The 72,089-nt window shown below is 41.7% G+C and overlaps 1 long non-coding RNA gene across 2 annotated transcripts; it reads right to left on the bottom strand.

Moving 5' to 3' along the window:
• Nucleotides 1-56,459: 56,459 nt before the first annotated feature.
• On the bottom strand, nucleotides 56,460-59,919 carry LOC149474373 (uncharacterized). 2 transcript variants are annotated; one of them, XR_016309173.1, is made up of 4 exons: nucleotides 59,766-59,919; nucleotides 57,482-57,571; nucleotides 57,030-57,107; nucleotides 56,460-56,612 (listed from the first exon to the last, which is right to left on the bottom strand). It is a non-coding gene; the product is annotated as an uncharacterized LOC149474373 (long non-coding RNA). The 2 variants fall into 2 exon arrangements; XR_016309175.1 differs by lacking the exon at nucleotides 59,766-59,919 and adding an exon at nucleotides 59,488-59,662.
• Nucleotides 59,920-72,089: the final 12,170 nt, after the last annotated feature.

Here is a 72,089-nt window from a genome sequence, read left to right as displayed (position 1 = left end):
GATTGGAGGACGCCATCACATGTGTGGTATAGGTGACTCCACTACGAGGTGCAAGTACCTTATACTTACTTGTGAGGTCTATTAAAAAAGTGAGTGCATATTATTGCCAGTGGATGGTTATCTGCACATGGTGATTATATAAAAGGAGAATTAATAACGCAGAATGTAAAAAAGGGATAGATGACACACACATCTCTGTGTGGGTAAACACAGCCCTCGCATGGGTGAATGCAGTAGTATGCCTGCTGTGAGCAAGACCTTAAAATTCTATAATAGTAAAGCTGTATATTCTGTCATAACTGCTTTCCAGTATTCTTACCTTCCCAAACAAAACTGTCTGCACTGTGTCAGGCTCTTTTATGCTCTGCTTTATCCCAGTGCTGATAACAGAAAGTGGTACTGGCTTCCAGCCTGATACAAAGTAAATACTTCTGCCCTCACATAGGTACTGTAAGTATTTAATGAGACAAAGTGAAAGGGATGCACTGTTAAAACAATTTAAAAACAAACTATTCCATTATTTTTGCAAATTCTTGAGTGATTCCCCTTAATGTTAAATTCTGGGCTTGGGTTATCCCCCGATCCTTTGTGCCCCGATCCCCCCCCCACTCCTCCTACTGTATATACCGTATTTTTCGCCGTATAAGACGCACCTGACCATAAGACGCACCTAGGTTTTAGAGGCAGAAAACAGGAAAAAAAAATTCTGAACTAATGGACTGCAGACACAGTACAGGAGATGACCAGAGACTGCGGACAGCACAGGGATGACCAGAGACTGCGGACAGCACAGGGATGACCAGAGACTGCGGACAGCACAGGGATGACCAGAGACTGCGGACAGCACAGGGATGACCAGAGACTGCGGACAGTACAGATGACTGCTGACCTTTGGGGAGGTGGGGAGCGAGTACATGAATTTGACAGGTACCAGCTCTTACTTCCGCAGAGTTTTTGTTTGATCTTACCTGTTCCTCGATCCAGCCGCGCGCTGTCTTCCCGGCTTCTGTAATGGCGCTCGACATGACAGCCGGGTGCCCAGTGCGCATGAGCGAGAAGCACTTGCGCTTTGTGATTGGTCCGGCGGCTTCTAGGATCTGTCATGTGTCCCAGGTACCGCCTTACCATTCACAAAAAGCACCACTTCTTGTGCATGCGCACTTGGCACCCGGCTGTCATGCCCAGTGCCCACACTACAGAAGCCGGGAAGACAGCACGCCGCTGGATAGAGGAACAGGTAAGGTCCCGCTGCAGAGCTGAGCGGCCGGCCCGGTATTCTGACACGGCCGCGGTGGAAATACCAGACCGGCCGCTCCATATTCGCTCCATAAGACGCACTGACATTTCCCCCCCCAGTTTTGGGGAAGAAAAAGTGCGTCTTATACGGCGAAAAATACGGTACCTTCATTTATTCCAGGTGTCTTTTTCCAGTGATGTCACAGGTCTTTTTCACCCTCTCTTTCCTCCACTGGTGGTTGATACTATATGCTGGTGCCACTCTCTGCAGCACTTTTTCTGTGAGCCCAGGATCGGGGGGCAGAGTCTTTACACCTTGGGCTCCGAGGAAATAATTTGAGGAGTAGCATTGCAGTACCCCTAGATTGGATTGGTAACTTTGTGGAGAGTAATGAGTAGAAAAATAGGGGTCTGATAATTAATGTTCTAATATGTATAAGAGTTTTTATTGCAGTTCCTTTTTTTCTTCTCAGGAAATGTGATTTGAAGTATATGTCTGAGACACAAACCTAGCCGGCTAGAAAATGTTAACTTTCTCTTTCAAGGAAAAGAAAAGCATCTTATGGTCAAACCAGTTTGAACCAGCAACTGTCATGATGGATGCTATTTTGGACTGATCATGTGCTATTAACCTGCACTTAACTCTGAGTTTGCTGTTAAGCATATGAAGATTTGATTGGATCAAAATCGTATGACCACGCTTGAATTTATGTACGATCACGCCCGGACTTTATTATTATTATTATACAGGATTTATATAGCGCCAACAGTTTGCTCAGAGCTTTACAATATAACGGGAGACAATACAGCAACAATACAGTTCAATACAAGAGGGATAGGAGGGCCCTGCTCCTTGGAGCTTACAATCTAGGAGGGAGGGGCTAGTGGTACAAAAGGTAGTAACTGTGGGGGATGGACTGGTTGTAAGAGTAGAAAGTTCCATTATTAGCTGAGTGCAGGATAGGCTTCCCTGAAGAGATAGGTTTTCAGAGATTGCCTAAAAGTGAGCAGAGTAGGCGATAGTCTGATAAATTGGGGTAGAGCGTTCCAGAGGATGGGGGAAGCTCTGGAGAAGTCCTGGAGACAAGCATGGGAGGAGGAGACAAGGGAGCTAGAGAGCAGGAGGTCGCGTGGGCAGAGAGGGGTGGCAGATACAGAGCGGTTAGTAAGGTGGGTGAGTCTGGCAGAAGCATTCATGATAGACTGAAGAGGGGATAGCCTGCGATTAGGTAGGCCAATAAGGAGGGAGTTACAATAGTCAAGGCGAGATATAACAAAGGAGTGAATAAGTTGCTTAGTGGTTTCCGAGGTTAGGAACAGGCGTATCTTGGAAATGTTGCGGAGGTGAAGTCTACAAGATTTGGACAGTGATTGGATTTGGGGCTGAAAGGACATATGGGAGTCTAGGATTACACCTAGTACCCTGGCATGAGGGGAGGGACTGATGATTGTGTTATTGATCTTGATGGAGAAGTCAGGGGAGGGGTTACGGACTGGGGGGAATACTAAGAGCTCAGTTTTGGAAAGATTGAGTTTGAGGAAGTAGAGTGACATCCATGCCGATATGTCGCTTAGTAGGTTAGTAATGTGAAAGGAGACTGAAGGGGTGAGGTGAGGGGTAGAAAGATAGATTTGTGCGTCATCAGCATAGAGATGGTACTTAAAGCCATGGGAGTTTATCAAGTGACCAAGAGAGGAGGTGTAGATGGAGAAGAGAAGGGGTCCAAGGACAGAACCTTGAGGGACCCCTACAGAAAGAGGGAGTGAAAAGGAGGAGGCAGCATTATAGGTAACGCTGAAGGCGGAGGACCAGGAGAGAGCAGATTCTCTGAAGCCAAGAGAGTGGAGTTTTTTGAGGAGGAGGGGATGGTCAACCGTATCAAAAGCTGCAGAGAGGTCAAGTAGTAAGAATATAGAGTAGTGGTCATTTGTTTTAGCTGTTAGTAGATCATTAGTGAGTTTTAGTAGGGCAGTTTCAGTGGAGTGGAGTGAGCAAAAGCCAGACTATAGAGGGTCAAGAAGGTTGTTGTCAGTGAGGTAGGAGCTCAGGCAATTGTAGACTAAGCATTCTAGGAGTTTAGAGGTAAATGGCAGCAGGGAGATGGATCTTAAGTTGTTCAGGTTGGTGGGGTCCAGGGAGGGCTTTTCCTTATTAACAATTTTTATTGATTTTCACATATATATACAAAAAATAACACAGGAGAAAAAAGGAGCACATCGATGGTGAGGTCTGCATGGTTACAAACATAATAATGTCATATAGCTACAATGGGAAGGCCATCAGAACTGTACATTTGTAGAAAGGTGGGAGGAGGAGAAATTGTCCCATGGGTGCCACACTGCCTCGAACACAGCAGTCGAGCAGGCATGTATAGCAGTCAGGTACTCCATCCGTCTCACATCAGCAATAATTTTAAACAGCGTTGACATCGAAGGAGGTATAGCGGTTAGCCAACACATAGGAATGCTTCTTCTGGCCGCAGTCAGAATATGTGTGGAGAGTTTCCTGGTCATTCTGGGAAGACCTGGGAATGGCAGGCTCAGTAAAAAATATAGAGGCTCAAAAGGAAGAGAGGTATGCAATAACAATTGTAAAAAAGACAAAACCTCATCCCAAAAAGGGACAATGGATCCACAAGTCCAAAAAATATGTAAGAGGAAGCCAAAATCTTTCCCACAACGCCAGCAAGCGGAAGAAGCATTCGGATTAAAGACATGGATAACCTCGGGAGTTTTGTACCATAACATCAAAATTTTGTATGTGTTTTCTTTATAAACCACACAGACAGAAAATTTAGATGTGTTATCCCAAATTTTCTTCCATTGCGTAAGATCAATGTCACATTGCAAAAACTGGGACCACTTGCGCATGTAATGATGAGTGTCGTTAGAGTGGGGGGTAGCATTCATAAGAAGTTTGTATATATTAGAAATGATGCCCTTTTGATGTGGACCTTGTATACATAGTAGCTCAAAGGGAGTAGTTTTCCCAAGAGTCAAAATGGGGGACATGGAGAAAAAGTGACGTATCTGGAGGTATATATATATATATAAATGCTGGGAAGGCAGATCTTTTTTCTGGAGATATGAGAATGGTTGCAGCTTCCGAGTAACAGGATGTACTAGGTGGTGCAGTTGGAAGAGTTTGGCCAAGACCCAAGGGGACATCCGGGGCACCGCCAGACTATCTGAAAGGTTAGGGTTAAAAAGGATATTAGTTAGTGGGGAGCAATTGGAGGTCAATGCAAACCTAGTTCTACATTTCCGCCATATACTCATAAAGAATTGCATGGGGCCAAGGAACAGACGAATAGGGGTAAGGTCCACCTCCGAAGACGACCAGAGTAGAGAGCAGGGTTGAGTCGGGGTCAACTGTAAGGACTCTATCTCAGTCCACAGATTGGGAGGGGATTGAGTGGACCATGATGTAAGGAAGCGGAGGTGAGTAGCATAGTAATAGGTCACGATAACCGGTGCCCCTAGGCCTCCTCTAGAATGCGGAGAGAGTAGTACACTACGTGCGATTCTACGTCGCTTTTTATGCCAAATGAAATGTAGAAGGGATTTCTGAAGGAAGTGTAGCTTGCACATAGGAACAGGAACAGGGAGGGTCGCAAATAAATACAAAAGTTTGGGTAGTACAGTCATATTTATGACGTTGATACGTCCCAGGGTAGAGTATCCCAAAATTTCAGGGATCTGGAAATAGCTATAAATAGGGGGGGGAGTTGGTGTCATATATTGAACAATAGGAGGAAGTAAGGTTAGTACCCAGATATTTTAGAGAACGGGCGCACAATCGATACGGTAATGATTCTTGAAGAGACGAGAGGACAGCTGGTGGGATATGGAGTGGGAGTGCTTCATTCTTGGAGGTGTTAACCCTGTAACCCGAGAGAGTCCCGAACTGTTGTAAAAGTTTTATGCAATGCTGGGAGGGAAATTTGGGGATTCGAGAGTGTAAGGAGGATATCATTCGCAAAAAGGGACAATTTGTATTCACGGCCATGAGACAATATGCCTTGTATGTCGGGATGGGACCGGATTGCAATAGCCAGTGCTTCCAAACAGAGAATAAACAATAGAGGAGAGAGAGGGCATCCCTGTTGAGTACCATTCGACATCTGGAAAGGGGGTGATAAAAAAGAGGACATTCTGACCTGTGAGGAAGGATGGAAGTAAAGAGCTTTTAAAGCTGCCACAAAAGGGCCACGGAAGCCAAACTTCTCCAAGACCATAAACATATAAGGCCAGCTGAGATGATCAAATGCTTTTTGGGCATCTAAGCTCAATACAATGGTGGGAATGGAAGATCGGTTAACCAAGTCAACCAGATCAATAGATCTCCTGGTATTATCCGCTGCATGTCTGGCCGGGACAAAGCCTACTTGGTCTCTGTATGAGCTTGGAGATGAGCTTAGACAGCCGGTTGTCTAGGATCTTAGTAAGGGAGGGCTTTTAAGTATGGGAGTGATGTGTGCATGCTTTAGAGGGGAGGGGAAGGCACCAGTAGAGATGGAAAGATTGAAGATGTGAGTGATGGAGCATAGGATGGAAGAAGAGGGTGACCGTAGTAGTTGTGAGGGGACAGGATCCAGGGGGCAGGTAGTAAGATGGGCTTCTGAGAAAACCTTAGTGACCTCTTCAGTAGTAGCAAGGTCAAAAGAGAAAGTGTTGAGGGAGGTTTAGTATAAGGTATGCTAAGTGGGATGGATGTCTGTGCAGTGGCGATGCCCCTACGAATTGCATCAATCTTGTTTTTGAAATGATTTGCAATCTCGTGAGCAGTGAGTGAGGTACTGGGTGGAGGTAGAGAAAGTAGAGAGTTAAAAGTAGAGAAGAGACGACGAGGACTGGATGACAAGGTATTAATAAGAATGACAAAGTAGGCTTGTTTGGCAGCATGAAGGGAGGAATTGTATGTTAAGAAAGCAGATTTACTGTATATCGGGTGAATGCTTGTTGAGATTTGGTTTTATGCCTCAATCACTCCAGGGCACGGCTATGTTATTTAAGATTTCTGGTGTCGTCAGTCTGCCAAGGTTGTAATGGTTGGGGCCTGATGCTTCATGTTGTTAGAGGAGCAAGTGAGTCTAATGTGGATGAAGGCGAACTGTTGTAGACAGAAGTGCCCAGGTCAGGGCAGGACAGGTGAGAGATGCTGTCATAGAGTTGGTCAGTTGCAGCGTGGAAAGGAGCAGGGTTCAAGTTGTGAAGGTTTCTGCAGGTAATTGTTTGCTGCTTGGAGGGATAGGTGTTTGAAGACAAGGAGACTGTGAAGGTGATGAGATTGTGATCAGAGAGAGGAAAGGGGGTGTTTGTGAGGTTGTAGGGAGTGCAAAGATGGGAGAAAAAAGGGTCTAATATATTCCCATCAGAGTGAGTGGAGGACTGTATACATTGTGCTAATGCAAAAGATGAGGTTAAGTTGAAGAGTTGGGATGTAGCTGGGTTGTTGACATTAATAGGATGTTAAAATCTCCGAGAATGACAGAGGGTAGTTCAGAGGAGAGAAAGTAGGGTAGCCAGGCGGAGAAATCATCAAGAAAGCAGGACACCGGTAAATCACTGCAATCCTCAGAGAAATGGGAGAAAACAGCTGGATGCAGTGAGTCTCGAAAGAAGAGAAGGATAGAGAGGGAGGGTTAGGGAGGACTTGAAAGGTGCTCAGTGGGGATAGAAGCAAACCAACTCCACCACCTTTCTGACCACTGGGTCTGGGTGAGTGGGTCCAGACAAGACCTCCATAGGAAAGTGCTGCAGGAGAAGAAGAATCTGCTGCTTGAAGCCAGGTTTCTGTAATTGGTAGTAGGTTAAGGGAGCAGGAGACAAAAAGGTCATGGACAGAGGTGAGCTTATTACAGACAGAGCGAGCATTCCAGAGCACACATGAAAACGAGAGGGTGGTTTTTGGGAGCACGGGGACGGTTATTAAATTGAGGGGATTGCGGCTATTCCCGGAAGAAAGAGCATGCCTGGTGTGGGGGTGAAATAGTGGAGGACCAGGGTTTGGGGAGATATCCCCAGAGGTTAGGAGAAGAAGAAGGGTGAGGAAAGTAAGATGGGAGCAGGATGTACACGAGTGCACATGCCTTGCTGTCCTGGTGTTTGGGTCAGCAGGTGAGTGAAATATCAGCAGGAGGTGATGAGAGCAGTAGTAGGGAGATGGTAGCAGTGAGGGTGAGATGTACAAGTTTTGGGGTGGAGCAGAGGGGAAAAGAAGTGAGAATTTGGGAACGCAGGATAGTAATATGAAAAGTAGAGGGGACATACAGTATTAAAAGGTACTCAGAGTGGGACTCAGATTTGTAAGAGATATTTCCCAGGGTGTTTGCTTGCAGCCTGTCCAGCGTGGAGTAGAGTTTCTTGCTGTTGTTGTATCCAGGGGCGGACTGACAACTCATGGGGCCCCCGGGCAATAGGGGATCATGGGGCCCCTGTGTCCTTGCCCAAACTCAAAAAAGCCTATGAAAAAGGTACCAGGGGCATCTCATGGGGCCCCCTACTGACCCCGGGCCCTCGTGCAGTGCCAGAGTTTCTAAATGGTCAGTCCACCCCGGTTGTATCTTTATGTCTATATATGTAATAGTCTAAAGCTTAAGAGACAGATATATATTTTGTATTACCTTAGTTCATCTCACATGAGGTGAACTTTTGTATGCTATATTATCTCCACTGCAGTGTAATAAATGCACCTTTCTTTATCAATCTGGATCTGCTATCTCATCTACAAAGTCTCGCTTGGAGACACCCTAACCTGAAGTTACAGTAATGTCAGAGAGGAGGTGAGTATAGCAGCTATAGTTGTCTTTCTATTTCTAAAAAACTGTGAGAACCTCATTTATTCAGCTTTTGACATAGCTAGAATTGGAGTTTAAGCTTCAAGGACCAAAAACAAGGCAAACTATAAGAATAAAATAAAAAATAATATTATAATATTATGCAATACAGGTAATATAATATATTACAGGTGACACTAGAAACACATATATTATTGTCTTCTTTCTAAAAACATTGTTAATTTCTGAGTCCCAAACCAAACTTGGAATAAGTACACACATCAACAGTTCCAGCACCACTGATTGCAAACTTTCCCTCGTTCAGAGAAACCAAAAGTATGTGCCACTGTGCTATTAGTATCTAAAGCTGAGGTCAGAACTATCCCTTGTAGCTCTCTCATGGCAGGTTTGCTTTGAAGTAAAAGAAAAAAATATATACTGTGTATATATATATATATATATATATATATATATTACAAAGCAAGATTATATTGTTTAAAAGCAGATTAAAATTAAGTGTTAATGAATTTTACATTTTAAATTTGTTTCCATTGTAAGCAATCAGCATTGAACACATTATATGAAAAGCTGTATGGTGTTACACTGCTGTGTGCCTGGGCTGCAAATAATTATTCAGTGTGACCAGGTCCAGGGCACATTCTGTATTACATTGTAGCATTAATCCAGACACAGGGAAACTCGGCAGAAATGTGCTACATTGCCTAATTAGAGAAACTCTGCATGTCCGAACACTCTTCTTTGTGACATTTTCCATTTAATATGTTATGGTTTCTTGCATATTACATAATGTTTTGTTCAACATACATAAGTTGACTTTTATTACCTTTCTGTTGTTATTTTAAATTAATTGCAGCATAACTGTGTTACATAACACGTAAACCTTTTTTCTTTTTAATAGTAGGCACTGAAGAGAAACATTTTATGAACACTAATTGGTGTATGTAAGACAACATTTATTTTTAGATGAGAATAGATTAAAATGTAACATTTATGGATAAGATTGACTTATGATGGAGGGTTACAGGTCGACTTTTGTGATTTTGATCATCTTTTCCAGGACTTCAGAAAAATATCAAGTATGTTATTAGAGGGGAGGCTAAAGCAGATCTCAATGTAACACCTGAAATTGTAACACGTATCCCTATAAATACCTATTCCTTATAAGCTAAATTGTGCTTTAGTCATATTAGTTTATTTCAAAAGTCCACTTAAAATAGACTTCCTGCTGTAAGTTAAACAAAAAAAAATTGACTTTTTTGTTTGGTTAATTTTTTTGTTAAATAATGTTTATAAGCATTATTTTAATTTGGTGATGTAGTCATACATATTTTGATTGTAGCCACATAAAGTATACAAATGACTGCAATAATTATTTACAGTTGTATAACTAATGTTCATTTCAGAATAATATTTCATAGAACTTCATTCTCAGTTCCTTCATTTTAACATTTCCTGTTGTCAGGGCCTGGACTTGAACCTAGGATCTCTGTGTCAGGGCTCCCAGGTATGACCAGAGGTGTGTGACTGAAGCAGGGAAACGCAGACCTCAGATATGTTATAAACAATATAATTTATTAACACTAACAGTACAAACATAAACGCAGTGCAATACTAAAACATAATACGGTGCAAACAAACCAAACCAAACCACCCACAAATAACAGTATATACAAGCAAGCGTCGTCAGGCAGGCCGGGTCAATATCAATTGGGCAGGTAGGTACAGGGGGAGCAAGCAGAGAATGGTCGGGGTCACAGGCCAGGTTCAGCAGGTAGCAAGCAGCATAGTACAGAGGGTCAGGCAGAGGGATGGTCAGGGTCACAAGCCAGGATCAGAGCAGGAGAAGTCAGCAAAGGAACAGAAACAGGATGCAGGACAGATACAGGGCCCAGGACAAACACAACACCAAGGCAGAGTCTGCAAGTCTGGCCATCCCTTAAATACACCAGTATCATCTGTTCCAGGTGTTAGCTGGCTGAAAGGTTGAGTCTCTGATTGCTGGGAGCACCCGCTGGCCAGCCCTGGTACTGCAGATCAAAAGGCAGGTGAGTCCCACCATTGCTGGCCAGTCCATTCCTAACAGTACCCCCCCCTCAAGGAGCGGCCTCAGGACGCTCCAAACAGTCCTAGCTGGGCAAAATGTTCCACCTCCCGGGTCTGGCAACTGGCGGGATATCAAAGACTGGCACACCGGGCAGGACTCCGGGCAGCGGCACACCGGGCTGGACTCCGGGCAGAGGCACATCGAGCAGAGGCACATCGGGCAGGACTCCGGGCAGAGGCACATCGGGCAGGACTCCGGGCAGAGGCACACCGGGCAGAGGCACATCAGGCAGGACTCCGGGCAGAGGCACACCGGGCAGAGGCACATCAGGCAGGACTCCAGGCAGAGGCACATCGGGCAGGACTCCAGGCAGAGGCACATCGGGCAGGACTCCAGGCAGAGGCACATCGGGCAGGATTCCGGGCAGAGGCACATCGGGCAGGATTCCGGGCAGAGGCACATCGGGCAGGACTCCGGGCAGAGGCACATCGGATTACCAGGCGAAGCAGCAGGCAGCGGGCCACCAGGCGGAGCAGCAGGCACCGGGCCCCCGGGCGGAGCAGCAGGCACCGGGCCCCCGGGCGGAGCAGCAGGCTCCGGGCCCCCGGGCGGAGCAGCAGGCACCGGGCCCCCGGGCGGGGCTACAGGCTCCGGGCCCCCGGGCGGATCAGCAGGCACCGGGCCCCCGGGCGGATCAGCAGGCACCGGGCCCCCGGGCGGGGCTACAGGCACCGGGCCCCCGGGCGGAGCAGCAGGCACCGGGCCCCCGGGCGGGGCAGCAGGCACCGGGCCCCCGGGCGGAGCAGCAGGCACCGGGCCCCCGGGCGGAGCAGCAGGCACCGGGCCCCCGGGCGGAGCAGCAGGCACCGGGCCCCCGGGCGGGGCGACAGGCACCGGGCCCCCGGGCGGGGCGACAGGCACCGGGCCCCCAGGCGGGGCGACAGGCACCGGGCCCCCAGGCGGGGCGACAGGCATCGTGCCCCCAGGCGGGGCGACAGGCATCGTGCCCCCAGGCGGAGCGGCGGGCGCCGGACCCCCAGATGGAGCGACAGGTCTCGGGCCCCCAGGCGTAGCGGCGGGCGCCGGACCCCCAGATGGAGCGACAGGTCTCGGGCCCTCAGGCGGAGCGGCGGGCGCCGGACCCCTAGATGGAGCGACAGGTCTCGGGCCCTCAGGCGGAGCGACAGGTCTCGGGCCCTCAGGCGGAGCGGCGGGCGCCGGACCCCCAGGCGGAGCGACAGGTCTCGGGCCCTCAGGCGGAGCGGCAGGCGCCGGACCCCCAGGAGGAGCGACAGGTCTCGGGCCCTCAGGCGGAGCGGCGGGCGCCGGACCCCCAGATGAAGCGACAGGTCTCGGGCCCTCAGGCGGAGCGGCGGGCGCCGGACCCCCAGGTGGAGCGACAGGTCTCGGGCCCTCAGGCGGAGCGGCGGGCGCCGGACCCCCAGGCGGAGCGACAGGTCTCGGGCCCTCAGGCGGAGCGGCGGGCGCCGGACCCCCAGGCGAGCGACAGGTCTCGGGCCCTCAAGCGGAGTGGCAGGTGCCGGACCCCCAGGCGGAGCGACAGGTCTCGGGCCCTCAGGCGGAGCGACAGGTCTCAGGCCCCCAGGCGGGGCGGCGGGCGCCGGATCCCCAGGCAGAGCGGCGGGCGCTGGACCCCCAAGCGGAGCAACAGGTCTCGGGTCCCCAGGCGGAGCGGCGGGCACCGAGACACCAGGCACGACAGTGGGCTCCGAGTCAACTGGTATGACCGCAGGCACTGGGTCAGACATTGGATGGTCTGGCTGGACAGCGGGCATCGGGTCACCAGGCATCAGGTCATTTGGCTCGACAGCGGGCACCGCGTCATCTGGCAAGGCAGTGGGCTCCGAGTCAACTGGCATGACCGCGGGCACCGGGGCAGACATTGAATCGTCTGGCTGGACAGCGGGCATCGGGTCACCAGGCATCAGGTCATTTGGCTCGACCGCGGGCACCGCGTCATCTGGCAAGGCAGTGGGCTCCGAGTCAACTGGTATGACCGCGGGCACTGGGTTAGACATTGGATCGTCTGACTGGACAGCGGGCATCGGGTCACCAGGCATCAAGTCATTTGGCTCGACAGCGAGCACCGCATCATCTGGCAAGGCAGTGGGCTCCGAGTCAACTGGCATGACCGCGGGCACCGGGGCAGACATTGAATCGTCTGGCTGGACAGCGGGCATCGGGTCACCAGGCATCAGGTCATTTGGCTCGACCGCGGGCACCGCGTCATCTGGCAAGGCAGTGGGCTCCGAGTCAACTGGTATGACCGCGGGCACTGGGTTAGACATTGGATCGTCTGACTGGACAGCGGGCATCGGGTCACCAGGCATCAAGTCATTTGGCTCGACAGCGAGCACCGCATCATCTGGCAAGGCAGTGGGCTCCGAGTCAACTGGCATGACCGCGGGCACCGGGGCAGACATTGAATCGTCTGGCTGGACAGCGGGCATCGGGTCACCAGGCATCAGGTCATTTGGCTCGACAGCGGGCACCGCGTCATCTGGCAAGGCAGTGGTCTCCGAGTCAACAGGCACGACAGTGGGCACCGGGTCATCAGGTACCGGATTGTCTGGCTCGACAGCGGGCATCGGGTCATCAGGTATGACAGCGGACACTAGGTCACCAGGCATCAGGTCATTTGGCTTGCCAGCGGGCACCGCGTCATCTGGCAAGGCAGTGGGCACCGAGTCACCAGGTACGACAGCGGGCTCTGAGTCAATTGGCACGACAGCGGGCACCGGATCAGGTACCGGATCATCTGGATCAACAGCGGGCATCGAGTCAACTGGCCTAATAGGATCGTCAGGCTGGATCAGTTCATCATGCTGGGTAGAGGCATTAGGCCGAGTAGAGGCTTCAGGCCGAGTAGAGGCATCAGGCCGAGTAGAGGCATCAGGCCGAGTAGAGGCTTTAGGCTGAAGAGAGGCATCAGGCCGAGTACAGGCATCAGGCCGAGTACAGGCATCAGGCCGAGTAGAGGCTTCAGGCCGAGTAGAGGCTTCAGGCCGAGTAGAGGCATCAGGCCGAGTAGAGGCATCAGGCCGAGTAGAGGCTTCAGGCCGCGTAGAGGCATCAGTCTGAACCACGGAAGGCAGGCTCACCGGTTTGGATACTGGCAGGATGGTATTGGTTGGAAAGAATTTTCGCTTTTTTCTGGTTTTAACTACTGGAGCACTGCAAGTAAACGCAGGTCTGCAAACGAATGGAGCAGCTGGAGACAGAGAAGAACTGGAGGATGGAACAGGAGAGGGAGCAGTTGCTACAGAGGGCTTTTTTACAGGGTTAAAGGCAGGATAGGTGCAGCGAGTGGGAACAGGGTACTGACATGCGGTAGATAGCCAAGTATACTGGGCTGTAACTGGAGGAGCTGGTGGGAATACAGGAGTAGAGTTAGAAGCAGGACTGGGTTTTTGTAAGCTGACTGAGGCTGGGTGCAACAAATCTGTCCATGTCTGCAGTAGGGGTTGAACAAAGCTGAGCTTACACAAAGTCTGTCTGGTCAATGACTGCACTGCGTTTATACAATCTCTCAGTGTCTGTGGTGAACATGTGGAATAACGCTCCAGAAAGTAACCCACATCATCCTCTAATAACCACACCAGGGACTCTACCTGGTCTGCACTAAATGGTGGCAAAAATTCATCCCTGCATTCGGGGGAACCAGATGAAACCAACTCTGCACAAACCTCAATCAATGGCTGCACCTCAGAGAATACTGTGCCCTGATCTACTAGAACATGAGCGAGCCGTATACATTCTAGCAATTCATCCCGGGTATACTCCTTCAGAGTTTGATAAGCATACTCCCTGTCATCAAACACTAGCAGATATAAATATTCAACCTCATCAAGATCCATCCTTCCCATCAACAAGCCAAGATGGCTTCCCTGTGCAGCCACTTCTGGTCAGGATTGGCCTTGGTGTAATGTCAGGGCTCCCAGGTATGACCAGAGGTGTGTGACTGAAGCAGGGAAACGCAGACCTCAGATATGTTATAAACAATATAATTTATTAACACTAACAGTACAAACATAAACGCAGTGCAATACTAAAACATAATACGGTGCAAACAAACCAAACCAAACCACCCACAAATAACAGTATATACAAGCAAGCGTCGTCAGGCAGGCCGGGTCAATATCAATTGGGCAGGTAGGTACAGGGGGAGCAAGCAGAGAATGGTCGGGGTCACAGGCCAGGTTCAGCAGGTAGCAAGCAGCATAGTACAGAGGGTCAGGCAGAGGGATGGTCCGGGTCACAAGCCAGGGATCAGAACAGGTAGCAAGCAGCGTAGTACAGAGGGTCAGACAGAGGGATGGTCAGGGTCACAAGCCAGGATCAGAGCAGGAGAAGTCAGCAAAGGAACAGAAACAGGATGCAGGACAGATACAGGGCCCAGGACAAACACAACACCAAGGCAGAGTCTGCAAGTCTGGCCATCCCTTAAATACACCAGTATCATCTGTTCCAGGTGTTAGCTGGCTGAAAGGTTGAGTCTCTGATTGCTGGGAGCACCCGCTGGCCAGCCCTGGTACTGCAGATCAAAAGGCAGGTGAGTCCCACCATTGCTGGCCAGTCCATTCCTAACACTCTGCTGTATCTGGCAATGACTATTCTTGCTGAGCCACCTGGAATGCTGTCCAGCTCCTTGGACAATTCCTTGAAGGATTTTGCCTTGAACCTTGTTTGTCATGGACCTTGAAATCTTCACTCCTCCCATAAACTTCATGATTTAAGCCATGTCTCTGTACTTCCTGTTTGCCAGATTATTGTGCTCTCTCCAGCCAATATCTCGCTCTTGTCTCTACTGCTTCCATCCTTATCTTTGCTCACATTCGTTACTGACCTTTAGCTTGTTCCTCGAATACGCTTCAGCTTAATCCTAACCTGTAACAATTCATTACTAACCTCTGGCTTGTTTACTGACTACTGTTCTGCTTGATCCCTACCTGCCTATCTGCTACTGGACCCCTGCTTGCTCACCTCCTTGTGGGGCAATCCTGAGAACCATGACCTGGTACTAACATGCAGCTAAACTCACCTCCATCATCAGGAGCTCTGATGGGTACCGGTTAGCACTTAGACCCCACATCTCAGGTGAACCAGTTTCATCCAACACGGTGACCTGCTTGTATACCTGTCCCACTTGTCAGTGGGTGCAGCTCCACTGCTATAGCTACTGGTCTCTGAGACTGACTACAGACCGTGACACCTGTTGAGCCTTTCTAACTGAGTAGGAATATGGTATATAGTGAATGATGGTCAGGTGGTTCAACCAGAATCAATTTTACTGGACAGATTTGATCTGTCTATGTGAAATTATTCCATCTGAACTTGTTAATTTTCGAACCCTGATTTTCATTAACAAGAAGCACACACTTTAGGATATTATGTCTTGCACTAACAAGGGAATATGTTACTTCCCTACCAGGGCAAATGTGTTTCAAGTGGATAACTTACTATTTCTTGCAACTCCTGTCAGCAAACATAATTGAAATCTCCATCAGGTTCCACCTTTTGATGACCTGAGATACCATTTTACTAGTTTTCATTTGCTTGCTGAGATTCAGTTATTCTTGGTACAATTGTTATTGCAATAGAAGGTAAACATTACACAATTAACAAAAGGAATATTTGGTTTCCATTAAAGGAAAAAAGGATAACGGAAGCAATATTAGAGCATCAATGTTACTTTAACGACACTATAAACCAACTGCCCTGACCAACAGGGCCAGGGCTAGTCCCAGATTAAGGGCCCAAGGGACCCAAGTCATAGATTCAGTTATTTGTGAAGATTCATATAATAGAAAGTATAGATCACAATTATGAATATTAGCTAAAAAAAGCTGTACTATTCTAAGACTGCAAAAAAAGATTCTTTCATCTTGAAGAAAGAAAGAAACTGTAAAACTTAGTATAACTATATTTTTTATAAAATAAGTAAAAGTATTTAAAACTAAAAATTTTTAAACTATAATGAAAAATAGTTTTTTTTCTTATACTTAACTATTGTACCATAAGATGCAGGTCTCTATAATAAATGTCTGTATTTTTGTAGAATTCTGTATCTATATCTCTTTTTCTATTTTTTTCCCTCACCTTTGCAGTCCCAATTCTACTTATCTCTCTGATTATTTAATACTTATAGCCCTGGAATACAATAGGCTTTCAGTTTGTCCAAAGAATAGTCTTTTGCAATATATTGGATTAATATTAAGCTTTGCAAACTTCAATAAGTTGGAAATACTAACATGTTGACATTACACAAACTGCATGCATTGTATAAAATTAATATTAATATTATAATATGTGAATTATGAAATGACAAACTAAATGGCACCTGGTTAATTAAAGGGTAGCTCCACTTTAGTAGGAAAAAATAGCAAATAAAAAAAAAAAGAGAGAGAACATAAATAATTGCTACACCATATTGTAATTTAATGTTATTAACAATTATCCTTTTTTAACCTTTTTAGTCTGCAGTGTTTTATTTTTCTGTAAAATTCAATGCAATATGGCAATCTGGAGGTCTTTTGCACATGGTTGGTGTACAGAACTTTTCCAGAAATGTCATTTCCCCCTTGTGTAATTGGATCACTGATTTTCTCGGAAGCGCTAAGATACAAGTAAGGTTTTAGCCATCAAAAATGTCACTTTTGGTGAGATAATTCCAATGGATTGATTACTTCTAAAGAGAAGCAGACACTCTAATTTTCCTCATTAGAAAATTGCAAGTGCATCAGCTGACTGATAATGAAAAAGTCACTCCCATTAAGAGTTGAACGGCACACAACTAACAGCTAGTTTTTCAGAGCAGAAACAGGTAGGAATTTGCAGCAAAGTTTGTTGAAACCCTTGAAATGTATATTGATCACCCAGAGGGAATTGTTTTTTTCCCAAATGAATTAGATTTACTAATTGGGAAAGAATTAGTCAAATTTCACTGTAGTCAAAAAAACTCCATTGGAGAGATTCCCTCACTTCCTGTGTCATAAAAATAGGTTGACCCTTACCTTCCTATATAGATTCATTTCAGGACTTTCAGATAAATATTGGAAATTTGAGGTTAAGAAAGAAACCCTATTTCACATCGTGCAGACATGTCCAAAAGATCTATTTTATTGGCAATGAATACATAGATGGTCTATATTGATCACAGGAGAGCCCCTTTATTTACCAGGAATACCCAGGAAATTTCTTCCAACACATTACTTCTGACTCAATTCAAAAACGGAAACATTTTCTGGTGCTCCACCTACTCAATCTGCCCAATCGACCTACTCAATCAGCCCAATCTTTGATCCCTTTACAATGGAGATCCACAACTCCATCCTCCATTGCAGAGTAGAAAAACAAGGTAGACAGCATAAGTCTTATTTAATCAGTATAGAATTGTTTTAGCCCACTAGTCCAGTAAATAACATCATCATATCTCCCCATCTTTAATAGAAAACGAGTTCATCCTTTCACTACAGCTCCTCTTTCTACCACATTTGGTAGAACACTTCATCTTATAGGTATAATAAAAAAATTAATGATTTCATTAGGTCTCCCATTTCTTCCCATTGTTGCCCCCATTCTAGTCTCTTTTGCAAAAAATTGTTCCACTAATCTTAGATCTCCCATCATACATCCTTTTCTGTCCCTTTTTCCCTTGATGTAGGTTCTATATTCCAACTCCTATCACCAATATAAAAATATATTTTTTCTTCCCTTTTCTGTGTTTACCCCCCTTTCCTAAAGCTATTCTTACTTGCACCTTCCTTGTTTACTCCTTTTTTCTATCTTATGAAAGCAGGACTAAACCCGATCAATTTAAATGCTTCGCAAAACAGTTACAATGAAGGCATGCTGTGAATGAAAACTGAACTGTCAAGCCATCAAGTGGCTGGTGTGATAACTGATCACATGTACAGCACCAAAGCAATTACAGATTAAACAGAGGCTAAGATGAAGGCTTCCTTGGCTGTAAAGGATAAGAGGGTTTAGTTCCACTTTAATTTCTTTCCTTAATGTGCATCCTTGCATTCTTCCTCAATTTGTAACTCTTTATGATTCCCTCTGATCAAAAGACTTGATTTGAAACACCAACTATTGAAGCTACCACACCTAATTAATTTTGCTCTTTATTAATCATCAAAATAGATCCGACTAATGCGTCTATTTCTAATTTTTCTAATTTATGATCTTAAAATGGAAGAATACTATACAATAAACAGATACAATATAGTCTCAGTAGAACACATAGAATGCTTGCAAATCTTTACCTATGTATTACTTTGTACTCATGAATATTCAAAACATTGGAGTTTACTTACTAAATCTAGCGTGTGCACAATCTGGTGCAGCTCTGCATAGAATACAATCAGCTCCCAGGTTTTATTGTCAAAGCCTAATTGAACAAGCTGAAATTAGAAGCTGATTTGCTACCATGCACAGCTGTACCAGATTTTGCACTCTCCAGTTTTAGTAAATCAACACCACTGCATTTAACTTTTTATATGCCAGCTTGATAAGCTTTCTCTGACTCTCTTGTTTAATTTGCTGTTTTGAATATTAAAGTTATAAAAAAAGGTTGTCCTGGGACAAGAAGTGAGGGGAAATCTATGTAACAGCAACACAGTCGAAAGTAAAACTGTATTTGTTTTTAAGTTTTAAAGTGCTAAATCCATTGTCATTTGTTTGTTTCCCTTTTGAAGACCTTATATCGCTTCCTGTGTGGTAAAAGGTTGGTTCAAGAACGGAATGTGAGGGAAAATTTCTCAAGCAGGGTCCTGGATTACAGTAAACCTAGGGTTCAAACATTTCCCCATTCTACCCCCCCCCCCCCGAAAAAAAAAAGGGTAAAGATACACTTAATGTCATTTAGTCAGCTAAATGTTACCCAGTTAAGATTCACATCTACTTAAAGTATGTGTTTAAAAATCTCCTCTCTGCCCATAGATTGGTATCCTAATTTGACAAGCAAGCTTTGCAGATAGAAAAAAAGGCTTCTTCAATTAACTAATAAAATTAGTTTTCATGGGAAATAGTTCTTGTAAATATATTTTGCAAGGATTGTATTTGGCAAATATTTATTTTGACTGTTTTTTGGTTGTCTTTTTCCCTGTATAAAGAGATCAGTTTAAAAAGCTTCCCAGCACAAAATATTTTGTCTTTCCTTTTAGTTATATTGAGTTGTATCTCAGAAGGGAAAAACTATCAATGTTAAGCATTTTTATGCTAATATAAAATGTGTTACTATGTCTATTAAACTAATTGCTATATATTTTACTTTTCTAAGTTATAGTTATGTAAAGTGAATATATGCCCTTGGATTGGTATCCTAATTTGACAAACAAACTTTGCAGGTAGCAAAAAGGCTTCTTCAGTTAGCTAGTAAAATTAGTTTTCATGGGAAATAATTCTTATAAATATGTTTTGCAAGGATTGTATTTGGCAAATATTTCTTTTGGCTGTTTTTTGGTTGTCATTTTCCTTGTATAAAGAGATCAGTTTAAAAAGCTTTCCAGCATAAAATATTTTGTCTTTTCTTTTAGTTATATTGAATTTTATCTCAGAAGGGAAAAACTATCTATGTTAAGCATTTTTATGCTAACATAAAATTCTTTACTATGTCTATCAAAATAATTGCTATACATTTTACTTTTCTAAGTTATAGTTATGTAAAGTGAATATATGCACTGTTCATGTGCAAAGCTAAGACAAAACATATTAATGCAAGAATAGAAAAAAGGGATTATTTTTTGCTCCATAAGACGCACCTGACCATAAGACGCGCCTAGGTTTTAAAGGAGAAAAACTAGAAAAAAAATTCTGAACCAATGGACTGCAGACACAGTACAGGAAGTGACCAGACACTGTGGACACAGTACAGGAGATGACCAGAGACTGCGGACATAGTACAGGAGATGACCAGAGACTGTGGACACAGTATAGGAGATGGACCAGAGACTGCAGACATAGTACAGGAGATGACCAGAGACTGCGGACATAGTACAGATGACCCGAGACTGCGGACATAGTACAGGAGATGACCAGAGACTGCGGACACAGTACAGGAGATGACCAGAGACTGCGGACACAGTACAGGAGATGACCAGAGACTGCGACATAGTACAGGAGATGACCAGAGACTGCAGACACAGTACAGGAGATGGACCAGAGACTGCGGCCACAGTACAGGAGATGGACCAGAGACTGCAGACATAGTACAGGAGATGGACCAGAGACTGTGGACACAGTACAGGAGATGACCTGAGACTGCGGACAGTACAGGGGATGACCAGAGACTGCGGACAGTATAGGGGATGACCAGAGACTGCGGACAGTACAGGAGATGAACAGAGACTGCAGACAGTACAGGAGATGACCAGAGACTGCGGACAGTACAGATGACCAGAGACTGCAGACAGTACAGGAGATGACCAGAGACTGCAGACAGTACAGGGCATGACCAGACACTGCATACCTTTAGGGAGGGAGGGGGAGTGGGTACCTGAATTTGACAGGTACCCGCTTCCACTTCCACGGAGTTCTCCTTCCTATACTGTGGGCACCCGACTTTGCCAGCCGGGTTCCCACTGCGCATGCGCGAGAAGCGCTGCGCTTTGTGAATGGCCCGGCGTCTTTTGGGACCTGTCATGTGCCCCAGAAGACACTGGACCATTCACAAAGCGCAGCGCTTCTCGCGCATGCACAGTGGGCACCCGGCTGTCACAGATGCCGGGGGGGGGGAGGAAGCCGGCGCGGGAAGACTACAGCGCTGGACCGAGGAACTGGTGAGTTCCTCCCGCAGAGAACAGCTGAGCGGCCGGCCCGGTATTCTGACATGGTGGCAGCAGAAATACTGGACCGGCCGCTTTATATTCGCTCCATAAGACGCACTGACATTTCCCCCCCTTTTTTTGGGGAAAAAAGTGCGTCTTATGGAGCGAAAAATACGGTACTTAATTTGCATTCATGTTCAAATTTAAAATATGTACATAAAAAAATTAAAATGATAAATGAAATCAAGTATTTAAATCAAAATACAGTGTTTCTGTGTTAAATGTATTTAGCAAAATATATAAATCAAAGCTTTTCTGGCTGGCTGATTGATATTAATAAGATATTGTATATCATTATAAATAACAAATAGGTATAATGATTTAGTAATCTAGTGTTCTAATCAGCCTATTTGTTCTCTAACACTTTAGAAACAGAAAGCAAATATTTGGTTTCAATAATTTAACATTTTTTAATTGGTTTCACAATTTAAAAGTGAATGTAAAAGCATATTTAAAAAAAAAAAAATAACAAACATATTATACTTACCTGCTCTGTGCAGTTGTTTTGAAAAGAACAGTACCAATCCTCATCTTCTCAGGTCTCCTGCTGGTGTTCCTGTCTCTTCCCTTCTGTCTAGTGCCTCCACAGAAAGCAGCTTGCTATGGGGGTACCCAAGCAGGCTTGATCTCAAGCTGCTGCTCTGTGTGTCTATTCATACACAGCCACAGCTAGACCCTGCCCCTACTATCTCTTCATTGGCTCACTAGCAATGATCGACAGTACCGGAAGCAAGTGGCTGTTTCAGCCAATGAGGAAACAGAGACCTGGGACAGCCAATGCTCTCATGCACATAGTTGGATTGAGAGGGAGCTCAGATAAGGGTGGTTGGGGGGACATAGAATGCATGAAGGTAATTAGCCTTGAGCCTTTACAACCACTTTAATCCTTTTTTAGCACAGTGGTCTCCAAACTGCATAACACTTACTCGCGTTAATCATAGGCACTAGGCCATTTTTGTCTTCCTTGGGGCATTTTTTATTTCCATTGACCAAAAAGTCTGGGACTTCATGGGAGAGAGGGACTTTTCTATTCCCACTGGCCTGTGTTTGCCCTCTCACCCAGAGTTAAAGAACAGTGAACTGGCCCTTTATTTGTTTCAGGGCCCCTGTTCTAGCTCTTATATTGATTGTATTTACTGCAAGGCATCAAAATTGTTTACTATAAAGCATCAGTTCCATTTATAGATTTTTTTATTTTATTTATGTATTTTTTAACAGCCTTTGAGCACTGGATAATTCTCTGTACATTTTCAACAGCTTTTACCAGCTGTAAGGGGTGTATTTGTTTAAAAAATGTATAGCAATTTTCCCAGTTAAAGTTTATGTACATTCCTTCACTGTGAAAGGTGCTTTTCATTGAGTTTAAATAGTAAATACCACATTTGGCCATTGAAATGTCCAATGATACATAGTACCATCTAGTGACCTATTGATATATTTTCCATTTTCATACAAATAAAGAACATGCATACAGCACATGAAATACCATAGTTATTTTTGTTCAGATGGAATGATTGCATCCAAAATATGTATATATATATATATATATATATATATATATATATATAATAAACATATATAGAATACATTTTTTTAATCTGATCTAATCTATGACTAGATCATAGTGCATAGAGTGCTAGGAAATTTTAATTTGTAATGTTTATTTAATAATTTATACAGCATCATCATCCTATGTAGCACTATATACAGTATGTAAGTGCTATAAACAAGTAATGTGGAGAATACAAATGCATACAATGTAAGGAAAAATACATACAGTTGTCAAGCACAATCATATACAGTAATACGACAGATACTATAGCTGATAAAATACTTACTGCATGATCTTAAAGTCTTGAAAGATAAATGACAGAAAAGACTGACAATAAATAAAGGGGCTCTGATATGCTTAAAAACATGGTGTGCATTCAATCTTGTTTAAAATCTTTGCCTATACATGGTTTAAGACAATGTATGAATTCACTAAAGATAAGCATCAATCTAAATGGCCAGAAAGTACTATTTCTGAGGTTAAAGCCTGTAGTCCCACAGGAACAGACAAGCAGGGATATTGTAATTAAATAAAATCATTCTTGCAATCTTTTAATGTCATCTTAATGTTGGATCATTTCTTTCTAATTAATGTAATTTTTCTAGGCTAAAAAATGTGTGATTGCAATAAGTGTAAAATTAAATATCAACATTCCATATTTAATTTTGTCTAACCCGTGCTATTATTCCACCTAAAAATTAATTTATGCAATCTGAGGAGTAATGTATTTAAAGCTATATTACAATTTAAAAAAGTAACACATTTGTTATATAGTAGACATATATTTAAAAAATAGGCCTTATTCATGAATGAACATAAACATGAAATGCATCAAGAAGGCCAACTACTTCACAAACTGAGCACATGTGAATCATGATCCTTTGACTATCTTACAAGCTACTGATATTTCCTGGATAAATGTGACAGCATGTACACTGTCAACAAATACAAGGGACCTGGTGGGTGTTACCCTGTGCATAATTATGTTTCATTGTCACTTTATACCTTGGGTATTTTGTGTACATATGTCCTTAAGGACTGGCTGAGTACTTGACTTTTCCACAATTCTACATCCTACAATCATAGAAATAAATACAGTTAAACAATGAGGGCATATATGGGAATTTCAGGTAAAAGAGACATTCTCCCCAAATTCTCCCCAAATTGGGGTAAGATTACAGTGGGAGTGGGACTCTGTTGCCCTCTCTTGTATATAATGAAGCAAAAGATGTCATGCAACCCACAAACCTGCACTTTAAAATAAATAAATCCCAAAACATAAAGTCCAAAGTAGAAAGATCGTCCACCAAATTATCCACGTGTACCACCAAATTATCATTGTGTCCCAATATCTCCGTGCACTAATATCTTCTATGATTGATCATCAGTGCTACTCATGCATACACCTCCCATGTACTGTATGCTCACCTCCAGACTAGACCCTGATAACTAGTCAAGGGTTACATGCACTTTTGCCACCTTCACAGGCTTCCTGGTTCACTTCACCACAGATGGCTCCCACTGTTCCATGGATCCTTCACTCACATAAGAATCATTATTTAATTGTTGAAAGAAGAATAGAGACTGATAGTGCTGTCTGTACAATAAAAACATGTATTCAATATTTAAAATGGTTTTCATATTTTTATAAAAAAAAAAGATTGGGGGATTATGCTTAATGATTCATATGTATATGGAGAGCATATGATATGATTATTTACAGATACTACTGTTTTTTCAGACTGTTTATTATAAAGAAATATTTATGTTTGTTCACTTATCCTGAAGAAGTGATTTCTGTGAAGTGATGCTTAGTGCTAAATGTTAATTAAATAATATCTAAAATTTCAAATGAGGTGTTTTAAAGACTAGAATATGGTTTTTAAATAAGTAATAAAATGTGTTTTTAAATTATACATTGGATTTCTTCTTTGATGTACATTAAAAGTCCCACTCTGTAATCTTACCACAATTTGGGGTGAGTGTCTCTTTTACATGACATTACAAAGGGATGATACCCATAGAAGAGTTATACTTACACATACAGTAATATGAACCCACCATTTGGTTCATAAGCATTCCATATATGGAAATTTACCTTGATTTATTATACTCTCTATTGTCAAAAAACTCTCAGAACCTTATTTTGTATATTTCAATGGTTTTTATTAATTTTTAAACATTATAAAACAGAGGCAATAAAACTCGCCCACACAGGGGCTATCAATTGCACAGAAAAGAACCATTATTTTTTAAACTATAAAAATATTGTCTAAACAAAATGCCTAATGCTATCAACAGAATGATGTATGTGTGAACAAAAAGATCATTGAATCACATGACCATTTTCAAGCACATTCATGAGCTAAGCTCATAACAAAGTAATACCTACAACATGGGTGTTTACTTTAGTTCTACAATGTTTTACGTAAGCATTTCCCACCCCCTGGGCCTCTCTAGCATTCTTTACAACATGAAATGAAATTAGATTTTATTGGGATTTTATGTCATGTTTTTTATGTACACAAACATGTTCATGTTATGTAATGTGACAATGTGAGACTTTGCCACTGAAGCAGTTTGATTGAAAACACAGGGTTTTCACATATGCAGAATGAAGGGCTCTAGAGTGTTGTTTGTGAGTGGAGAAAGCTGGGTTTTTGGTTTTCTCTGGGTTTTGTAATTCCCATATTAAGGTCTGGAGTCTGGATGCTTCAAAGAGCTTTGGGAGGAGAGAAACCTACATGCTTGTGTGTGCGTCTTGCCAGAGAACAGCAGGCTGAGTATGTAAGTGTGCACACTTGTTATAATCAAGGGCATAGCAGCAGTTCAAGGCTCCAATCCTCCCCAGGACTCTATAAGGCTGCAAAGGAACAGCCAGAGTGTGCATGTCTGTGATGGAATAGACAGAGGGCCTAAGCCTGAGGTCCAGAACAGCAGGGACCTGCAAGAGATAAAGTTGTGAGAGAGCTGAGTATAAGCTGCAGGGGCTGCACAAAAGCACAACAGTGCTGTGTGAGGCTGTCTGGTCCTTACCAAAGACCAAAGGTTAAGGCCTAAGCAGCGCTCTTTAGGCCAGAGGATTTTTTATCAGTTTGAAATGATAGTGAAACCCCTTGATGCAGACACCAGTGGAACATATCTTTGCAATGTGCATCAGTACAGCTGAATGTAGGTTCCATTGAAAGACTAAAAAGGTGACAACATAGAACATGGGAGATGAGGACAGAACATTGTCACCCTAGAACAGGATGGGCCAAACATCCAGTTTCTCTGTTTCATAACCTCTGTTCACACATAGTCTATTTTTTTCCTTTAGATACCTATTTTTTTTTATTATATGTTTATTGTGTAATTCCCCAGCAATAGATCTGAAACGTCCAATACAGACTCCCCCACTAGTTAGACTTGCACTAAAGAAAAGCATGTACCAAATCTGTGCATGCACAGTAGCATTCAGAGAAAAATGAACACATACACATCCTGGATGCATAGGTTACTGCACATTAGTATTAGTCTTTGGAATGCACATATCTCAGAAATGGGCGGGCTGCTTGAAATAACTCCAAGTATTTTAGATGCCATGTCAATGGCTGCCCCATCAGCATAGATATACTTTTAACGTTGAATGCTTTAACCCACAACTGCTATATGTAAGTCCTTGTGCCTAGTCCTCTACATTTTCCCTACCACATTGCAGGACTCATTGATGTGCAAATATTCATACCTTACCTTCAAGAGGAAGTGGCTCCTCATCATGAAATTCATCATATTAGTGTCTAAATAAAAAAGAGAACAAAAAACACTGTAGGGGGCCAAATGGCTGCCATACCCCTTAGAATATACAAGTTATCTTTTAATTCCCCTTGGAACTTTGAAGTCAGCAGAAAAAATGAAGTACAGATGTATACAAATATTCACTGACTTTATTAATACACAAGATTAAAAATTAATCATATTGCACATAAATATTCACAACCCATGATTCCAGTAACAGGTTTATAAAACAACATGCCTAACTATGATGTAGCTACTGTATGTATGTGCCATAGATTTCATCATAGTATTTAAAAAAAGACCAGCCAGCACATTTTAATTGAGAAAGTTCCTATCTTCTTCAGGATGCGCAGCAAAAAAGGCATTTCTATAATACGAACATACATGTGATCATAATAATAAATTGTGTTTGGTAAAAATTAAAAAAATTAGCAAGATAATTCATAGATGTTAGAGAAACTCACTCAACTCACAAATAGGTTCCAGTTGATATCCAATAGCAAGCCTCATGTCTACCTTTCATTCGGCATGTGTCCCTGGACAGGCACAGCATGTTCGTTTGGGGGCATTTTTTCTTTTTCATGTTGGTCAGTGGGGGATATATATATATATTTTGTTTTAATAAAGGACTTTTCAAAAACTGTCTCTATGTTGTTATTTTTGTTTCTTTTTTAACTTTTTTGGTGAATGAGTAGGGGTACCCCTATACATTCACATGGGGGAGCCGGGATCTGGGTAACCCCTTGTTAAAGGGAGATTACAGATTCTGATAAGCCCCTCACCCACAGATCCCCACAACCACTACCTAGGGTTGTGGAGGAAGAGGCCCTTGTCTCCATCAACATGGGGACAAGTTGCTTTGGGGGGGTCCCCCTCCCTCAAAGCACCACCCATGTTGAGCGCATGTGGCTTGATATGGTTTGGGGACACACACGCTCATCCCTCCTTTCCTGGTTTGCTGGGCTGCATGCTCAGATATAGGTCTGGTATAGACTTTAGGGGGTTCACAACATTTTTATTCATTTTGTTATGGGGTCTGGTATGAATTTTGAGAGGGACCCCATGTTTTTTTTTATTTTGGCATGGGGTTCCCCTCAAGATCCATACCAGACCCGAAGGTACCCCCAATCCTGATGACAGCAGATGAGTCATGGTTGTTAAGGACACAGCAGATGCCCACTACTTAACAACCAGCGCTATCCCAAATAAAACAAAATGAATGTCGAAGATACAAAACAAATTCCAAAAATGAATAGGTCCATTAATGTATGAATCCAAAAATGAAGCAAAATGGAATTTTTCAGTGTGCATATCTACTCTTAACCTAGTTAAAACAAATCAGTGTATATCTGTGTCACCATTCTACTTCTACATATACACAATAAATCTTGCTACTGGACCTGATAGGGAACATAAAGGTAAAGTTACATGGCCACAATTTTAATTCTCATTTATTTACCAAAGACTATTTTGTATGTCCTATTGCCTTAAAATAAGGCACATGGCAAAAAAAACCCATGCAGAACAGGGAACTTTAGAAATATTCACATAATTATATTTACGTGTTTTAGTCAAAGATTATAATCTGATGCTTTATATTGATTTTATTTAGAATAGAAGAGGAAGGACTCACATACACAGTACTCATCAATGTGCTTTTGTGTGATACCATTTGAGCAGCTTTCATGTTCCAGTAAATTCATGTTCTGTAGATATGAATGATATCACATGCAAAACATTCTACAAATACAGTTTATTTGCATTTTTATGTGTGGAGTTGTTCACAAAATACTCTCCTTGCTACACAATGCATACAGAAAACCATAATGTACCATACACCACCATGTAGGAAAAATTAATATTAAAAATGCATATATTTTACTGACATATCCGTCAAAATAAAATATTTCTGAAATTAAGGTAATACCCGGTTACTTCACAACAGTAGGATTGGGGTTTACAAAGATTGAAGAGATAATAAATAAAAATGTTTGCTAGAAGACCATAAGACTGAAGTTCTTTATAGATTTTGTGTCAGTTTTTGTTTTTTTATAGTTGTAGATATCCAAAAAATCGTGTAACAACATTCTAAGAGTTATTTTGTAGGATTAGTACATTTTACAAGGTTCTGTTAAGTGATAAATACATGCTGTTGCTATTTGCTTGCAGCAACTGCTATTGTTTATAGCACATTAAATTATAATGGTAAAGGGAAGTCAAACAAACCAAAATAATTTACTCTATGGATCTTTTTGGTACTACATTCCATTTTTCTATATAACTGTTGTGAAAACTGGCAGCAAGTAAAAGCACTGATTTATGTAGAATATTCAAAGAGCACACACAGTGTTGTATTAAAGATAAGATCTTTCTGTTCTATTTTGCAAAAACAAAACAAAAAAAGAATGTTAGGGACTGTGTACATGGTAAGAACAGAAGTAAAGGAAAGTGAAGGCATTTCCCACTGTAACCTAACACATACTTGTTTCCTTCTCTGACTTAAAGTGACTTTTTATTTTGTCCAAACAGAGCAAAGCACCAGGATCACTAAAACAGACCATTTTTTATATACCAATCTTTTCTTGCAGGCCCCACTGCTCTTTCAGGTTGCTAAACTTGAAGAGAAATGCTTAGTACTTTTAAGTAAGGGGCAGATGGGGGAGAGATTCTAAAAAATCTAATATGCCTAGTTCAGTCATACAGACAATTGGACATACACACTATGGGGCCAGTTTTATATGAAAGATAATTAACCTGCTAGAATGTTCTTCCTGTCTTTATTACATGTTTCCTTAGCTCTGAATGTGCTACCTATTATTCAAGGAACTGCTGTACCTATTGAATTTCAGAGCCCAAATCATTGTGTTGCAAGCAAGTAGTCTGTGCTAGACATGTGCACTTTGTTTCATTATCAATTGAAAGTTGTGTGACTCAGAGATTTGGATGTATACAAATCTCTGAATTATAATAGTAATGAATTTCAAATAATTAAAAATAAACTATAACAAAAACAATGAATTTATTCATATTCATTTGTTTCATTGGGAGGAGATGATGCGATAGTTTGGGCTTTCTGTTAATGTTTTGAAGTGTCAGAAATAGCTTAACAAAATAACAAATGATCCAAATTGATTCAAATCCATTAATTTTTATTCTAGCAAGAGTAGCATGACTAATTTAATAAGATTTTTTTTGTACTGGGGTTGAACTTGAGAGATTCTTTGTTTAATCTGTATGTGCCTAGCCCAGGGGTGGGCAAACTTTTTGACTTGAGGGCCGCAATGGGTTCATATATTGGACCCGGGGGCCGGACTAGCTGCTGGCCGGCCCAGCTACTACCATGCCATCCATAGCAAGTATAGTAATATTCCCCCATAGTAAGCATAGTAATTAATCCCCCATATAGTAATTCATCCCCCATAGTAATTCATCCCCCATAGTAATTCATCCCCCATATAATAATTCATCCCCCATAGTAATTCATCCCCCATATAGTAATTCATCCCCCATAGTAATTCATCCCCCATAGTAATTCAGCCCCCATATAGTAATTCATCCCCCCTATAGTAATTCACCCCCCATAGTAATTCACCCCCCATATAGTAATTCATCCCCCATAGTAATTCATCCCCCATAGTAATTTATCCCCCATATAGTAATTCATCCCCCATATAGTAATTCATCCCCCATATAGTAATTCATCCCCCATAGTAATTCATCCCCCATATAGTAATTCATCCCCCATAGTAATTCATCCCCCATAGTAATTCATCCCCCATATAGTAATTCATCCCCCATAGTAATTCATCCCCCATATAGTAATTCATCCCCCATATAGTAATTAATCCCCCATAGTAATTCATCCCCCCTATAGTAATTCATCCCCCCTGTAGTAATTCATCCCCCCTATAGTAATTCATCCCCCATATTGTGTCAATTCACTTACCTTTGCTCCGCGCGTTCCTCTTGCCGTGTTCCCGCGCCGTTCCGGTCTTTAGGGCGGACTGTGAGAGGAGAGGAGTTTGTCACGCTGCCCCGCCTACATCCTGACAGCCAATGTTTGCCACGCTCCGCGGGCCGGATTAAAAGGTCCGCCGGGCCGTATACGGTCCGCGGGCCGTAGTTTGCCCATTGCTGGCCTAGCCCAACAAGCAAAACAAGCAAAGTCAGCTGGGAATAGAGAAGTGAATTCAACACAATAATATAACAAATTAATACGTAGTAATTAATTACATTAAAATTAATATAGCCAATAATAATAGAAACAACAAAATAACAAAATAATAACTTTCAAAAATACTAACGGTAATTGATTAGTATTCATTCAATATATACTTTCCTGAAACTACGAATTGCTACGTATAGTCTGTGCCAGAAAATAGAATACACACCCACAGTTGTCCTGTGTTCTTACTGATGTGAGTGCAGTGTAATTTTATTATATTATTGTAATGTAGTAATTGTATTCCTAGCACAACTACTCCATATTATATTTATCATTGTAATATTTTTTTCTTTTGAAACATCAAAGAAGAGGAAAGATATCAGGCTGTGTAGAGTATGGGGTAGCATAGGAGAATGTTCTTGAAAAGCAAATCAATCTTTGATTTAAAGCCCAACTCCAGTTTAAATAAATACATGGTCACAAATCAGAAATTACAAAATAACTGTAACTGCAATACTAACCCTAATTCCAGCACTGTCTGCCACTGCTATAATATTAAGAGGTTGTGGACACAGATTTTCACAGGTTAACAAAATGCAGACAAACTTGAGCCCAACTGGCCTGTACAGTATTTGGCAGCTGATTACAAAGACAAGGACTCCCCAAGAGAGGACATTCACCCGAGTTAAGAAATCCAAGTGTAATAGATAAAAAAAAAATGCCAAATGAAAAATACTTAGGAGTCCTTGTTGTTCAACTGGATACAACAAGCAGGAAAAAAGACAGTCAATGGGGTTGATTTACTAAAGGTAAATATACTGTGCACTGTAAGTGCAGTTTCTTTATATCTGAGGGGAAGCTCTGAAATGAGGCGAAGCACTGATGATTTCTTTCATCCAATCATGTGCAAGCAAAAATGTTGTTTTTTTTATTTTCCTTGCATGTTCCCCTCAGATATAAAGAAACTGCACTTCCCAGTGCACATGGAATGCACTTGCAGTGCACAGCCTATTTGCCTTTAGTAAATAAACCCCTATATGTTTTGGGAGCTACACAATCCCAAGTCTGCTATATCATGTGTTCAGAATGCAACATTGTGATGCTAACCATTTATTTTCACTAGTTTTGCATAAGTCAGTCATCTCAACTGATGCCTTCCATTAGTCAATGTAATATAAACACCAATTCTTGGGACACAGCTGATGACAGATCACTACATGGGCCTGCCAATCACAGCAGATCACATGACAATTGTATACAATGGAAGGCTTCCTTTCATGCCATCCATTGCATATAATTGTGTTGTTAGCTGTGATTGGTCCCAACAGTCACATGGTACAGACAGCCAATCACAGCCTGTCTGTATCATGTGATGAGCTTTGCCCAATCACAGATAATCATAACAAAATACTGGATCAGTTTCATTCAGCAACAATGGTTGCTAATATCAATGAAATACATTGCTATTAGCAATCATAATGTGTGAAAAAAAAAAATCCTGAACACTTGCCCAGGGCAGTACAATGTTACTATGGTAACATTGCATTGCTCTGGTCAGTATGTTGTAAAAAAAGAAAACAAAAGTAATACAAAAGAAAAAATAATAGAAAAAATGTGAAAAAAAATAAAATTATTATAATTTTTTTTTACATACTGTCACCAGTCAGTGTTGCTGATCACCTCCACACCAGTTATATAATAACACTGTACTGGACTGGTGACAATATGAAAATTTGATTTTTTTTGATTTCTTCATTTTCCAAAACATTGTAACAAAAAATTACAACTTCAAAAAACTCACCATGCCTCTTAATAAATACCTTTGACTGTCTATTTTCCAAATATTGGTCATTTGGGGGGTATTTGTACTATTCTGGCATTATCGGGCCTCCAGAAAGTAGATTGGCCATCGGTACATCAGGATTGATCGATGTCATATATATATATATATATATATATATACCATTGTTTGTGGACTCTATAACTTTCCTACAGACAAAATAATATACACTAAAGTGAGGTATTTTCATTAAAGAAATGTAACAGAATACATTTTGACCTGAATTTATTTATTTGCAAAATGTTATAACAGAAACAAAGAAAAACTTGTTTTTTTCAAAAGTTTCATTTTTTGTTTTGTTTATTTAGCAAAAAATAAAAAATAACACCAAAAGAAAGCTTTACTTGTGGGAGAAAAATGAAAACTTTTTTTATGGGTACAGTGTTGCATATCCGCGCAATTACCATTGAAAGTGCAACAAAGATGAACATTGGCCTGGACAGGAAGGGGTTAAAAGTGCCCAGGATTGAAGAGGTTAAACTATCTCTATAAACACAGAATAAAGTTTGTTTGGCACTCTCTTTAACCTATGCACTGATATATAGTGCATCTCCTCATCATTAAACCTACTTCCTGTGAGTTGAGGGTGTTAGGGACCTGCTCCTGTGAGTATGTCATCCAGCTGCCCTATGCTCACAGGAGAATGCTGCAGAGAGTGTTTTCAGATTATTACATCTCATGATGCTCTGCAGCAGTCAATGCCCATCCACCACTAAAGACAAAAGAGGGGGAAGGGGCTCCCTTTCAAAACCATATATAAGAATCTTTTAAAAAACAAAAAGTTTGAGGAGGTGCTCTAAGGACGGTGGATGGCTTGATGGGGTAGAGAGGAGCATTGGAATTGGGCTTTAAATTATAAATTTAATGGTTTTGTATCACTTTCATTTATGTTGTTAAACTGTTTTATTTACCCACTTTATCTTAAAACATTTGTTTTTCACACATGTTAATACGTGGTTTCCCCATTGCTCTGGTGTCAGGGATTAAAAGTTTTCATAAGCGAGAGAGCAGCATAAACTATTTGTTTTTTGAGTATCACTGTATACACAGAAGTGATATGTTAATCATATTGTAAAAATCCACCACATTTCCTTTTATATTTGTGTCTCTTATGAACAAGCAGATCTGAGTGGGTGCAGAAGTACAGCATCTATACCCAAGTATAGACATTTTACCTGTAGAGTTCAAAACATCAAACCAAAACAACAGTAGGAAGTTATGCCTGATGAATTCAGAATAACGTATTAAGCTGCTTGATAGTACCAACTCTCAAATCTGGTGGTCAGGGGCACTTGGCAGGGGTCTAATGTCCCTGACAAAATATTATTTTTGACACTTAGCCAGAGGATTGCATAGCTGTGGTAGTATGCAAGAACTGCATCCTCATAAAATGGTATCATTAATGAGTCTGACCACCTTGACAAAGCATATTGGCATGTAAAGCAGCTGCACATACACTTATAGAAATATGGTAATAGTATGACTATGTATGACTAATGTCTGGTCAGGAACAAATTCTCTTTAGCCATTTGTGGCAAAGTTATTGATAGTTATCCTCAAAACAAATATTGCTTTATTGGGGATAGGTTAAACGTCATGCACATGAGGATTTCTTAAATCTGATTAACTATGTAACTAACTAACTAACTAACTAACTAACAATATATATATATATATGTATGTGTGTGTATATATATATATATATATATATATATATATATATATACTGTATATACAGTATATAGTATATATATATATATAATTATTATTATAATTATTATACAGGATTTATATAGCGCCAACAGTTTGCTTAGCGCTTTACAATATAACAGGAGACAATACAGCAACAATACAGTTCAATACAAGAGGGATTTGAGGGCTATATATATATATATATATATATATATATATATATATATATATACATACACAGTGTTCAGCATAAATGAGTATACCACTTTTAAAAAGTAAGATTTGAATCAATATCTCAGTGAACACAAGAGCAATTTCCAAATTTTTGAGAAAATGGAGTTTTATAGAACATTTGTTTAGCTCATTACTTGAAAGTAAGGTTAACCACTTGAGCCCCAGAGGATTTACCCCCCTTAATGACCAGGCCTTTTTTTGCTGTTTGGCGCTGCACTAATTCAAATGATAATTGCGCGGTCATGCAATGCTATATCCAAACAAAATTTACGTCCTTTTTTTCACACAAATAGAGCTTTCTTTTGGTGGTATTTGATCACCTGTGCGCTTTTTATTTTTTGCGCTATAAACAAAAAAACCACGAAAAGTTTGAAAAAAAACAATATTTTCTACTTTCAGCTATAAAAAATATATCGTAAACTCAAAGTTAGTCATAAATTTAAGCCAAAATGTATTCTGCTACATGTTTTTGGTAAAAAAAATCCCAATAAGTGTATATTGATTGCTTTGTGTGAAAGTTATAGCGTCTACAAACTATCGTATAGATGCTGTAATTTATGCCTTTTTTTGCTATACAGCGCTGCACTAATTCAAATGATAATTGCACGGTCATGCAATGCTGTACCCAAACGAAATTTACGTCCTTTTTTTCACACAAATAGAGCTTTCTTTTGGTGGTATTTGATCACCTGTGCGCTTTTTATTTTTTGCGCTATAAACAAAAAAACCACAAAAATTTTGAAAAAAAACAATATTTTCTACTTTCAGCTATAAAAAATATATCGTAAACTCAAAGTTAGTCATAAATTTAAGCCAAAATGTATTCTGCTACATGTTTTTGGTAAAAAAAATCCCAATAAGTGTATATTGATTGCTTTGTGTGAAAGTTATAGCGTCTACAAACTATGGTATAGATACTGTAATTTATGCCTTTTTTTGCTATACAGCGCTGCACTAACTCAAATGATAATTGCGCGGTCATGCAATGCTGCACCCAAACGAAAATTACGTCCTTTTTTTCACACAAATAGAGCTTTCTTTTGGTGGTATTTGATCACCTGTGCGCTTTTTATTTTTTGCGCTATAAACAAAAAAACCACAAAAATTTTGAAAAAAAACAATATTTTCTACTTTCAGCTATAAAAAATATATCGTATACTCAAAGTTAGTCATAAATTTAAGCCAAAATGTATTCTGCTACATGTTTTTAGTAAAAAAAATCCCAATAAGTGTATATTAATTGCTTTGTGTGAAAGTTATAGCGTCTACAAACTATGGTATAGATACTGTAATTTATGCCTTTTTTTGCTATACAGCGCTGCACTAACTCAAATGATAATTGCGCGGTCATGCAATGCTGCACCCAAACGAAAATTACGTCCTTTTTTTCACACAAATAGAGCTTTCTTTTGGTGGTATTTGATCACCTGTGCGCTTTTTATTTTTTGCGCTATAAACAAAAAAACCACAAAAATTTTGAAAAAAAACAATATTTTCTACTTTCAGCTATAAAAAATATATCATAAACTCAAAGTTAGTCATAAATTTAAGCCAAAATGTATTCTGCTACATGTTTTTGGTAAAAAAAATCCCATGCATTAGCGGGCAAACTGGAGCTATCTAGGAGGGGCGCTAACACTATCGGAAGTCACCAGTGACACTAATACAGTGATCAGTAAAAATCTGTTCACTGTAATCAATGACACTGGTGACAGGGCAGTGAAGGGGTTAACTGGGGGGGGGGCGATCAAGGGGTTAAATGGGATTTCTGGTGCACTAGCGGGCAAACTGGCGCTATCTGGGAGGGGCGCTAACACTATCGGAAGTCGCCAGCGACACTGATACAGTGATCAGTAAAAATTGGTTCACTGATCAGTGACACTGGTGACAGGGCAGTGAAGGGGTTAACTGGAGGGGGGGGTGATCAAGGGGTTAAACGGGATTACTGGTGTACTGGCGGGCAATCTGGCGCTATCTGGGAGGGGCGCTAACTCTATCGGAAGTCGCCAGCGACACTGATACAGTGATCAGTAAAAATCGGTTCACTGATCAGTGACACTGGTGACAGGGCAGTGAATGGGTTAACTGGGGGGGGGAGATTAAGGGGTTAAATGGGATTACTGGTGTACTAGCGGGCAATCTGGCGCTATCTGGGAGGGGCGCTAACACTATCGGAAGTCGCCAGCGACACTGATACAGTGATCAGTAAAAATTGGTTCACTGATCAGTGACACTGGTGACAGGGCAGTGAAGGGGTTAACTGGGGGGGGGGGTGATCAAGGGGTTAAACGGGATTACTGGTGTACTGGCGGGCAAACTGGCCCTATCTGGGAGGGGCGCTAACACTATCGGAAGTCGCCAGCGACACTGATACAGTGATCAGTAAAAATTGGTTCACTGATCAGTGACACTGGTGACAGGGCAGTGAAGGGGTTAACTGGGGGGGGGCGATCAAGGGGTTAAACGGGATTACTGGTGTACTGGCGGGCAAGCTGGCGCTATCTGGGAGGGGCGCTAACTCTATCGGAAGTCGCCAGCGACACTGATACAGTGATCAGTAAAAATTGGTTCACTGATCAGTGACACTGGTGACAGGGCAGTGCAGGGGTTAACTGGGGGGGGGGGGCGATCAAGGGATTAAACGGGATTACTGGTGTACTGGTGGGCAAACTGGCGCTATCTGGGAGGGGCGCTAACTCTATCGGAAGTCGCCAGCGACACTGATACAGTGATCAGTAAAAATTGGTTCACTGATCAGTGACACTGGTGGCAGGGCAGTGAAGGGGTTAACTGGAGGGGGGGTGATCAAGGGGTTAAACGGGATTACTGGTGTACTGGCGGGCAATCTGGCGCTATCTGGGAGGGGCGCTAACTCTATCGGAAGTCGCCAGCGACACTGATACAGTGATCAGTAAAAATTGGTTCACTGATCAGTGACACTGGTGACAGGGCAGTGCAGGGGTTAACTGGGGGGGGGCGATCAAGGGGTTAAACGGGATTACTGGAGTACTGGCGGGCAAACTGGCGCTATCTGGGAGGGGCGCTAACTCTATCGGAAGTCGCCAGCGACACTGATACAGTGATCAGTAAAAATTGGTTCACTGATCAGTGACACTGGTGACAGGGCAGTGAAAGGTTTAACTGGGGGGGGGGGCGATCAAGGGGTTAAACGGGATTACTGGTGTACTGGCGGGCAATCTGGCGCTATCTGGGAGGGGCGCTAACTCTATCGGAAGTCGCCAGCGACACTGATACAGTGATCTGTAAAAATTGGTTCACTGATCAGTGACACTGGGTGACAGGGCAGTGAAGGGGTTAACTGGAGGGGGGGGGCGATCAAGGGGTTAAACGGGATTACTGGTGTACTGGCGGGCAAACTGGCGCTATCTGGGAGGGGCGCTAACTCTATCGGAAGTCGCCAGCGACACTGATACAGTGATCAGTAAAAATTGGTTCACTGATCAGTGACACTGGGTGACAGGGCAGTGAAGGGGTTAACTGGAGGGGGGGGGGCGATCAAGGGGTTAAACGGGATTACTGGTGTACTGGCGGGCAATCTGGCGCTATCTGGGAGGGGCGCTAACTCTATCGGAAGTCGCCAGCGACACTGATCAGTAAAAATCGCTTCACTGATCAGTAACACTGGTGACAGGGCAGTGAAGGGTTAACTGGAGGGGGGGGGGCGATCAGGGGGTTAAATGTGTCCTAGAGTGTTCTAACTGTAGTGTAGTGCTTGTGTACTCACTTTTTGGATGTCTTCTTCTCTGTCTGGAACGGAATGTGTCCAGGCAGAGAAGAATGACATCATATCCTGCCCTGTGTATGTCAACACAGGACAGGATAGGACAGGGACCGATCATGTGATTTCAGCCAGAAATCACTGGCTGAAATCTAATGATTGATCCCTCTTGGATCAAATAGTGTCATCCGCGGGTCGGCGGGAGCGCGCGCGCGCGCCCCCTGCTGGCGAAAGTGTCGGGAGCGCAGAACCCGTTTTTAAACGTGGTTTTGCGCTCCACTGCCGCCCTGCACACGTATATATACACAGTGGCAGGGCGGCAAGCGGTTAATAATATAACTTAGATTACAAAATCTTCAGTTTTACTCAAATTAGTTGATGCAAAAATAAATACACCCCACAAAAAAAACTACTCCATCTAGTATTTTGAATGACCTCCATGATTTGTAAGGACAGCACCGAGTCTTCTAGGCATGGAATGAACAGGTTGGTGACATATTGCAACATCTATCTTTTTCCATTCTTCAAGAACAACCTCTTTTAGAGCCTGGATGCTGGATGGAGAGTGATGCTCAAATTGTCTCTTTAGAATTACCCATAGGTATTTGATAGGGTTCAGATCAGGAGACATACTTAGCCACTGAATCACTTTCACCCTGTTCTTCAGAAATGCAACAGTGGCCTTAGATATGTGTTTTGGATCATTGTCATGTTGGAAAAGGGCACGATGACCAAGGGCATGGAGTTATGGTAGCATCTTTTCTTTCAATATAGAGCAGTACATCTGTGAATTCATGATACCATCAACAAAATGCAGCTCCCCGACACCAGCAGCACTCTTGCAGCCCCACAGAAGGACACTGCTACTACAATGTTTCACTGTAGGCACCATGCATTTTTCTTTGTACTTCTCAACTTTGCGATGCCATACAGTTTTGACGCCATTAGTTCCAAAAACATTTATCTTGGTCTCATCACTCCAGAGTATAGAGTCCCAGTAATCTTCTTTTTCAGCATGGGCCCTGGCGGTTTTTTTTGTGCATGGGCTTTCGGAGAGGCTTCTTTCATGGACAACACCCATACATGTCATTCCTGATGGGAAACAATCACCCCAGTTTGGCTTTCTACTTCTTAAGCTAACTGCAGTGAATTTCCATGGCAATTTTCTTCAACCCTTCTCATCAAAAGACTCTCCTGTTGATGTGTTAAATTCCGTGGACTGCCTGTAAGTCTCTGTGAGATGGTTGCAGTTCCATCTTTGTTAAATTGTTGTATCACTTTTGCTACAGTATTCTGATTGATAAGTAAAGTTTTGCTTATCTTCTTGTAGCCTTCACCTTTCTTGTGTAAAGAAATTATTTTCTTTCTCAGGCCTTGTGACATTCTCTTCCATGTGGTGAAATTGCTGACAGAATGAAATCGGAAGGGGTTTTCTTTGTTGAGTAACGCCCTTTTATAATCAACTGTCTGATGGACACCTGTTTAATGAATAATTAGAATCACCTGTAGTTGAATTCTTGTAAATTAGAATTGTGTTGCCTAAAATGTATCTTTGCTCCTAAGACTTTCATGGGGGTGTATTCATGTTTGCAACATGGTCTTAAATGAATTTGTTATGAAAAATACTTTTTTGTGTGTGCAAATCTTGTTTGCAATCAATGGCCTCTATTTGTGGGAGTATTTTGTAGTATAGTGTCCCATAGAAAATGTTGTTTCTGAAAGGAAAGAAAAAAGGTTTTCTGACAAATCTGTTGGGGGTGTACTCATTTATGCTGAGCATTGTATATAGTGAGCTTGTGAGTAACTGATTATAGTTAGGATACTGTCAGCTGCAAAGTTTCATTGGTTGCTAGGATGCAGGCATCAGATTCCCAGCAGTCAATGATAAGAGGCTGTGCACTGACAGTGAGCAGAGCATGATAGGCATTCCAAAAGACTAATTCCCCATCAGGTCTACCTTCCTTGTGATTGAAAATAGATGACAGTGGATGGTTTTCTTAGGTAGACCTTATGGGGAACTAGTCTCTTGTAATGTCTGTCAGATTTGTATGCCTTTCTCAGATTATGAAGATGATATTTCTTACATAAACTTTTCAAATATTCTATTTGTGGCATTTGTGTCCATTTACTGAAAATACAAGGTTTTATTAAGAAAATTAGACACATTAAATAAGACTAACATATTCAGTAATGGTATTGTTTTCTACAGATCAAACATAAGTTCTTTATCAATGATACACCAGTTGTGGCTTCTTGAGAAAAAGAAAAAAAACTCAATGAGAGGGTAATTAAAGCTTGTAAACCCAGTATACCTTCACCTAAGTTAGGTGCTGTCTTCGTGACCCATGAAAACTAATCCCTAAAGAAGGGGTATAGTAGTTACTTTTGAAGACAAAACGTAAGGACTGGCATAGAAAAGTAATATAGTTTATTTGAGAATAAATCTTTAATCAAAAATTTTTACATATCACGTGAAAAACCTTTTAAAAAATTACCAGTGTAAATGACAAGCATTGGCTAGCTTAAAATATATATAGACATACATATAATGCAGGCAAACAGGCAAGACGAAATATGAATAGATAATCAAAATGATAACGTCCAGACACCTTATTATAACCATACAAAGGGATATGCCTTGGCTGATGCCACATGGAATTATTTACTTTCTTATTAACAGTTACAATTGTATGGGTATCGGGTATATGGTAGCCTTTACTCCAATCATAGTTCCATTAGATAAACAATGGTAAATGGTGCTGAAGACCCAGATGGTAATGATATGTTCAAGAGGGATGGATAAATAAAGCACAAGTTATGCAGTTGTGTTGCAGTCCTATCCATCCATGAATAATAGCCTCCTTGCCAGAGCAAGATGTATAAATATACAGTCCGCAGAGAGTGAAATATAATGGCCAAAACAGGATGAATGGAGTCCAATCCTTCTCCTGTATACTAATAGAGCAGCAATTGAAGACACAGCTGGAATAAATTAGGAACATGCAATGCAACAGCTTAGAAAGCAAAGCAATTCATGCATAGAGGTAGTGGTTAGAGCAGAGAGCAAGATTTAGACAATTAAAGCTTAGTGGAATAGGGGACTTCATAGATGTAAACATTGTGTGACTGAGTACAAGTCCGGCTTACCCATTCGGCATTCCAGTGTGTAGCACTAAATTAGAGACATGCAGCGCAATAACTTAGAAAGCAAAGCAATTCATGCATAGTGGTAGCGTTTAGAGCAGAGAGCAATATGTATACAAACAAGGCAGGCTTAAGTAGCTTAGTGGAATGGGAAAATTCATAGATATAAAACCTCCATGACCAAGTGAAAATCCAGCTTACCCATCCACCATTCCAGAATGCAGGTCCATACATCTCCAGCTTGTGTACGCAATTATTCCAATAAGGCTGCTCTTCAATGCTCTACCGTCTATACCGTGTGGTTTGTGGCATGTCCTGCAGTCCTTTGATTAATCAGTATAGATAACAGAGAGGAACTTGTTATTATTATATTATTATTATTATTATACAGTATTTATACAGCGCTAAAAAGTTTGCTCAGCGCTGTACATTATAGTGGGAGACAGTACATGAGACAATACAGTAACAATACAATACACAAGGGGTTCGAGGGCCCTGCTCCTTGGAGCTTACACTCTAGGAGGGAGGGGATAGTGATACAGGAGGAAATGGCTGTGGGGGATGGAGTGGTAGGAGGAGTGGAGGAGATCAGCAGTTAGGTGAGGGCAGGGTAGGCTTCCCTGAAGAGATGGGTTTTCAGGGTGCGCCTAAAGGTGAGGAGGGTAGGTGAGAGTCTGATGGATTGGGGTAGTGCGTTCCAGAGGATGGGGGAAGACCTGTAGAAGTCATGGAGTCGGGCATGGGAGGAGGAGACCAGGGACCTAGAGAGTAGGAGGTCTTGTGAGGAGAGAAGAGTACGTGTTGGGTGGTATTTTGATATCAGGTCGGTGAGGTAGTTTGGGGCAGTATTATGAATAGCTTTGTACGTCAATGTTAGTAGTTTGAATGTTATGTGTTGGGCAATCGGAAGCCAGTGGAGGGAATGACAGAGGGGGGTGGCGGATACGGAGCGGTTGGTAAGGTGGATGAGTCTGGCCACAGAGTTCAGGATAGACTGAAGAGGGAGAGTCTGTGATGAGGTAACCTGGTGAGGAAGGAGTTTCAGTAGTCGAGTTGTGAGAAAATAAGGGAGTGAATGAGTTGTTTAGTAGTGTCAAGGGTTAGGAACGAACGTATTTTGGAGATGTTGCAGAGGTGGAGCCTGCATGAATTTGCCAGCGATTGGACATGGGGCTGGAAGGACAGATTGGAGTCTAGAATGACACCTAGTACTCTGGCTTGCGGGGTAGGACTGATGATGGCGTTATTGGTCATGATGGAGAGGTTGGGGGGGCGCGGGCTGGGGGGAAAACTAGGAGCTCGGTTTTGGAAAGGTTTACTTTGAGAAAGTGGAGTGACATCCAATCTGATATGTCGTTCAGTAGGCAGGTGATTCGGGTGGAGACTGAAGGGGTGAGGCGAGGGGTAGAGAGTAGATTTGCGTGTCATCGGCGTAGAGGTGGTAGTTGAAGCCATGGGAATGTATCAGTTGGCTAAGGGAGGAGGTGTAGATGGAGAAGAGAAGGGGCCCGAGGACAGAGCCTTGGGGGACCCCAACAGAGAGGGGGAGGTGGCAGCGTTATAGGTAACACTGAAGGAGCGCTGGGATAGGTAGGAGGAGAGCCAGGAGAGAGCGGAGTCTCTGAGGCAAAGGCAGTATAGTTTTTTAAGTAGGAGGGGGTGGTCGACTGTGTCAAAGGCCGCGGAGAGGTCAAGGAGTAGGAGCACTGAGTAGTGGCCATTAGCTTTGGCGGTTAGCAGGTTGTTGGTGAGTTTGAGTAGGGCGGTTTCGGTGGAGTGTAGGGGATGGAAGCCAGACTGTAGGGGATCAAGGAGGTTGTTGACGTTGAGGTGGGAGCTTAGGCGATTATAGTCTAAGCGCTCGAGGAGTTTGGATGTAAATGGCAGCAGGGAGATGGGTCTAAGGTTGTTCAGGTTGGTGGGGTCCAGGGAGGGTTTTTTGAGTATGGGAGTGATGTGTGTGTGCTTTAGGGGGGAGGGGAATGTACCAGTAGAGAGGGAGAGATTGAAGATGTGAGTGAGGGAGAGTAGGATGGGGGAGAAGGGTGACCGTAGGAGTTGTGAGGGGACAGGGTCAAGGGGGCAAGTGGTGAGGCGGGCTTCGGAGAAGACCTTAGTGACCTCTTCAGTTGAAAAAGAAAGCCCAATGTGACTAATTACCCAATATGGAGTCCAGTGGAATAGAATCCGTGATGTTCTTCAAAAACACTGGGAAATTTTAACAAATGAACCTGGACTATCTAAAATTGTTGGACGTACACCAAAAATGGCAGCTTGTAGAGCCTGTAATTTAGGTGATATGCTGACTCAGTGTGAATTTGCAAAAAATCCAGTATCAAACTGGTTAACAACATACCCTCGCTCCAAAGGGATGTTTGCGTGTGGAACGTGCAGAATGTGTCAATATGTGGACCGTACTGACACATTCCATGATGCATAAGGCCTTTAACTTTCCTGGAGGTATTACCGAGTGTAGCTCGGGGTAAAGTTTCAGCGCCAGAAGCGGTAACCCTGAGCTACACTCGGAAATACATTGCAGTGTTGCTCCGGGATCTCTTCTGCACTTACCTTGTCCTGCGCTCCCACGATGTCCCCGACAATGTCCTCCAGTCGATGCCGGCATCTGTTTTCTGGGTTCCATTCCCTGCGACGTCAGGACATACAGGGACGGAACTGGTGGGAAATTTGAAAATGTTAAAGTGATATTCACTAAATTCACTAAAATCACATAGTAAAACATTACTGTATCAAACCATTTCACATACATTTTGTCCCTAGTGCTTTGTCCTGTGCCCTGCCTGCATTTTTACTGTTCTTTCTGCCTTAAAACTGAGAAAAGTCCATGGCATCCAAAAAGCGTCCCTTTAGGTCAAAAACGGTTTTAGACCAGCTAAAGAACAGCGATAGTAAATTAGAACTACTTGCAGAATTGAGTGATAATGATTCGTGGGGAAATTCATCATCAGACACTGAAAACGAGTTTGCGACTTTGCTCAGTGATGTGCGAACTGGCGCTCTATTTCAAATTTCAGTGTTTTTGGTTTGATTATATTATTGAATTAAATTTATTATTATATTATTATTTTTTATGATTATTTATTAAATTATAATTTATGATTTCGTGTTTCAAATTTTAACATACCTGGAAAGTTTACTAGACTCTTGTTTGGACAGAATTCAGTGAGTTATTCCTAAAAATTACAGGCCTACAATAAAAAAACTACATATTTCCATGCAAAAAATGTACCGCTTTGAGTACAGAAATATGGACATAATCAGACCGCTAGGGAGGTTAAATATTGAATTAGGTATTTTTTATTAATTGTTCTACAGCCCGTGTAATGTACATGCTAACATTCCCTTGTAACAAAATTTATATAGGGAAGACAAAACGCCCCTTAAAATAATGAAACGGGGAGCATATGAAAGAAATAAAAGAAACGAATCCCGATAAACCACTGGCAAGACATTTTGCTACTTGCCATGAAGGTAAACTGAATGGCATGAAGGTTAAAGGCATCAACATGTTAAAATTGCCATTAAGATGTGGAGATTTTGATCATATATTACTACAGCAGGAAAAAAAATTGTATATACAAACTACAGATCTTGTCCCCACTGGGCTTAAATGTAAAAATGAACCTCCAAGTTTTCTTGGAGACTTAATATGATTTAATTGTAACTATTTTTTAGTGCTTTATCATCATTGCATATATATTATTATTCTTTAGTTACAGCATATGAAGTGACCCTTTGTGGGTAAAAGGAGGCGTTTTGTTGATCATTATTAAGATCTCTGAAAATAAATTGAATTGAAGTAGTTTTTAGGGATTTGTTGTTATCTAGTTCCACGTCACTTTATGGTAATAGAATTCCTCGGTGTTACAGAAGCCATCAACTTCTTCTATTTATAATTACCAAATATGATAAGTATATTACCTTTTCTTTACCTGTAAAACAAATATTTAAGAAATGTCAGTTACTGTAGCAAAGGTAAACACACTTGACTTTGTCCTTTTAAGAAGAGAAACCAGGGCTGAGCTATTGTGATGACTAAGGTATTTTAAGAGATCATCAATGCTCCATCTAACATCCAGACGAAGCTACCCTACATCCTAGCAAAATGCGTTGACATCATACATTATGTGACACTGTGCTTACTACGGGAGTACTCCATGCTGGATATTGGCGGCCTCCTGACACATCGAAGGACGTTGGAACATGCCACAAATCATGGTATGGACGGTAGAGCATTGAAGAGCAGCCTTATTGGAATAATTGCATGCACACACTGGAAACGCATGAAACTGCTTTCTGGAATGGTGGATGGGTAAGCTAGATTTGCACTTGGGTCATGGAAGCTTTACATCTGTGAAGTTTCCGAATCCACTAAGCTACTTAAGCCTGCCTTGTTTGCATACACCTTCCTCTCTGCTCTGACTGCTACCGCTATGCATGAATTGCTTTGCTTTCTAAGCTATTTTGCTGCATGCCCCTAATTTAGTGCTAGCCGGAGACATATGGAATTACACACTGGAATTTTGGATGGGTAAGCCGGACTTGTACTCGGTCACAGAAGCTTTACATCTATGAAGTTCCTTATTCCACTAAGCTACATATACCAGCTTTGATTGTCTAAATCTTGCTCTCTGCTCTTACCGCTACCGCTGTTCATGAATTGCTTTGCTTTCTAAGCTATTGCGCTGCATGTCCCTAATTTATTCCAGCTGTGTCTTCAGTTGCTGCACCATTAGTATACAGGAGAAGGATTGGACACCATTCATCCTGTTTTGGCTGTTATATTTCACTCTCTGAGGACTGTGTATTTATACATCTTGCTCCCAGAAGAGTTGAAGCTGTTATAGCTGCAAAGGGTGGGCCAATTCAATATTGAACCCTACCGACCAAGACTGGGATGCCATTAAAATTCATGTGCATGTAAAGGCAGGCGTCCCAATACTTTTGCCCAAATAGTGTATGTCAGCATTATATCAATGTAGGTCTATAAGCTATAATGTGTAGCATTTCATTATCATTTGTATTTTATCCTTTCCTTATTGTTAGCTCTGCACATTTGTTTTTCATTCAGTATAGCTTTGCAGAATATATTAGCAATTTCTAAAAAAAACTGTTCCAAAATAATTTTGGATACTGAAGTATCACTTATACTAAAAAGACTTGATATCCATATTGCAGCTTTGTGATAACTAATTTATTCAAGCATTACACTGCCTGCAGTCAGTAGGAGTAACATGACAGAATAGAATGGTGTTCATAAAATCTATAGCGCTGACAGAGGCATGCGTATCCTCTGATGTATAGAAAATGATGATTTATGTTTTCTTATGTCCGTGGCACAGTAGCCTGAGATAAAAAAATGATAAGACAACCAAGGGAATACTTTTATACAGACTCTTTCAAAGGATTTTTTCAAATCTGTCTTTTATACTTTGAATACTTTTACAAACCAGCAGGGTTTAAAGAAACATGGAACCAAATGATTACAAAAAATAAAACAACATGCACGGAAAAGATGTTCATACACTCAACAGTCTCTGCTTTTATATGTTGTGACAGTACAGTGCCATGTTACAATATAAAAAGGTGTTTGTGTCACCCAGGATTTTCAGCCAGTCAGGTTGAGGGGCTCCAGGGTGTTTATGTCATATTGAGCAATCTGGTTATTTAATTTCCTCAGAGACATGGGTCCTAAAGCTGAGAGACTTCAAAGAAACTTAGGAGGGATGAAGTCCATTTCGCTGGTGTAGCGCTACTCTCGTAGGAGATGCAGGAATACTGTCCAGGTCTTCCCCAAAAGCTTTGCCCCACAGCCAGGCACATAGGCTCATTCACACGTTTCTTCAATGACCAGTATAGGGGTGTTGTTTTTTTATTTTTTATTTTTGGAGAACTTGGATAGGGTTGAGGGAATTAGGTGGGATACTTCAAAAACAAGAACTATGTACAGCTGAGGATCCTAGGTATTCTTTCTGATAAACTATGAAGAAGACCGTGCTTGAAGCAAACAGTAGACTTCAGCTCTAAAGCACTGGTACAAGTAGAAGCAAACCAGAGAGGAGTCCCTTTAGGTAGGAGATTAGGTGGACAAAGATCTTCAAAACACCTGCTGGTGTCCCCTTTAGCTAGACCCGCAGCAGACTCCCAGGCACCAAAGAGGTTTAAGGAGCACACAGTCTCTAGGATCCTTTAGAAGTGTCTGTACTCACAAGGCCCAAGAACAGCCTGTTGCCTTGCTCTGTGATATCAGACCAGATTTTCAGTAGATGGACCCTAAGTCAGCTTTAGCAAAACCTGGGTCTCAGCATTCAGGCCTTTAGTCCACCTGAGTCCTACAGCAGTATATCCAGCTGGAGATTCCACCAGGTTTACCATCCATGTTGCACATGCACAGCACCACCTGCTGACGTACTCAATCGATCTCCTCTCTGGATCAGACACACAACAACATCTGGCTACAGACGTCTCACCCTCTTACCCATGAGCCTATTTTTATATTCTAAGATGTGAGTTACTACTTATCTTTCTATTAAATAACTTCACAGTACACACTTAGAGGTGCTGTGTTTCTTTCTTAGCCTCAGAAAGAAGTAGGGGTAAAAGGATACATTAGTAACACAGACAACTGGCTGTTCTACACCTAGGAGGATGTGCTGTAGGTGTAGATTGTTTGTCAGCCAGGCAACTATCTGATAGATGTACAGAGTTGGTTGGCCAGTTTAGGAAAAAAGGAGCATGTGCACCACCTCCAGTTTGTGCAACTCCGCAATGCTGTAACTGATATGTACTGTATGTTGTATGTCTCAAATACAATACTCCCCCCACTAAAAAAACTATATTTAGATAACAAAAGCCCACTTTTTTTAATCTATTTTAGCAGAAAACCTTTTTTTAGCAGAAAATAAAATAATAAACCTTTAGATGAATACATTCTTTAATAAATCGCAAAAGAAAAAATAGCTTCAAAGCTTTTGCACAGAAGCTTGCAAACAAGCAAAATTGAAATCTATATCAAACTGATATTATACAGATGTAATACAGTATATAGCAGCTTTCCTTAGATGTGGTTGCATTACTTTTCATTTTTCAAGCTCAGAACAGTTTCAGCAATACCTGTTGATCTTGCCAGAAATGCAGCACACATTTAGCAGAGGGGAAAAGACAGAAAAACAATGTGTTTTTTGCAAGCTAATTATCCCATCAAATATTGTATAAGAAGAATGCAAGTACATATGTTAAAAGTTTAGCCTGTGTGACAACCATGGATACCTCCATAGTTACAGTGGAGAAGTAAGTGCATCTACCAAGGGACAGGTAGAGTGTTCGTTGCAGCATTAGCAGGTTAAAATAGGGAGGAAAAAGCACAGAAAAGAAAACTAATACAGCCAAAAAACATAATCAACCACTGGTAAGCTGCATAATATTACATTTTTGGCATTGAACGTGGATATAATTTAACAGTCATATTGTAGAGATTGACTTTAGAATATATGCTGTATATCTATTTTGTTAGATGTAAAAGCTTAACTGGACATAAGGAAAGAATAGTACAAACAAAAATTGGCACAAACTAAAAGTTGCATGAATATTGAAAATTAAGCAAGTTTTTAATAAGCTGCTGAAGCTTGTAGAAATTGGAAATTCTTATTCTTCCCCTTGTTAACAATTCTTTCAGAGGTTTTAGTTCAAACATTCTGGGAATCTCAAAATCACTGACTTGCAGTTCATTTTCCAGCTTGTTGTGAGAAAGCCAAACACATCTCTAACTTTCCTGGTCTCTAAGTTTAACTAAAACTCTCCTCGAACAGGGTTTCTTTTTCTTTGCTGTAGGTTTATGTAATAACTTGTATTCAAAGTATTCACAGTATACTGTACCACTTAAAATCTTTGAGAAGTTTATCAACGATTGTTTTTTGCCTGTTTTTTTGCATAAAGTATAGTAAGTGCTGCTTTTAGATACGTGGGGTCTATTTTAAAAAATTACTTTGCAAATGTCTTATTAGTTGCACAAAAGTAATGGTAAATACTGGTAATATGTGGAAATTGTCAACTTCTATTTGTTGCCTTTTGCTGGCCAAATTTAACTTTCACTAGCATTTAATTCTAAGAAAAAATAGAACATTCAACCATATGATTTAAAACAAAATAGACCCTTTCACCAATAAAGAAAATAGCCTAATACTATAGTATAAGAACATTGGACCACAGAGATAACAGAGAGACCTTTGCATTGTGTATAGAGTTTGGAGATCCTGTGTGAATTGACAAGTAAATAGCTGTTTGGCAAAGTGAACCTTCAGCTGTAGTGTGAATATTGAACACTTAGCAGAGGTAACAGATTTTTTTCTCTGGACTGCTGGTTACTAGGGAGCTGGCACCGGCCAATGTCCTAACAACCAGTGATCCATTTCTGCCCAGCCCATTCATCTATAGCCTGGGAATGTTGACTGACAGGTAAATGTAAACAAAAGGGTAGTATAAACAAACAAACACAGGATTCAGCCAAAATTTATACAAGGATTTTCGGGTCTGGTATGGATTTTAAGAAGGACTCCATGCAAAAATCAAGTAATAAAAAGGTGTGAGGTCCCTTCCAAATTCCATACCAGACATGTAGCCTGACTGAACCTTACTATGCCACATGTCCTCAATATGCGGGGTAACATTCCAGAGGGGACTGGAAATGAACTAAATGCTCTAACTCCAGTGCCTCAAAGGGGACAATGCCAGGAAGAAGACAGGGAATCAGATGAGTTGATAACCTATGGATAAAATCCTGGTGATGCCCTCCTCAGATTAGGAGATCAATGAAACTGGAAAAAAGCACATAGGTGGCGCAAACACCTAGCACATTATTCAAGGTTTATTATAATGTTTTTAAAAGACAAAAAACATACAAAATATGTACATGAAAAGCCTATAAAGCCACAGGGATGGCCCAAAATGATAGCAGAGTGTCTGACTGGCGGTGCAGTCGGCGTTTTGATGCATTTCGGGGACTTGTCCCTTTCCTCAGAGCTGAACCCGACATGAGTTGATGCCCTAATATAAATATGTGTGTGTGTGTGTGTGTGTGTGAGAGACCAATGCTGCCTCACACTCAGAGGGGAAGGGGATCACTGAAATGAACTAAAAAGGTATATAAAAACTAATAATACATAAATAGTGCAAAAATAATAGTACAATGATCCAATAATACTGTAATAATAACAAGTACTCGTTTAAACCTTGCCCTTTAAACCAACAATCATTATAAATACATGTGAATAAATGTAGATGATGGTATGTCTAATAATATGTGTAATCAATTTACGAACAATACCTTTGTGGAGGCAGAAACCTGCACCGTGCAGGGCAATAGCATAATGTATCTGAAGCTGGATGGTTGATGGATCCGTAGACAAGACAATGACCGCTGGAGCGCAAGATGGTCGTGCACTCCATAGGCCAGAAGTGACTCACCGGAATTGCTTCATGATGATAATAAAATAATATATAGAGAGAGAGATAAATAAATAAATAGAGAGAGAGAGAGAGATAGGAAAGATTTCTTACAAGGTCATGAACATGGGTGGAAGAAACTTAGACCAGTGAGAAACGATAGATCTCATACTACCCCAGGGGTTGCCATTCACAATCAGAATACGACATTTAGAAGCCGAGAAGAACATGATCTCAATTGTTATGAGACATTTACCAACACATCTTCAGTCTAATCACAGTCGAATAGGGTTCAGTCCATACAATCTACACGAGATGCTTTTGCACCTTCTCATAACAACATTTATAATAATAGAAATTGGCCTGATCTTAGTGACCCCAAACATGGGAAACAGTACAGGAACAAAAACATTTACAAAAAATTCAAATATCCCACAAACACTGGCCCTAGTAGTGACAATGATATCGGTTCAGTGGCTGGATCCCATTCTATGCCATCTTCTCTTTCCTCAGTTATCAACAACAACAGTAGTTCTCACACCAACCATTTGCCACCTACAAGGGAAGACAATTCAGTGCCAGCTGCAGCTCACTCAGCAGCATTGGCATCCCTACCCCTAGTGAATATAGCATCCTCATCTCCCTCCCCCTTATTTTCCTTTTTTAGAGGAAGCCACAACCATGGGAGGGACCAACAGAAGAAAGAGAATAGAAAAACCAGAAGAGACAACCGAGGAGAAAAGAAACACAAAAAGAGGCAAAGTCTTGATGGACACTGTAATACTATCAAGATTTTCAACCTTACCCAATTAACATTCAGTGAGCTTGAACTATCCCTCCTGAGAAGAGGCCTGAATTTTGCTGAATTTTGGTGGGGCTGTCTCTCACAGAAACAAATCTCTTAAGAGTGGGATGACATGTGAATTTATTGAAATCAACAAATATTTCAAACAGGTTTGGGGGGGGCCAAACCTGTTTGAAATATTTGTTGATTTCAATAAATTCACATGTCATCCCACTCTTAAGAGATTTGTTTCTGTGAGAGACAGCCCCACCAACACACACTAGGACATCTTTGATGGAGACTCTGAGAAACCTGATGCCACTGACACTGCCATTTTACAAACATTGGAGGATCTCTAGGAGGAGGGCTTTTGTGATCCTGAAAACCCCACTCTGATACTCCCTGAATACACTTATGCATATGTCACCATGGCTTACATCACTCACACTGATTTCAAACCCAAATCCATTTTTTATCCCCATTGGGCTAAGGGTCACTTCACTTCTTCATTCTATGAAGTTGTGTATTAGGAACTTAGCAAGTTGTTCATCACCACTAGGAAGGATCATACATCGGAGATGTCTCGACTACACTGTAAAATCCAATTAGTAAACCTTACTTAAAAAAAGCATGCAAACCGATTGCCTCAAAAAAACCAAGTAAACTAGAATAAGAATTGTATTTTCTTCTTACAAATGCTTATTGAGTGTGGTGAACTTACACTTTAGTATACACAACTAACAAAAAATAGTGAATAGTACTTGAAAATTTTACGTTAGGTGAACTCCTAACTTAGTATGGAATACTCAGATTTGCCATTTAAAATAACAAAATCATTTTAAGTTAAGTTTACTGTGTAATGTATTCCAAATGACACATTTATTTAGGTTGGGCTAACTAATGTGATATTTTCTGCAACTCTGAATATTGAGTTGTGGTTACTTGCACAGCAATCCGATTTACTTGTTAAAACCATGCAAACCGATTGCCTTAAAAAAACCAAGTAAGCGTTACTTGTTTTATTTTAGTTTTATCCAAACATCCATTTTACATTAACATCTTGCATCTGCCCAATACTGCAGACAAGCAGCGCAGGCAGGCCAGACTATCTAACTGTATGGCATGGGCCTGTTTCTGGGTTTGGCACCCCCTGCCTACCCATGCTGTGATTGGATGCAGTACACATCAATCAACAGGTTTCAGCCAATGATTGTGGCTGAAACCTGCTGACCGTCTCTTTCAAATCACGTTTACACAGACACAGCCAGATCACTGTGCTGTGAACAGAGGTCGTGTTTCTTCTCCCTCACAACTAAACAGCAGCACATAGGACACACATTACACTTCACAGATAACCCCCCCCCCCCCCCCGGTCAGTGTCATTAATACAGTGTACATTATTGTCTGATCACTGTATTAGTGTCACTATTGATGTCAGTTGGTGTCCCTCCCAGCCAGTGTGTTAGCTCTAGATTGCCCACCACTCCATCACAGTCACACTATGTTGCTGTACCGTCATTACAGTATAGAATCTATAGCTGTGTAAACAGCTGTGTAACAGGGCACATACAGAGCTGTTTATTGCCCTTGTAGAGAATTTACATATTACTTACACAAACTGTTAAAGTAAGCAACAGCCATAATAACAAACGTTGATGCTTGGTTTAAAACCTGACAAAATATCCAGAGTTTTCCATGACTGCCTATTTAAATATATCTTTTCATACAATTAAAGTGTTGTAACCCTTCCATATATACCTAGTAAAGTGACTGGCCTTAGGTGATACAGAGATGAAACATCCTACTACACAAGTTATACCTGTTAATCTGCAGTCTTCACTACAGCCATTTAAAGTGCTGTATTTATAAAGCTTGTCCGAGAGTTCAGAAAACAGAGGGTGGAGAGCTGAAATGAAACTCTGCAGAAATTCAGTGAGGAGAGCTCTAAGAACTGTTTGGTGGGATGAGACACCTCCTTCACAGGAACAGAGCTGAGGCTGTCAATCTGCTAGAGGGCCCTCCAGTCACCTTTTTTCTCTTGATGTCAGGAAAAAAAAAAACTTGTCAGAAGTGATTCATGCCGATATGGAGAAATGAAGCAGCAGAAATGAAATTATACTCATTGCTTTTAATGGAGACAAGTACACACTATAGAGGAATATACTTTGTTCATATTTCATGTCTGAAGTTTACAACCATTTTAATAGTAGTTTTCCTCCATGCCATTTTACACCATACTCACAATAGGTCCACTAAATTAACTCTGCCTGCAAGTAAAGGACCTTTTACAGGATGAGTAGGAACTAGTGAAAGGACCACTTTGCATATATTATAGAGATGTACAAGCTGGTCAACTGTATCAAAATGATCTGTCTCTGGTCCTTGCATACCAAATCACCAAAATAGAAAATATAGGCATAGCTCATTGCATATATCACAGATATTAAAGCTGACCAACTGCCTCAAAGTGATTTGTACTTACATGGAATAAACTCATTGCATATATTATACTGTAGAGACATACAAACTAGACAACTGCATCCATGAGTTTATTCCACGTAAGTACAGATCACTTTGAGGCAGTTGGTCAGCTTTAATATCAATTATGATACCTGAAATGAGTTTAGCCCACATTGGTAATATACAACCACTCAGGTATGTTTGTTGTATGATCAGATAGATTACTTTGAGGCAATTGAACATCAATTGCAATACATGAAATTATGTTAGCCTGTATTGGTTTTGTACAACCACTGAGGTATGCCTATATTTTCTATTTTGGTGATTTGGTATGCAAGGGCCAAAGACAGATCATTTTGATGCAGTTGGCCAGCTTGAACATCTATTACAATAAATTTTAAAACAGCACACTAAGGTTTCTGAGCTCTGTGACGTCAGCTAACTTTAGTCTACTGAAAACAGGTCACAGGCATGCAGAAAAACAAAACAAAACAAAAAACAAACATTCTAACACAACAGGAAATTCTTCAGACTTTGCAGTTTTGGTGGGAGTTTGTTCTCCCACATGCCAAGCATCCCTCTTTGAATGAATATAAAAGTGTTTTTCATGGCTTTAGGGTATTCCAAGTGTAAAGCATATAAAAGTCCAAAGAAGAGGCAAAGAGTGCTTGAGGTAGGTTCTGGAGATCCTCCATTACAGTACCTCCCTCGGCTATGATGACAATAGACACTGGGTCAAGGTGGAGATGATTTGGAGAAGCAGGCTTACTTTCATCAATGACAGTCATCAGTCCAACAGGTAAACGTGCCCAGACCTCATCACTGTCAGAAGGCTATACAAAAACAAACATGATTATTTGTCACTGTGTTGTATATGGTTAGTTTTAGCTTCAAGGTAAGGGTCAAAGTCAATCTATTTTTGGAAGGTTTCTTCCTTTAAAGCATTTTTTTAAACGGTTTTTATTTTAATGCATTCTATGCATTAGGATAAAGCACCTTCTGTGTGCAGCAGGTCCTCATTAATTGAGACAGCAGTGGGGCACCATTACCTCCCATTGCATTCAAAGTCAGTGAGCCAATGAGGAGAGAGAGGAGGTGGGGCCAAACCGCAGCTCTGTGTCTAAATAGACACACACAGCCTTGGCACAATTGCCCCATACAGCTGCTGGCTGTAGGGGCACTCAGCAGGAGTGAGGGGCCAGGAGTGCTAGCAGGGGACCCGAGAATAGGAGGGTCTGGGCTGCTCTGTGCAAAACCAACTGCACAAAAGGTGGTAAGTATAACACGTTTGTTATATTTAAACAGAAAAACACACAAGGACTTTAATATCACTTTAAGTTAGATAGCTGTATACACACGCAAAAAAGGGTATAATCCATCTGGATACACAAAGTAGTTGTAATGATACAGTTCTACTAACACGTCTAAGTTGCAAAATTGTGTTCAGGCATTAACATTTGTTTTACCCTCCCTCACTAAGGGATTACATTTTATAAACTTCCATACCCACCACTGTACTAGTGATATAATAAGTATTAATCTGTATTTCTAAGGAATACAAAGCAAATCCCCCCACAACTGCCAAGGTGCAACTATGACAACTTACGAAGCAGGTGATGTAGAATGTACTGGGGTCATCACCAAGTAGAACAGGGAGGCCTCAGAGCACAAGGGTGTCCATTGCTGTCACATCAGGTTTCTAGAAGTAAATTATCAAAAGTTCAGTTTAATATTGCATAAAATGTAAACCTACATGTTTATGAAGCAAATATCACACTATTTGACAGTTCAGGAAAGTTACTGCTTGAAGTTATTTAAATTACACCCATAGCTTCGATGTTTTAACATCATTGGATCACAACTTCTCAAGACCACTTTAAAATATTGAAATCAATACAGGTAACAACATAGGCCAAAAGGGATAGTAGTAGAGGTTACAGGTTGTACATTTATGGTATCTTACATATTTCTGTATATTACAACAAAGTGAATCATGAAAGGTTTTGTAAGTTGAGAACAAACAAAAAGAGGGTTTGTCAAGGTCCTACCTTTTCCCTGTGGTTATGTTACTTCATGTGCTGGTGTCCATCTTGGATTCTGCTGTGCATGATGGGAGCCCTTTTATGCCTTCAGGTTTCTGTGGTCCATCCTCCAGAGGGGTGTGGCTGATGACATATAAGCCTGTGGTCCGCACATGCTCTTTGCACTTGTGTCTTGTGTCTTTGTGTTGCTGTTACTCTGTTCTGACTCTCGTGACTCTCCTGGTATCTGATTCGGCTTGTCTTGACTATTCTTTGTATTCTCCTTTGATCTGACCCTCTGTTGCTGAACCCGGCTCGTGACCTGTGATTCTCGTCTGCTGTCCTGTACTGTTCTGTCCTGTTGTTGTTGACCCCGGCTTGTCTGACTACTCTTTTGTCTCTTCCACCAGCTACACGCCATTGGCGGCGGCCATTACCGCAGCTGAGGTGTCTCGGGGGCCGCGACCTGGTTCCTGGCTGCGTCAAGTCCATCCCCACCATCAGGGGCCCTGGTGAAGGGCAGCCTGGGACTTAGACTCCGCGCCCTGAGGGACTTCGGTCTGTGGGTGGTGGTTGTCGTCAGCCAGTGCATTACATTGTTAGGCCTGCCTGTCCGTTCCTCAGCTCCTGCCCTGACAGGGTTGCAGTAGACTCACCTCTGAATTAATTTGCTGCACAAACATGGACAATGTCTCTCCAACACTTCCTTTCTTGGACTTGAAGATTGTGACAAAGCGTGGTGTGTATCGATCCAGGGCATCAAAAAAGTTATTCTGCAGATTTGTGGTGGCTATTCTATTGAACTCTGCAAACACCTACCACTTAAAAACAAAACAAAAAAAAAAAATCTCTTTTGCCCTAATATTTGAATAAGTTTCTCCCAAATTCTCCAGTGCCCCAGCAAGCAGATCCTTGTCCTCCCTCTCTCTGTGGTTCCCCCAGCTTTTCCCTCACCTTTACCTGTGAAGTTCAGTGGTTTGTAAGGTAAACTTTTCTTCCTTACAAACTACTAAACTCTGCATTCAGAGATCATTGGTTTGTAAGCCAACACAAAACTGCTTAACTCCTAAATTTACTTACCAACTACTGAACTCTGCCTTACAAACTACAGAATTCTACATGTATAGTTCAGTAGTTTTGTGAACCAGAGCTCAGAAGTTTGAAAGGCAGAGTTCTAGTTAAACCTATTGCAAGAAAATCCATTAAAATATTACTAGCTATTGGCATCTTACCTCCAGTGTACTGAAGCCCACTTTGACAAAGAGTCTGTTCAAGGAAGAGATCTCAGGCAGCTGCTGTGAGCAATTCTTCTGAAAAGGACAAAATTCCTTACTTAAAAATAAGTTCCCCCTTACAACCTAGTGTAGTAGATTACAGGCAGACACAGTCTTTGATACCGTATGTGCATTCTTTATAAGCATAGGAAACTACAGCAAGCATTGAAAAAAAAATACTACAATAAAATATTAAATGAAACATTCAATTTTAAGTTAAGTGGTTAGGATAAGTTCAATGGTTTAAGGCAGCATCCAAAGTTCAGTGGTTTGTAATGCAGAGTTTATATTTACGGCCTCCATCCTGAACACAGGCTTTTGTGCCCTGTAGCACCCCCCCTTCGTGGGTGGCAGTATCTGCATCCACTCCCCCATGTGGTCAGTGATTGTATACCCCAGAAAATACTCACAATGGCAGAGACTGTCCAGTCGGTAAATATGGATCAAGGATTACCATTACACAAGGTAAAATCTTCCTCTGTGGAATGGATCGTTGTTGACTGAAAGAATAGAGTACAGGAAAAATGGTCATAAATAACTGTAATAAAAGCTGTGTCTGTGCCCCTTGTCCTTTGTGGTCAAGTGTCTTTTCATCCAGTGCCCCCCCCCCCACAATAGGTTTGAAGATAGCCACCATACAAGCATTCATAGAGCAGAGTGATTGTAGAGCACAATGTGCTCCTGGTGGTCAGATCAGTGGCTGCTCCCCCAAATAGTGCTTGTTGGCTGCGTCCTTTTCTTGCCAGTCCATGGCCGCATGCACCCCTCCCTTTGCTGGTTGGTGGCCACACCCCCATCCTCCTTGCTGGTAGTCAGCATCTGCACCCCCCAGGCCCCAGATGATCAGTGTCCACACTCCATCTACAGTGTTGCCAACCTACCAAAATAAATTTACTGATAAGACACCCACAATTTACTGACACAGCCAAGTTTTTACTGCCATTTTGACAATTACAATTGTAAGTGCAAATTTCAGTATTTAAGTTACAATTAAGTACAATATATAATTAGCAATGTGAGAAAATCTGAAGGCAAAAATTTTTCTGATAAAGTAAGGGCAGTTATTAAAACCCATTAGTTTTCTGTCATCCCTGTCCAACTCAAGAGATTTCCTATTAACCACTTTAGCCCCAGAAGGATTTGCCCCCTTCTTGTCCAGGCCATTTTTTGCGATACGGCACTGCGTTACTTTAACTGACAATTGCACAGTCGTGTGACATCGATGTCCTTTTTTTCCCACAAATAGAGCTTCCTTTTGGTGGTATTTGATCACCTGTGCGGTTTTTACTTTTTGCACTATAAACAAAAACAGCGACAATTTTGAAAAAAATATATTTTTTACTTTCTGCTATAATACATAGCCAATAAAAATAATGAAAAAAAAAGTCAATTTTCTTCATCAATTTTGGCCGATATGTATTCTGCTACATGTTTTTAGTAAAAAAAAATCCCAATAGACATATATCGAGCGGTTTGCGCAAAAGTTATAGTGTCTACAGACTACGGGAAAGATTTATGGTTTTTATAATTTATTTGATTTTTACTAGTTATAGTGGCGATCAGCAATTTTTAGCAGTACTGTGACATTGGGGTGGACACATCGCACACTTGTGAACCATTTTGGTAACCAGTGACACCAATACAGAGATCAGTGCTAAAAAAAAAGCACTTTTTCTGTATTGGTGTCACTGGGAGGGAAGGGGCTAACACTAGTGAGATCCCTGGGCATGTTCTAACTGTGAGGGGAGCTGGGCTGTCCAATGGAGCAGAGTGATCTGTCTCCCGATGACAGGAAGGCGGGGATCATTCCGCTTCTTACCGAAAGAACCGCGAGCTGCCTTGTTTACATAGGCAGCTCGCCGTTCTCCTCTCATAGTGAAGATTGTCGGGTAGCTGGTGGCAATCGAGCCTGCCGGATACCTGCGCTGTCTCCCTCTGTGTGAGGAGACAGTGACAGCGGCGCTGGGGAGCACGTGGGCACCTCCCCTGCCCGCCTGCACCCTCGACGTACATTTACGGGATTTAGCCTGCACGTGCCACCCTGTTGCCGTATATGTGTGTGGGGCGGTCCCAAACAGGTTAATTTCTGTTTCATAGCCAACACTGAAAGTGAAGTGAAATCCATGGTAGCCACCAGGATCACCAGAAATTATGTCTCCAATTCTAACATTTTGCCTTTATTCCTGTTTTAGATTCTTCTACTCTTGGTGATAGCAGTAAAAAGGAGAGGAAAAAAATCTACCAAACTGGGGCATGAGAGAGAGAAAAAACACACACTGAGACTGCTGCACATTGCCCCCCCCCCCCCCCCCCCCAGACTGCAGAGGGACACAGATATGGAAGCACTCATTGAACAGACACATTAGCTTTTCCCATAAACTTCCTCTCTCCAGATCACAGTGCAACACACACTCACCTCCAAAGATGATACTAAATCCCAAGAGGGATGGCAGTCACAGAACTCAGCTTTTCCCCCACTCTGCCTCTCTCCAACTCACACAGCCCCCACCTTCCTGATCCCACACAGCTCTCAGGAGAAGCAGACACTGAACACCAAGGAGGAGTGGCATATTACAGCACATGGACTTTCCCACGCGCTTCCTCTCTGCAGCTCACACTGCTCAGACACCTCCACTACACCTCAGACCTGTCCATCCTTCAAGTCCAATTGCCCATATTTCCCACTGTACTCACTCCGTGCCTCTCACACCCTCTTCAGCAGCTCTTCTTTCTCCTGGATGTCCTTCCAGTCTGATGTCCACGTGCCTTCTGCCGGCATATTGTTGGAGCTTAGCTGGGACCTCTGCTTCTCATTGGTGCAGACAACTGTCTGTCACTAATAAGCCCATGTCCTATTGGAAGTAGGGAGGAGGAAATTGTAGGTGTCTGGAGATAGGACAAATAATAATTCAAGCTCTGAGGCTGTGTATGGATATACACTTGTATTCCTGTGTGCATGTAAATGAGTATATACAGAGTATAGACACAAACTAAGTGTACTTTATATTTTTTTCTTGCACACTTTACTCAGTGCTGCTTTATTAGTGTTTAGTCAGTAGTGTGCATTGTGTCATAGACATCAGTACATCTGATTAGAGATCAGTATAACACAAGGTGTTAATCACTCCCATGTGCAAGAGGCCTAACCCTTTCTCTTCCTTAAAGGACCAAAAAGAACCAGAAAGGCAGCACTGTGAAAAAAAGAGCCAGCAGGAGAAAATGTACTGTAACTGGCTGCCTGCTAGGGCATTTTTAATACATTTGCAGCAATACTGAAACACTGGACTAAAGTGATTGTAAACACAATTTAAAAAAATAACAAAGGTTTACACTTTTCTGCTGTGTGCAATTCCCCCAGTTGTCCTTTTTTGGTGCTCATGGCTCCTCATGTTCTAAGTGCGCTTCCTATGGTGGTGCACCTGCAGGTGCAATCCTGAGCCGCTGTCTGTGTCAATTGACAGACTCTGGCTCCACCTAATACCTCAATCTCTCTTCACTGGCTTTGATTGATGACAGCAGGAGCAGCTGCCTCAGCAATGCCTGTTAGACCTGAAAGTCAGAAGAGAAAGCCACTATACAGACAGACATAGCGCTGGATCAAGTGTAATAAGGGGAGTGAGGGGGCAATAATATTACCTAAACCTAAATGCAGGAAAAATTGTTTAGACTTTACAATCACTTAAAGCCAACTCCAGGCAAAACAAATATTACCTTGCAGTGGGACTGCAAGGGTTAACTACCCATTTGTGTCTAGTGGTGAGAGAAAGGAGATATACTTACCTGATCTTTCAATTCTCCCTGTACAAAACTGATCCCTGCAGCTCATGCAACTCCACCCCCCATGATCTAGCATTCTTGAGTAGTGAACTGGTCCTGATGTCAGCAAGCCCATAGACCGGCAGGACATGAGGATGTCAGGAATAGTCCACTGTTGGATCGTGGGGGTGTGCCATTTGCAGTATCGGAGGATCAGCTGAGTTTAAGCTTTTTTTCTCCCCTGCAAAAACAGTTAACCCTTGCAGTGCAAGCAAAGCTCCTCTGCATAGGAGTTTCTTTCTTTTTGCCTAGAGTTGGGCTTTAAGGACAGTTAATGCATATCTGCCTCCTACTGGTGTAGTATTGCCACTGCGTCCTTTGTTGCAACTTGATTATTTTAAGTTGGTTTCACTCAAAAAAATAAGTAAAATGGTTTCATTACCTTGCAATTAACTCTAACTTAATAAACACTAGTAAGAAGGCATATTTTTGATATATGAGTAAAATTAACAAATATATCTAAGTTGGGAAAGCTATTGGATTTTACAGTGTAGAAAAAGAAACATGAGAGAACAATTGTCAGATTGTGATTAAACAAGCAGATAAAGGGGGAGGTCTGGTCATACAGAGCAGACAGGATTATCTCACAGAAGCTATGAGACTATTAGGAGATTGTGACACCTATGAGATACTCTCAGGGGATCCAATTGGGCCTTATAAATACACTCTTAAGGACCTGTTAGACCAGGCTCTGAGGGGGGGGGGTGTTGAGCAAACAAGAATGGCATTTTTTGTTTAGACTATTCCCTTTAACTCCGAACTTTTATCATATTCCAACAATACATAAGGATCCCATTCATCCCCCTGGAAGACCCATTATATCTGGGAATGATAGCCTTACCAGCAATGTCGGAAATTACATTGATCACTTCTTACAGCAATATGTAACATCACTCCCCTCATATGTCCGAGATTCGGGTCACATGCTTGACATCCAATTACCGTTGGCAACCAGAGTATAGGTGGGTTTCACTAGATGTGGCCTCCTTATACACCTTTATAGCACATATATTCGGGCTGCAAGCGGTTCAACACTTTCTTACTTTGAATAATACTTTACATCCCTCACAGGCGAATTTCATCATCCAATGCATTGAATACTCTCTCACTTCACAATTATTTTGTGTTTCAAGATACTTTTTTAAGACAAATCAAAGGCATGCCCATGGGGGCCAGGTTCACCCCCAGCTATGTAAATCTATTAATGCGTTATTGGGAAAAATTCCATATTTGGAGCAATAACCCTTTTGAGGCAAACCTTTTTGCAAGGTATATCAATGATATCCTGATTATTTGGATTATTGGGATGGCACAGATTGTGAGATGGAGAAGTTCCTCTCTCATTGTCTGTTATCATTTGTGAATTCAATGTTGAAAGGATTGTTCAAACTCGTGCTTCTTGATTTAGAACTCAAGTTCGATAATTATTATAACATCATTTCTAAGACACATTTTAAACCTTCGGCAGGTAACTCTTATCTGCATGCTAACAGCCATCAGCATCCAAGATGGATCCAAAACATACCCTTGGGGCAATTTTGCTGTTTAAAGAGAACTTGTACACGTCTTGAGGATTATGATGCACAGAGCATTATCCTCAAAAAGAGGTTTCTGGAGAAAGGGTACACAACAGCAGCCATTGAGCAAGCATATGAAAAGTATAGGGTCATTTGGAAGCCACCACCAAACTGCCTAATAGGAGACAGCAGCAATCTTAATACATTGCTTTCTGCACCCGGTACAATCCGAAAGCTTTTCATATTAAAAGGATCCTTAAAAAGTATTGGTGTATTTTACATCAGGACCCTCATCTTACCAATGCCATCTCAGAGAACCCAGAGGCTATCTTTAGGAAAGCCTTATAGCCCCTTAATAGGGTAAAGTTTGCCCAGACGAACTTGGCGCCCTCTTGGAGTTTGTTATTTGGTCAAAAAGGCACTTATAGATGTGGAATAGGGAATTGTGGATATTTCCATTCATGTGGCACAGGAAAAAAGAAGTGATGGGTAATGATGGCATTTCCTATAAGGTCAAACAGTTCATTAATTGCGGTTCACAATATGTTGTATATTGTCTCATTTGCCCGCATATTGTGTATTAGATTTGGAAAGCATAAAAGAAACATCAAACATGGGCATGAGGGGCATTTCATTCCAACCATTTCCAAAAGAAACATGACAAAATCCAGCAGGTCTCAGAGTTTTTGGGCTAGAGCGTATTTATTTGCATATTTATATCACATTGTGTATTCATGGGTTGCCTATTGTGATTATAAACACCATTTCACAAGTTTGTAATCAGGCCGCACTTTTAGCATTAAGTCTATATTTTTATTCATATCATTTAGTGATTGCCATGTACTTGCCTGGCCTTTGGTTTGTTTCATCTCTATTTTTATTTTCATGCCATTCTCATTTTTCAACATAATTTGCATATTTCATTTTGTATATATATATATATATATATATATGTGTATATATATATATATATTTTTTTTTTTTTTGCTCACATACTATTTTTTATTTTTTTTTCCAAGGTTTGAACAAGTGCATGTTGTTATTACTGTATTTTTGGATCATTGTACTATTATTTTTGCATTATTCATCTATTATTAGTTTTTATATACCTTTTTAATTCATTTCAATGATCCCCTCCCCCTCTGAGCCTGAGGGGAGGGGTCTTTGCTATAGGCGGCATTGGTCACACATATATATTAGGGCATCAACTTATGTCGGCTTCAGCTCTGATGAAAGGGACATGTCCCCGAAACGCATCAACAGGCCAACCGCACCAGCAGTCGGACACTCTACCTCGTGTTGGTGAATATAAGAGCCTCTTTCCAAAAACCATGACCTGGTGATTGTGGATGTCTGTGGGAATGAAACTTATCAGAACTTGGAAGGCCCCTTATAAGATAGTGGGCCCCCAGATACTGCCCCCCTCCCACATGAATATGCAAGGAGTAAATAAATAAATACACACAGCCCATTTTGACATGTCCTTTAATTTAAAAATTCCCACAATGTAAATACATCATCAATCACGTCATTCAGTTACACAGATGCTCATCAATCACAATAATGGCTGGTCACTCATCCTTCAAAAGAAAAAAAACACCAGTATATCTGAACCCTCCAGCAGAATGACATCTGTTGGTACTGGTAACCCCAGCTGACCGCTGAATGTACAGTGCTGAAATGAGACACTGGTTGGTAGGACTCCAGCGTGTTCAGAAGTCCTAACATTCAGGAGTAATACCACTGCAGAATTGTTCACATGTGTAGCCAGGTGCTTGTCTAGAGAAGGAAGACACTGTGCTGGAGCTGCTTTGTATGCTTACACAAGACTCGTATGCTGGCTTTCAGTACCTTTTGTCATCTATCCAGCAGAGGGAGTCAGAAGGTATGAAGGACTTGAGAGACTTTGATGCAGGTTGCACTGACCTGTGGGAAGAATAGTCTGGGAAGGGGATCTTGCATGGAAGAAAATGGAGTATGGACTACAACTCCCAGATACTGTATATACTCTTAACAGGAGCAGAATGGAGAGTTTTTCTCCTTGACTTTAGAAAGAGAACTCTTTGCTGTAAGTCTTTTGCTGCCAACTTTTCTCATTGTGGAACTGCTCCCACCAAGCAATTTGGTGAACAATCATGTGTTTCTTCATGGATGTGGTACCTAAATGGCTTATACGTTTAACACATTGCAGACAGGGGCTGTATACTACAAAGCCCTCACTGAAGAGTTCTGTTGACTAGCCCTTGGGATAGCGTTGGCCTGTACCAATGGGGCAGTGCTGCCAGATGGATTAGGATAACTGCTCTGTTGAGTAATTTCAAGCTACTTTACCACACAGGCATATGGTGATGTGCTGCGCACAAAGGGCACCTTTGCCTGTGTCACCAACAAGTGTATGTTGAACTCCCTGAAAACAAAAAGGACCTACTTACAGAAAATAAAATACATGTAGCAGGCAAATCATTTGCAAATACATATTTTCTTTTAAATTCAGCCAATGGTTTATCCACATATCGGCATTATTAATGTATTTAGTATCATTATTATTATCATGCAATGTTTGCTAGCATTTATAATCAAAATTATACTTTCAAAGCACTAAAGATTTTCTCATCCTCAAATGGATGAGCTGAATGAACTGCATTTTTTACTAAAAGTGGCATAATCTACTTCTGAAATTAGGTAGGTGTGTCCATCAGTAGATATAATGCAGCAGCCTTGAAGATTTAATCTTCTCAATCTGGCCCACAGTTTCACCTGAGTTTTCTATGTCTGATATAGACAAAAGATAAAGCACTTGTACCAGATGGCTGAAAATGATATTGAGTTTGGAATTAACAGTATAATTTCTGTATTGGCAGATGACGGGTACTCCGGTTTCCTCCCACACTCCAAAGACATGCTGGTAGGTTAATTGGCTCCTGTCTAAACTGGCCCTAGTATGTATAAATGTGAGTTAGGGACCTTAGATTGTACGCCCCTTGAGGGTTAGGGACTGATGTGAATATACAATATATATGTAAAGCGCTGCGTAAATTAACGGCACTATATAAGTACCTGAAATAATAAATGACAGAAAGTTATGTAGTGCAATAAAGTCCATACATGATATATCTGATTTACTGACCAGGATGCACTGTCTGATTGCGAAACTACAGGGCAAAGAGGTTTCATATATGTACTTGGTAGCTGAAAGTGTGCAGGCATCATCTAGGACTACATCGGGGGGAGTCAATGTTGGAGTGGAATCTGTTCTGTTTATAGACTCACTAACAGCATGCAATGTCAATCTAAAAGGGGTGTAGACTCAAGAGACAGAAAAACATAATCTTTCCACTCTACAAAGCATTAGCAAGACCTCATCTTGATTATGCAGTTCAGTGTTGAGCACCTACCAGAACCCCTACTCTGCAGGGTATGTAGGGTCATGTGCAAGGTTATGGAAATCTGTGGCTGGAAGATGAATGCAAATTCAAATTAAATGCAATTTTTCTACAATCACTTTCACTAACATGAGCAGAAACTTCACTTTAATTCAGATAATTATTAGGAATGGTGTAGTCCATGTCATACATACTGTGATATTAGGCCAACTGCCCGATTTTGCTGCAATCGATGTAGCATGGTACCAATGAAGTGATAAAAGGGGAATTTAATATGGATTTCAAATGCATTTGTTTTTCTTTTTGTTTGGCAACCTTGAAAATGTATTGTGCAATGTAAAGGAACTGCTTGAGATGATTTATTCACATATTTTGATTTATGTGAATTGGTCCTGATAAGCAATGACAATACCTATTGCAGTGCTCCTTTGTTTTGTTTTCTATGCCATTAAATATAGTAATGTTCTGGTGTTTTATTACTATTGTTAACAGTGAAAACAGTGAAATATTTTGGCAGAGGAGTACTGCAACAGGAAAAAAAATCATTATTATATTAGCCTCAGGCTTATCTATCTATCTCTCTATCTATCTATCTATCTATCTATCTATCTATCTATCTATCTATCTATCTATCTATCTATCTATCTATCTATCCACACTTGAAGTGAGTCAGGGCCTGGACTGAGCAAAGCTAAAAGGGACGGCTAGCATGACTGAGGCGTGCAGACGAGATGGAGCATGTATTTGGGTGGGAGTATATGCAGTAAGTAAGGGGGTGGTTGGCGTTCCCTTGGCTCCGGATAAGACGGTGGGTCACACGGAATTGTGTTTTTTGGGCATTGTTATCGATACAGAGGCCATGGAATGTCGTTTGCCTATGGATAAATTGGAGGAGCTCCGGGGGTTGGTGACTGCGGTGGGTCAGTGCAGAAAAATTCAACTTCATGAATTACAGTCGTTATTAGGTAAGTTGAATTTTGCTTGCCACATCATGCCCATGGGGCGTATATTTTCCAGGCGCTTGGTGGCTGCCACAGCTGGTGTGGCGCCCCCGCATCACAGGTGATTAGTGAACTACGGGACGACTTGGGGGTATGGAGGACATTTCTCGATTCCTACAATGGCAGATCACTTTGGTTGGATGGGGCCGTGTCTAACTTTGATCTGGAACTGTTTACGGATGCGGCGGGCTCTGCCGGTTTTGGGGCCTATTTTCAGGTCAGTGGTGCGTGGGTCCTAGACCGTTGCAATGGAGGGAGGTGGGTTTGTTGCGCAATCTGACCTTATTGGAACTTTTTCCAATCGTTTTGGCCATTTCTTTGTGGGGTGCCGCTTTTCGGAATAAACAAATTTGTTTTCGTTGTGACAATCTGAGTGTGGTCCATGCCATCAACAGTGTTTCGGCCTCCTCTAGGCTGGTGGTTCGTTTGCTTCAGCGTTTGGTTCTAGACTGTTTACATCTTAATTGTTTTGTTTCAGCTGTTCATGTTCCAGGTGTGGATAACTCAGTTGCTGAGTACTACTCGTCCCATTCTTTTCGCTTTGGGGCTGCTACGGAGGCCGCCCGGTGGGGTTTCGGTGATCACGTCATTCGACTTATTGGGCGTTGGGATTCGGCTAGATTCCAGTTATACGTGCGTCCTCAGTTCTTGTGAAGGGTGGGTGATCTTTTGGTGGTGTTGATTTTGTCTACATGGTACCTGTTACTGTCCATTCTTGTGTTTTGTTTTGTGTTGTGGGGGCATTGTTGAGGGTGTTCTACCTCCTCCCGCCCTTCTTTGTTTTTCTTTGCAGGTTCTAATGTCTGTTTGGTGTGGATCCTGGGCCATTCTTATGTCTTTTGGGGGGGCTAAGCCGGCGGATGTTGGGTTTTGATAGGGGGGAGGCCAGGATTCATTGGCTTGGTGTGCCGGGGATGTTGTGGTCCAGGGTAATACCTGAGATTCATCGTTATTCCCGCTTAGACCGGCCTCCGGACGTTTTGGTATTGCATGTGGGCAGCAATGACCTCGGGTTGCGCTCTATGTGGGAGGTGATCCGAGACATTAAATTTGATTTTTTGCGCCTTCGGTCCTTTTTCCCACAGACTGTTATGGTCTGGTCTGACATGGGGGCCCATGCTTCTTGGCGCCTGGCCTGTTCGGTCGACAAACTTAACCAGGCTCGGATAAAGGTGAATAGGGAGGTGGCGTGGTTTTTTGTGCGGAATGGTGGCCTAGAAGTCCGTCATCGTCAGTTGGAGGAGGAGTCCTGGCGGTATTTGCGTGAGGATGGCGTGCATCTCAATGCTGTTGGCATTGACTTGTGATCATTCAGCCTCCAGGATGGTATACAGCAGGCGTTACGGGTTTGGCGGGCTACACGAGTGTAAGGGTTCATACTCGTGTGCTGTGGCAGGAGTCGATGGGTCTTTGAAGGTGGTGCTGGAGTGACAATTTTGTGGATTATGGGTTGGGCCCATCGTAGGTATTGATGTTCCTTCCCAATTATAAGGTTACGTTGGTAATGTGGGAGTTCATTGGCTGTATCTGGGACTATGTAACTGTAGTTTTGTCACCGAGGCGGTGTAGTAGCGGCTGGGGGCCTTTTCATTGGGTGTCAGATACAGCCGAGTTTTGGATGTGAGTAACAGTGCATTTGAAGACCTTGGACCCGGTTGGCATTATTACTGTCAGTTATTATTTGAGTGTACTGTAAGAAGTGTTATGTTAGAGTTATGTTAAATTAATGGCTGCTATGGCCGGTTTTACACCAAAAGAGAGTTGCGTGTTTATTTAGGTGGGGAAGGTAGAAGGGGGTGGTGGTTTTATGGATTAGGGGTAAGTATTAGCCTCGATATTCTGCATGTCCAACAGTCAGGTCAGTGCCTGGACTGAGCAAAGCTAAAAGGGAGGGCCAGCATGACTGGGGCGTGCAGATGAGGCGGAGTGTGTATTTTGGTGGGAGTATATGCAAGAAGTAAGGGGATGGTTACTCACCTGATTGGAGTACGCAACCTTGAGGGGTGGTCTTGCCAGGATTAGGAGGTGGGATGGGTCTTGTCAGAGGTCAGTCAGAGCTTGTGTTAGCAGGGGGGTGGTTTCTTCCACCCTCCCTCCTTGGAGTTTTTCGTGTTTTGTTTTGCTGTTTTGGTTATGGTTTGTTCTTTGTGTTTGTCCTGTTGTTTGTTTTTGTGTGGGTTGGTTGAGTTTGTTTCTTGACTGGAAGGGCATTTGTGTCCCGAGATGTTTGTTTGTTTTGTCATGGCAGCCGGCAGGGGTCATTGGGTCTTTGAAGGCGGTGCTGGAGTGACAATTTGGTGGATTATGGGTTGGGCCCATCATAGGTATGGGTGTTCCTTCCCAATTATAAGGTCACGTTAGTAATGTGGGAGTTCATTGGCTGTATCTGGGACTACGTAACTGTAGTATTGTCCGCGAGGCGGTGTAGTAGCGGCTGGGGGCCTTTTTATTGGGTGTCAGATACAGCCGAGTTTTGGATGTGAGTAACAGTGCATTTGAAGACCTTGGACCCGGTTGGCATTATTACTGTCAGTTATTATTTGAGTGTACTGTAAGAAGTGTTATGTTAGAATTATGTTAAATAAATGGCTGCTATGGCCGGTTTTACACCAAAAGAGAGTCGCGTGTTTATTTAGGTGGGGAAGGTAAAAGGGGGTGGTGGTTTTATGGATTAGGGGTAAGTATTAGCCTCGATATTCTGCATGTCCAACAGTAATGCAATTTGACACAACCTTGCCTGTGCTAAATGTAATTTAAAATTGTCATTTAAGTGCTGTGTTGCCCCCCACCCCCCCTTAAATATCCTAACTGTGTCAGCTCAGAGTACAGGGCTAGTTTGCATAACCAACTGTCCATTGAGTTGCAAGCTTTGATCTGGGTTTTGGAAGTTAGTTCTGATATGACCACACTTACATCCTGCTGTCTAGGACTTTGGTTAGTTACTTGTGCAAGGTATACATTTTGTACTTTGTTCTTTAGAATGTTAAACTGAGTGTAACTCCGTACTTAGCTAAATCTGCTAGGTAAGTAGATGCAAGTCTCCTTTTAAGACCCCCTTATTAAATTCATCATTATTCTTTTATAGTTAACATCCACAAAGGTTGTCTGTTCAGCAATCATTCCCTGATTTAGTATTAGTGATATAATTGTCATTCTTGCTTCTGTGAGGAGAGGGGATCCTGCTGTACACTCTGCTGAAAACAAGAACAAATGCACTTACGCTTGTAGTAGTACCCTCGAAAGGGCTGCTGGTTGATGATGATATAACAAAGCACAGTCACTGCACTCTTCCTGATAGCAACAGCCTAGATAATGATGATGAGTGGAGTTCTACCTCACTAGTGCAGGGGCTGCCATCACACACAGCACAGTTCAGGAACACTGACACAAGAAGCAGGCTAGGGGATGTCTTTTTGTGATTTATTGCTGAATAAACTTTAAGAGAGTGCAGTATGGTATGGAATACCCCAGGACCAATAACAATAAGAGGAGGACACACTTCTCTATGTTGCAATCTTTGGAAACAAATCTTCTACTAGTTAAATAAAACCACGTCCTAAATAAATATACAAATTCAACTCCCCACAGCACAATCAACACCTTCACCCCTGAAGATGTATAAATATTATTATACAGAAAATGCTACTAAATAGAAAAACTCCTCAATATCATACTACAAGTGCAGTCCAATCCCTAATAAGTCCACAAAATATAAACCATAGCCTTCTTGTGTAAACACGGTGAAAAATTAGTGTCCAAAAGAAATATAAATCCTTCCAACGATTTCCACGATAAATGTTCCCTCAAAAGAAGAAAAACATCACATAGTGCATTATCTTTTAAACTACATAGAAACATGTGACATCACTCAAGTGAATAGCCCATCAAAATTATTTGCAGTGCAAATAGTGAAAAATAGTGAAAAAAAATGTGAATCTGCACTGTGTGTGTGATTCACTCTTCAGTGCCCCCACACAAGCCAACACTGTATACACTTCTATTCATAGTAAGGAGTTGGTACCCGTACCAACAATCCAAAATAACCAATTTGCCTTGCTTTACTCCCTATGTTCTAGAAATCTCTAGAAGGAAGGATAGAGCAATCAAACCTGCAGCCTGTGACATCCAGAACAGTCAAAATAAATCAACAACTGCTTCACTGATTACAGAGGAGCTAAAAAGAAATAAATGTATCTAACAACCTAACTAGGAAGGTACAACACACTACCCTGAAAATTAGGTAATTTTGCAGATTAGTGAAAAAATACATTTACTGATGGTAATCCAAGTCTATTCAACATGCAACTCTATTGATCAACATGTATAAATACATCAGTGGTTTATATAGTGAACTGATGTGGGGTTATACACCCTGAAGTCATCACAGATGACAAGGGGGCACTCTTTATGTCTGGAGGAAAAGAGATTTAATCTCCAAATACAGAAAGGTTTCTTCATAGTGAGAGCTGTGAAAATGTGGAATAGACTTCCTGAAGACTTGGTTCTGGCCAGCTCAGTGGATTGCTTTAAAAAAGGCATGGATTATTTGCTAGATACACATAATATAACTGGATATTAACTTTTGTAGGTAAAGTTGATCCAGGGAATATCCGATTGCCTCTCGGGGGATCAGGAAGGAATTTTTTCCCCTGCAGGAGCAAATTTTGTCATGCTTTGCCAGGTTTTTTTGCATTCCTTTGAATCAACTGTGGGTATAGGATTATAACTTTTTTTATGGTTGAACTAGATGGACTTTAGTCTTTTTTCAGCCAAACTAACTATGTAACTATTCATGCCACAGTTCTCTGTAGTGAGAGTCTAGTCACCTCTATGAAGTGACTGTCACTTTAAAAAAATCTTCAGGTAAAATGTAACCACTTGCCACCCCACCACGGTACATTTACAGTAGCTGGGTAGCAGGTGCAGGCACAGTCGTATATATATATATATATATATATATATATATATACAGTTGTGACCAAAATTATTCAACCCCCAATGCTGTAAAGGGGTTTAGGGACTATAGTGTACATTTGGAATTGTATTCAGAATCAAATCCTACAAGGACGTTGTAACTACCCAAATGCAACTAAAATGACATCAATTGTTTATGTAATACAGTAGTAAATGGTTCTTATGTGGTTTCTTCATTGCCACAATTATTCAACCCCTTAAAGACTACCACTCTGAAGAACAGAGGTTCATACAGGTGCTTTCCATCAGGTATTGAAAACACCTGTGGATGTCACCGAGCAGCAATCAAGCATAATAAGCACCAATTAGGCAGCTTTAAAATGACTG

The sequence above is a fragment of the Staurois parvus genome, unplaced genomic scaffold (assembly GCF_062004578.1).
Source record: "Staurois parvus isolate SC_StPar_1 unplaced genomic scaffold, SC_StPar_1.0 ptg000006l, whole genome shotgun sequence".
In the NCBI taxonomy this organism is placed as follows: domain Eukaryota; kingdom Metazoa; phylum Chordata; class Amphibia; order Anura; family Ranidae; genus Staurois; species Staurois parvus.
The sequence above is the reverse complement of the archived record's forward strand: the minus strand, read 5'-3'. Positions and strand labels throughout refer to the sequence as shown.